Consider the following 71401-nt stretch of genomic DNA (forward strand, 5'->3'; position numbering starts at 1 on the left):
GGATGAAGGCCAACTTTTTATTCTAAATGTTAACGCAACTTCTGAGTTGGTCTCAATTTTTAAGCAAATCAGGTTTCAGTTTTTTTTTTTAACATAACTGAAATAATAATAATATTGCATCTTTTAAAGTACCAATATTGTGGCCAGGCAAGGTGGCTCATGCCTGTAATCCCAGCGCTTTGGGAGGCCGAGGCATGCGGATCACGGGCTCAGGAGTTTGAGACCAGTCTGGCCAACTGGTGAAACCCTTCTCTACTAAAAATACAAAAAGTTAGCTGGGCATGGTGGCGGGCACCTGTAATTCCAGCTACTCGGGAGGCTGAGGCAGGAGAATCATTTGAACCCGGGAGGCAGAGGTTGCAGTGAACCAAGACTACACCACTGCACTCCAGTCTGGGCAACAGAGCAAGACTCCGTCTCAAAATAAATAAATAAAATAATGAAGTACCAGTATTTTGGTACATAAAAAATGGTATAAACTAAACTGATCTTGCAATCTCTGTTAATCCATTCATCCCCTCTTAGAAATACAGTTCCACAGGCCGGGCGCGGTGGCTCAAGCCTGTAATCCCAGCACTTTGGGAGGCCGAGACGGCGGATCACGAGGTCAGGAGATCGAGACCATCCTGGCTAACATGGTGAAACGCCATCTCTACTAAAACATACAAAAAACTAGCCGGGCGAGGTGGCGGGCGCCTGTAGTCCCAGCTACACGGGAGGCTGAGGCAGGAGAATGGCGTGAACCTGGGAGGCGGAGGTTGCAGTGAGCTGAGATCCGGCCACTGCACTCTAGCCTGGGTGACAAAGCAAGACTCCGTCTCAAAAAAAAAAAAAAAAAAAAAAAAAAGAAATACAGTTCCACAAATTGCTCACAGTTTTTAATCTTAAGATGAAAATTAATTTTGTTTGTTTGCTTTATTTGTAAGTCTTTGGTCATTTGATGAGATGAAATGTTTTTAAAACTCAGATTTGACAGGGCATGGTGGTTTACACCTGTAATCCTAGCACTTTGGGAGGCTGAAGTGGGCAGCTAGCTTGACCCCAGGAGTTGAAGACCAGCCTGGGCAACATAGTGAGACCCCTGTCGCTATAAAAAATACAAAACTTATCTGGGCATGGTGGTACACACCTGTAGTTCCAGCTACTCAAGAAGTTGAGTTGGGAGGATCACCTAAGCCCGAGGAGAAGTGAGGCTGCAGTGAGCCATGATCACACCACTCTACTCTAGTCTGGGTGACAGAGCAAGATCCTGTCTCAAAAATAAATCAATAAATTGGCTGGGTTCGGTGGCTCACACCTGTAATCCAACACTGGGAGGCCGAGGTGGGTGGATCACTTGAGGTCAGGAGTTTGAGACCAGCCTGACCAACATGGTGAAGCCCTGTCTCTACTAAAAATACAAAACAAACAAAACAAACAAACAAACAAAAAACTATCTGGGCATGGTGGTGCACGCTTGTAATACCAGCTACTTGGGAGGTTGAGGCAGGAGAATTGCTTCAACCCAGGAGGCAGAGGTTGCAGTAAGCCGAGATAGCGCCATTGCACTCAAGCCTGGGCAACAAGAGTGAAACTCTGTCTCAAAAAAAAAAAATACATAAAATAAAAGTAAAATAAAAAGAAATAAAACTCAGATTTGGTTCATACACGTCTTCTGCTAGCCCACCCTCAATATCTCCAGTTGCAGGGCATAGGAGGTTCCCCATTTCCTGCCCTACCTCTTCAACCATCCCTGAGTTCCCCTCACATGTAGCACATCTGAGTATGATTAAAAAGCACATAACAGCCTTCTGCCTTGGTGCCTTTGCTCACTGTGCCCACTCCCTCTGCACTGTTGGTGTCTGCCTGGTTGGCACCTCTGATCTTTCACTCTCTTTCTATAGCAGCACCTCTTCTATGAAATCCCTCCTGCCTCCTGCACTTGCCACCCCCAACAGGATAGGTTTCTTCATTTCTTTTTTTTTTTTTTTTTTTTTTTTTGAGACGGAGTCTCGCTCTGTCGCCCAGGCTGGAGTGCAGTGGCCGGATCTCAGCTCACTGCAAGCTCCGCCTCCCAGGTTCAAGCCATTCTCCTGCCTCAGCCTCCCGAGTAGCTGGGACTACAGGCGCCCGCCAGGCGCCCGCCACCTTGCCCGGCTAGTTTTTTGTATTTTTTAGTAGAGACGGGGTTTCACCATGCCAGCCAGGATGGTCTCGATCTCCTGACCTCGTGATCCGCCCGTCTCAGCCTCCCAAAGTGCTGGGATTACAGGCTTGAGCCACCGCGCCCGGCGGTTTCTTCATTTCTATCCCCCTACAAATTTCCATGACACTCCATGGGTGGGAGTGCCAAGAGGGCCAGAAAATGATTCTCTTTCTTCTGGGCCGATCTCTCCCTCTCCACCGTGGATTCTGGGCAGGTCCTGTGACTTGCTCTAGCCAATGAAAAATCAAATATGTTACAGAAGACGCTTTCAAAGTGCGTGAGCCCTGGGCTTAGTCTCTTGTTGCTTTTCAGAACCCTCCACCTCCCATGTGAAAAAATCCAGGTTAGCCTGCTGGATGATGAGCGACACATGGCCCAGTCACCCACTCTCATATTATTGGTTGAGCCTACCAACTACCAGATATGGGACTGAGGTCATAGGAAATACTCCAGCCACCAGCCAAGCTGCCAAATGGCCATAAGATACATAAGAGAAATCAGCAGAGATCAGTTGAGCTGGCTCAGAACTATCCAACTAATCTTCAGTAACATGAGTTAAATAAAAATGGTTGTTTTAAACCACTAAATTTCGAAGGGTTTGTTACACAGCAAGTGCTAACTTATACACTCTACATAATGTTTCATTAAACTTATTCATTTACTTGTCTTCCTATTCAATATTGAGTACCTTGAAAGTAGGACTTTTGTGTTTCATTCATCTTTGGACCCATAGCATCTACCACTGGGTATAGAACATGGTAGAAGCTCAATAAATGTTAAGCTCAATAGCATTCATTAGGTCCCTAAGTGAATGAACATAAAAATATTTTACTCGACTAGCTGCCTATTGATTAGGTGGGTTATTATGCAAAGATGAAAGACAGCTCTAATGCTTGCTATTTTTCTCTTAAATTTCTAGATTTTAATTTATTTCCTACACAAGATCTAAGAATTTGAGGGAGAATAGTCTCAGTGATTTTGGTTATGCTTTTGGCCACCCTGCTCCTTGTCATTGGGTGTTCCAATGTCATTGGCCAGGGACACCACAGAAAAAGCTGCTGTAGTCATTGGTGCATTGGCTCAGAAAGTTCATTCCTCCCCTTGCCTCCTTCAGACCCCTGGACCCTTCGCAAATACCAGCTCCCCTCAGTTCGCAAGTGCTTCGACTTGGTGCCATTGACCTTGACTCAGACCCAGCCACTCCATAGAGCACTGCCGCCCTGTGTCCCACAGACCATGGAGATGACTTGATGCAACAAGTCACAAAGTTTGGCCCTGCAGTGCCTCCGATCAAACCTTTGGCTGTTTGGCCCAGCTGGTTAGGACAGGGAAATGTGTCACTCCCTTTCTGACTCCCTGAACTTTATTAACTTGAAGAGATGTCAGAAGCAACAAACCCTTGTTTTGAAAATGAGTGATTTTGTTTATTTTATTTATTTATGTATGTATGTATGTATTTATTTATTTATTTTCTGAGACATGGTCTCACTCTGTTGCCTAGGCTGGAATACAGTGGTGCCATCATAGCTCACTGAAACCTTGCCCTGCCTGGCTCAGGTGATTCTCCCACCTCAGCCTCCCAAGTAGATGGGATTACAGGCGCACACCACTACATCTGCCTGATTTTTGTATTTTTTGCAGAGATGAGGTTTCGCCATGTTGCCCAGGCTGGTCTCAAACTCCTGAGCTCAAGGGATCCCCCGGCCTCAGCCTCCCAAAGTGCTGGGATTACAGGCATGAGCCACCACGCCCGGCTCTTGTTTTTTTTTTAATCTTAATCCCTTAGGAGAAAAACTAACTGTTGTTTTGAGTAGTACAGAAATAAGATTTAAGTATATTGCAAAAAGCTTTGAATTTTGATGTGATTAGTTCAAGTGGAGTTTTATTCCTACATGAAGGGTGCTGAACACATTTCTTTTAAGGACCTGCTGTCTGTCATACTGATAACGTATTGTTTGGTCAGTCCTAAGATCTCCGTTTTAATGTGAATGCTGGTCAGCTGTGCCTGAATTCCAATGGGAGGAGAGAGTAATGAGGCATTCCCAATCCTCCCCCTTTCTTATTATGGCCTGAGCCAGAATTTCAGATGAACTTTGGAGTGCCCTTGGCCAAAAGGAGCAGTCCATTCGTCAGTTGGGGGACTTACAATTTTATTTTTGGTTTACAGAGATTTTCCCAACCACCAAGTAGCAGACAGCAGCTGTGTGCCTTCAATTCAGTCACCACGCTCTCTACCTAGGGATAGCATCAGATCTTGTTGACAAAAAGAGTCAAACTCTGTAAAATATTTGGATAGATTTATTCTGAGCCACATATGAGTGACCACGGCCCATGACACAGCCCCAGGAAATCCTGAGAACATGTGCCCCCACATTTTTTTATTTGAATCTTTACATATGCTAGAACAAATGAACAAAGATGCTTAAGTAATTTTCCTGGCAACATGTAAATATAAAGCAAAGCAATGGATGTAGTTTATTGAAAATGTTTGCACTAAGTTTCCATTGATTAAAAACCTTGTCTGAGGTGGTTGGCACACGGGGAAATAGCTAGGCTATGTTCATCTCAAACACATAGTTAACCGCCTCTTCCTCCTTGTCTCGGCCTTCCAAAGTGCTGAGATCAAAGGTGCGAACCACCGCATCCAGCCTAAAATCTCCCTTTGATGGATCACATTAATAACTCTTTTATTTATTTATTTATTTATTTATTTATTTATTTATTTATTTATTTTTGAGACGGAGTCTTGCTCTGTCACCCAGGCTGGAGTGCAGTGGCCGAATCTCAGCTCACTGCAAGCTCCATCTCCCGGGTTCACGCCATTCTCCTGCCTCAGCCTCCCGCGTAGCTGGGACTACAGGCGCCCACCACCACACCCAGCTAATTTTTTGTATTTTTAGTAGAGACGGGTTTTCACCGCGTTAGCCAGGATGGTCTCGATCTCCTGACCTCGTGATCCGCCCGTCTCGGCCTCCCAAAGTGCTGGGATTACAGGCTTGAGCCACCGCGCCCGGCCAATAACTCTTTTTTTTTTGTTTTTGTTTGTTTGTTTGTTTGTTTTGTTTTTTTTTGAGACGGAGTCTCGCTGTGTCGCCCAGGCTGGAGTGCAGTGGCGCGATCTCGGCTCACTGCAAGCTCCGCCTCCCGGGTTCACGCCATTCTCCCGCCTCAGCCTCCGAGTAGCTGGGACTACAGGCGCCCGCCACCACGCCCGGCTAGTTTTTTGTATTTTTAGTAGAGACGGGGTTTCACCATGTTAGCCAGGATGGTCTCAATCTCCTGACCTCGTGATCCACCCGCCTCGGCCTCCCAAAGTGCTGGGATTACAGGCTTGAGCCACCGCGCCCAGCCCAATAACTCTTTTAAAACGTTTTCTCTAATACATGCCACTTATCTAAATCACAGTCTCCAGATTTAGAGAATTCCATTCAAAGAGAAGGGTGTCCCCATAGCCTTACATAGCAAATAGCAAGATTAGACCTGTAAGAATTTCAGTTAATTAAATTATTACCTATAAAATAGCCGGGCGTGGTGGCTCACACCTGTAATCCCAGCACTTTGGGAGGCTGAGGTGGGTGGATCACGAGGTCAAGAATTCAAGACCAGCCTGGCCAAGATGGCGAAACCCCATCTCTACTAAAAATACAATAATTAGCAGGGCGTGGTGGTGGGCGCCTGTAATCCCAGCTACTCGGGAGGCTGAGGCAGGAGAATTGCTTGAACCCAGGAGGCAGAGGATGCAGTGAGCCAAGATCGAGCCATTGTACTCCAACCTGGGCGACAGAACAGGACTCCGTCTCAAAAAAAAAAAAAAAAAAAGTTTCTGGAGCTGCTTTAAAAGAAACAACTTCCCAAGGACCCCTTTTCTTCTCCATCTGCCTAAAATAATTTCTTAATAACTCATACAACATTACAATAATTGTTGTAACATGATACGAGCTTCAATTATTTTATAACACTGGTCCTATTCTTCTTTCAAAATATCATAGCTGACTCAACACTAGATGGATAAGAAATGCTATATTTTGCTTCCCTGATTCTCAAAACCATAAAAAAGCTACAATTTTGAAAAGTTTGATAGAGTAGGCTGGGAAACACTGATGTCACATTGCAGAAAAATCTAGGCTCTGAAATAACACCACATCCCACCCAACCCAACCCCACCCTAACTGTTTTCCCTTATCTCTGATAGCTGAGTGATTATGTCAGCAAAAAGCAAGAGGATTTTCAAAATGAATGTGCCTCCCAAGAGCTCTCAGTGTACAAGGGTTGATTTTTAATATTATTAAGGCCGGAGTGGTGGCTCACGCCTGTAATCCCAGCACTTTGGGAGGCTGAGGCGGGCAGATCATGAGGTCAAGAGTTCGAGACCAGCCTGGCCAACACTGTGAAACCTCGTCTCTACTAAAAATACAAAAATTACTTGGGCATGGTGGTGCGTGCTTGTAGTTAATAATATAGACTCCATCACAAAAACCATACATATATATAATTTAAGTATTAATATTTTAATATTATATTTTCTTGGCCAGGCACGGTGGCTCAAGCCTGTAATCCCAGCACTTTGGGAGGCCGAGACGGGTGGATTACAAGGTCAGGAGATCGACACCATCCTGGCTAACACGGTGAAACCCTGTCTCTACTAAAAAATACAAAAAACTAGCCGGGCGAGGTGGCGGGCGCCTGTAGTCCCAGCTACTCGGGAGGCGGAGGCAGGAGAATGGCGTGAACCCGGGAGGCGGAGCTTGCAGTGAGCTGAGATCTGGCCACTGCACTCCAGCCTGGGCGACAGAGCGAGACTCCGTCTCAAAAAAAAAATAAATTAATTAATAAATAAATAAATTAATTAATTTTCTGAAGATGATTCAGCTCCTGTAGAAAAGGATCCAAGTAAAGCCAGGCTGTTTTCCACTTTCTATTGGGGGACCTCTTGGCAAGACAAAAGATTGTTGTGGGGTTTTGGCTCCATAGTTTGGGGAAGTAGAGTAGGGTGAATGTTTGGCACCACCCAATTTTACAGATGGTTACAGCTTGTAAGAGCTTGCTCAGATCCTCGTGCATTCAGGTTCTAGCTGGATGTGGCAGAGCATGATTCAGGCTTTCTTCTTCTCACAAACATTATTTTCAGACAGATATAGCAGTTTGGCAACCAGGTATTCACAACTGCTTGATAACTGAAAGCCAAACAGCGGGTTCTCGAAATATGGTTGCCGTTTCTCAAGTGCTTCTGAAACTAGCCCAAAGGAAACTGCAAATCGGCCCTGGTACACTGAGAGCTCTTGGGAGGAGCATTCATTTTGAAAATCCTTTTGCTTTTGCTGATGTAATCGCTCAGCTATCAGAGATAAGGAAAAACAGTTAGGGTGGGGTTGGGTTGGGCGGGACGTGGTGTTATTTCAGAGCTTAGATTTTTCTGCAACGTGACATCAGTGTTTCCCAGCCTACTCTATCAAACTTTTCAAAATTGTAGCTTTCTTATCGTTTTGAGAAGCAGGGAAGCAAAATATAGCATTTCTTATCCATCTAGTGTAGAGTCAGCTATGATGTTTTGAAAGAAGGAGAGGACCAGTGTTATATAGAACCTAACCAGGGTCCGCGTGCCCAGTACGGTAACACCAGATAACTGCACTATGGTTTGCAGCAGAAGAAAGGAAGATAGTTATTTGCAGGGCACCATGCAAGAAGGACGAGGCAGCTAATGCTCGAATCCTGACTTCCTTGATGGCTTGCAGGTGTCAACGTAAAGAGTCAGACTCTGTAAAATATTTAAGGAGGTGTATTCTGAGCCAAGTATGAGTGACCAAAGCCCAAGGCAGAGTCTCGAGAGAACTTGTGCCCAAGGTGATTGGATTACAGCTTGGTTTTTATACATTCTATGGAGACAGTAAGACACTAATCAATACATATGGGGTATACATTGCATTGGTTCCATCCAGAAAGGCAGGACAAAGTCTAAGTGGGTAGGGGGAGGGGAGGGTCATAGGTGGATTTAAAGATTTTCTGATTGGCAATTGGTTGAAAGAGTTAAGCTATTGTCTAAAGACCTGGAATCAACAGAAAGAAGTGTCTGGATCAAGATAAGGAGTTGCAGAGGTCAGGGTCATGCTGTCCTTAGACACAATAGATGGCAAATGTTTCCTATGCAGACCCTTAAAAGGTACTAGACTTTCAGTCCATCTCTCCAGGATTGGGAGGGCCTGGAAAGGGTAACAATCTAGTTATATCAACAGAGATTCCTGGGTGGGCATGGTGGCTCATGCCTGTAATCATAGCACTTTGGGAGGCAGGCGGATCACTTGAGCTCAGGAGTTCAAGACCAGCCTGGGCAACATGGTGAAACTCCATCTCTACAAAAAATACAAGAAGTAGCTGGGCATGGTGGCACACACCTGTAGTCCCAGCTGTTTGGGGGACTGAGACAGGAGGATCACTTGAACCCAGAAGTCGAGGCTGCAGTGAGCTGAATTGTGTCACTGCACTCCAGCCTGGGTGACAAAGTAAGACCCTATTTCAAAAAAAGAAAAAAAAAAAAAGATTCTTTACAGATGCAATCTTCCCCCACAAAAAAATGACTTTGCAGGTCATTTCAAAATATGGCAAAGAAACATATTTTGGGGTAAAATATTTTTATTACCTTCTTTATCTGTCATGTGATATTATGTAACTGCCCAATGGGTTCACCCTGTCCGCTGCCTAGACACAGTCAATTTTTCAAGACAGGAATTGCAACAGAGAAAGAGTATTTCATGCAAAGCCAGCTGAGTGGGCGACCAGAGTTTTATTATTAATCAAATCAGTCTCTCTGAGCATTCGGGGATCAGACTTTTTTTTTTTTTTTTGAGATGGAGTCTCGCTCTTGTCGCCCAGGCAGGAGTGCAGTGGCACAATCTTGGCTCACTACAATGTCCAGCTCCCGGGTTCAAGCGATTCTCGTTACTCAGCCTCCCAAGTAGCTGGGATTACAGGCGCCTGCGACCACGCCCAGCTGATATTCATATTTTTAGTAGAGACGGGGTTTCCCCAGGTTGGCCAGGCTGGTCTTGAACACCCTACCTCAGGTGATCCACCCACCTCGGCCTCCCAAAGTGCTGGGATTACAGGCATGAGCCACCACACCCGGCCAGGGATCAGACTTTTGTTTGTTTGTTTGTTTGTCTCGCTCTGTCTGTTTTTGAGACGGAGTCTCGCTCTGTCACCCAGGCTGGAGTGCAGTGGTCAGATCTCGACTCACTGCAAGCTCCGCCTCCCAGGTTCACGCCATTCTCCTGCCTCAGCCTCCCGAGTAGCTGGGACTACAGGCGCCGCCACCTCGCCCGGCTAGTTTTTTGTATTTTTTTTAAGTAGAGACGGGGTTTCACCGTGTTAGCCAGGATGGTCTTGATCTCCTGACCTTGTGATCAGCCCGTCTCGGCCTCCCAAAGTGCTGGGATTACAGGCGTGAGCCACCACGCCCGGCCTGTTCTGGCATTCTTGTTTCGTGGTGCATTTGGGGAGGATATGCATGGAGGGGTCAATATTGAGGATTTAAGGACGTTTCTTTCTATTTCATGAACTCTCCTGAAGTCAACCTACAGCTAGTGTTTGGTTAGGTCATGGAGGCGAATAAGGGGTGAGAGAATGAAGGTGGCATGATTCAGGTGGGAGAGGGAGAAGGGGGACAATTTAATGCCAGATTATATGTGGGGTATGAGAGAAACTGAAGCATTTGGGCTGAGCCCAGTGCTATCAGAATGGAAATACTAGAGGGAGTAGATCGGGGTTGAAGTTCCCTGAGCTCTGTGTCTGACATGTTAAACTGACACAGCTGACAGACATCCAAGTAGGCTGTTGGGTCTATGAGTCTGGAGTTCAAGGGAGAGTCCAAGGGTGGAGGCTCCATTTCCAAAGCCTTCAGCATAGTGATGGCACTTATAGCCATAGGGCCTATTGAGATCACTCAAGAAGAGGGTGTAGGGATCAGCGGTATCCAAGGGGGAGAATATAGTCATGGGTTCTTAGTTTCTCTTTCCAGTTGGGCCAGTAAAGCCCCTTCCTCATCCTTTTTTTCCACTTATCACTAGAGACGGAAACTAAAAACCATGGTTTCAGGCTGCTAAAACCCTAAAACGAAACAAAACAGCAACAACAGGCCGGGCGCGGTGGCTCAAGCCTGTAATCCCAGCACTTTGGGAGGCCAAGACGGGCGGATCACGAGGTCAGGAGATCGAGACCATCCTGGCTAACACAATGAAACCCCGTCTCCACTAAAAATACAAAAAAAAAATTAGCCGGGCGTGGTGGCGGCGCCTGTAGTCCCAGCTACTCGGGAGGCTGAGGCAGGAGAATGGCGGGAACCCGGGAGGCGGAGCTTGCAGTGAGCCGAGATCGCGCCACTGCACTCCAGCCTGGGCGACAGAGCGAGACTCCGCCTCAAAAAAAAAAAAAAAAAAAAAAAAAAAAAAAAAAAAAAAAAAAAAAAAAACCAGCAACAACAAAATCAGGCAGGTTGGACAAGCTTGGTAGGCGGAGGAGGGGGCTAAGAACTGAGCCATTGTTCAGTTTAGGAAGAGAAGATGGATCCAGCTAAGGGGGCAAAGGACCAGCCAGTGAGGTGGGCAAATCAGGAGAACACGATGTCTGGGTAGCCAAGCAAAGAAAGGGTTTCACACAACCTCGGCAAGTCCACTGAGAGTAGAGGAAGATGTGCATAGAGAGTGGGTTATTGCATTTCCTATTGTGGAGGTCAAGAGTGACCTCAACAAAGGCCTATTCATTGGGTGAACAAAAGCCTAACTCAAATAAGTTGAATAGAATGGGAGGGAGGAGGTGCAGACAATGAGCTCACTGGGATCTTGCTGGAAAGGGGCTGGAAAGGGGCTGGAGGAATGCATCTGTAGCTGCAAGGAAATGTGAAATCAAGGAATGGTTTTTTGTCTTTACCACTGAAAATATTTTAGTATGTTCGTATGTTGATGAGAATGATCTCCTAGAGAGGGGAAAACCTACAGCGGGCACAGGAGTGGGAGGAGGAATTGCTAGAACAAAGTTTAGCTGTGATTAAAGAGACAGGGGCGCGTGGGTGCAATGGCTCATGCCTTTAATCCCAGCACTTTAAGAGGTTGAGGCGGGTGGATCACGAGGTCAGGAGATCGAGACCATCCTGGCCAACATGGTGAAACCCCATCTCTACTAAAAATACAAAACTTAAGCTGAGTGTAGTGGTGCGTGCTTGTAATCCCAGTTACTCGGGAGGCTGAGGCACAAGAATCACTTGAACCCATGAGGCGGAGGTTGCAGTGAGCCGAGATTGTGCCACTGTACTCCAGCCTGGTGACAGAGCAACATTCAGTCTTAAAAAAAAAAAAAAAAAAAAAAAGGCCAGGCAAGGTGGCTCATGCCTGTAATCCCAGCACTTTGGGAGGCTGAGGCGGGCTGATCACGAGGTCAGGAGATGGAGACCATCCTGGCTAACACGGTGAAACCCCATCTCCACTAAAAAAAATACAAAAAAATTAGCCGGGCATGGTGGCGAGCACCTGTAGTCCCAGCTACTTGGGAGGCTGAGGCAGGAGAATGACATGAACCCAGGAGGCAGAGCTTGCAGTCAGCGGAGATCACGCCACTGCACTCCAGCCTGGGCTGGATTCCGTCTCAACAAAGCAAGATTCCGTCTCAAAAAAAAAAAAAAAAAAAAAAGAGACAGGGGAGAACTCCAGTGTGCAAAGAGGGTGCTGCCCTTTCTCAGAAGCACAGACAGGACAAGCACAGGGCTGGAAGACAGTCCAGTCAATGGGTTCAAGTGCAAGGTGATCTGAGGAGCTGATGGTTGCAGCATGGGGAGGTGATCTGGTGACCTTCTGAGTGCTTTGGTTTTCTCTGTGTATTAATATTCGAGATTCTTTTCTGAGAATGGGGAGAGGGAGAGGCATTGGGATTTTGAGAAGAGAGGAGAAGGTGTAAAATAGTTATTTAGGACAGAGCGAGAGTGAATAGAGTAGGGAAATGGAGTTTGGGGAGCCCGCTGGAGATGTGTGGTCATAAATGTAAAGCAAGACTAGTCAGATTGGTTACGTGTGTTTCTACGGCCATGCTGGGGGCATCCCGGAAGTAAGTGAGGCCTTTTTGGTTGCTGCAGTGATGGGTGGGGTCAGGTGGGTACTGCTGGCATTCATTGGCCGGGAAAGGTCAGGACGCTAAATGTCCTATAAGACACAGACCCTTTATTAGGTGTAAAGCCTGCTTACATTTAAATATAAATTTTGTCTAGTTTTAACTGAATTTTTCAAGGTATACACCAAATTTTCTAGGAAAACAACTTTCTTTTACATTGAGGGTAAATTGTACTTTGATTAGAATTTTACCAAGTTGTTCACTATTTTAGAAAATCAAGTCATTCTGTCATATTTCAGTTACCAAAGCAACATAGTGTTAGTCTGCATTAGTACCAGTGGTAGTCACAGTGATTCTACTTGTGTATAGACAAATGTGCTTATTTAGCCCTTATTTCAAAGTATTTGAAGTAAAGAAAAATGAATATTTTCCCTTAGAAATTTATATAATCTCCTGATGGCTTGTGTATTCTAGTATAGTTGTGCTACAGGATTTCCATACTGAAAATTTATCATTCTACTTTATAGTTAAGGCAGTATGTTGATTTTTGGCTTTTTTTTTTTTTTTTTTTTTTTTTGACAGAGTCTCACTTTGTCGCCCAGGCTGGAGTACAGTGGTGCAATCTCCATTCACTGCAACCTCCGCCTCCCAGGTTCAAGTGATTCTCCTGCCTCAGCCTCCCAAGTAGCTGGGATTACAGGTGCCCACCACCACGCCTGGCTAATTTTTTGTATTTTTAGTAGAGATGGGGTTTCACTGTGTTGGCCAGGCTGGTCTTGAATTCCCGATCTCGTGATCCACCTGCCTTGGCCTCCCAAAGTGCTGGGATTACAGGTGTGAGCCACCGTGCCCGGCAGCAGTATGATGATTTTTAAAAAAATGTTTTGCATGTAATTACGGTATCTCTAGACTTCATTTCAGATTAGGATGGAGGGCATACATATTTGTTACCTAGGGGGCAGGGGGTCTGTTAGAGTTGGGAACCATGGTGCAAAAGGAAAACCAGGAAGAGATTATTGTCATAATTGAGCTGAAGTGGAAGAGTGGTCTGGGAGCTTGCTGGCACAGAGAATCAAGTATGTGATTCAGAGCAAAAGAGAGTACCACGCAAGGGAGGAACCCCTGGAAAAAGACGGGCAAGACAGCTGGGATGCACAGTTGGAATGGCCAAGGAAGCCACGATAATAGAGACAGGTACACTGTCTTCCACAGAACCTTGTAGGGTTGTTAAAGGCTTGCATGTATGTATGTATTTATTTAATTTCAATAGGTTTTGGGGGAACAGGTGGTGTTTGGTTACATGAATAAGTTCTTTAGTGGTGATTTCTGAGATTTTGGTGCACCCATCACCCGAGCAGTTTACACTGTACCCAATGTGTAGTCTTTCATCCCTCACCTGCCTCCTGCTCCTGAGTCCCGAAAGTCTATTGTATTGTTCTTTGGGTCTTCACAGCTTAGCTCCCAGTTATCAGTGAGAATATACAATGTTTGATTTTCCATTCCTGAGTTACTTCACTTGTCTCAAAAAATATATACATATCCCAGCACTTTGGGGGGCCGAGGCGGGCGGATCATGAGGTCAAGAGATCGAGACCATCCTGGCTAACACGGTGAAACCCCGTCTCTACTAAAAATATTAAAAATACAAAAAATTACAGGCTCACACCTGTAATTCCAGCACTTTGGGTGGCTGAGGCGAGTGGATCACTTGAGATCGGGAGTTCAAGACCAGCCTGACTGACATGGTGAAACCCGATCTCTACTAAAAATAAAATTAGCTGGGTGTGGTGGTGGGTGCCTGTAGTCCCAGCCTCAGGAGGCTGAGGCAGGAGAATGGCATGAACCCAGGAGGTAGAGCTAAAAATATATATACACACACACACACACACACACACACACACACACGCATATACAAACACACACGTATATATACACACACACACACACACACACATATAGAGAGAGAGAGGGAGAGAGAGTTTTAAAATATATTCTGGATATTAGTCCTTCATCAGATATATGATTTGCAAAAATTTTCTACCATTTTGTGGAATTTCTTTTCAATTTCTCTCCTTTGAAGCACAAAATATTTTAATTTTGTGGGTGTGTTTTGAGATGCAGTCTTGCTCTGTCACCCAGGCTGGAGTGCAGTGGTGCAATCTCAGCTCAATGCAGCCTCCACCTCCCAGGTTTAAGTAATTCTCCTGCCTCAGCCTCCCGAGTCGCTGGGATTACAGGTATCCACCACCACATCCAGTTAATTTTACTTTTAGTAGATACTGGGTTTCACCATGTCAGCCAGGCTGGTCTTGAACTCCTGACCTCAAGTGATCCACTTGCCTTGGCCACCCAAAGTGCTGGAATTACAGCTGTGAGCCACTGTGCCCAGCCAATCTTTTAATTTTGATGATCCCCAGTTTACCTAATTTTGGATGAGACCGGGCACATTCAGGGTGGTATGGCCGCAGTTTACCTAATTCTGTTGTTGTTGTTGCTTGCGCATTCAATATCATATCTAGGAAACTCTTACCTAACCCAAGGTCATAAATATTTACACCTACATTTTCTTCTAAGAGTTTTATAGCTTTAGCTCTTACTTTTAGGATTGTGATCTAAGTTAGTTTTTGTGTACTGTTTGAGGCAGGAATCCAACTTTATTCTTTTGCATGTGTCTCAGCCTCCCAAGTAGCTGGGATTACAGGCACCTGCCACCATGCCCGGCTAATTTTTTTGTATTTTTAATAGAGATGAGTTTTCACTATGTTGGCCAGGTTGGTCTCGAACTCCTGACCTTGTGATCTGCCTGCCTCGGCCTCCCAAAGGTGCTGGGATTACAGGCGTGAGCCACCGCGCCTTGCCTAGGCTCAAAACTCTTATAATTCAATATGAAAAGTCAAATAACTCAATGTTAAAATGGGCAAAAGATTGCAAAAGACATTATTCTAAAAAAAGACATTCATATGGCCACTGAGCACATGAAAAGATGCTCAGCATCATTATTCAGTGAGGAAATGCAAATCAAAACTATAATGAAATGCCACTTCCCACCCACCAGGACAGCTATACTCAAAAAGATGGACAGTAACCAGTACTGACACAGACGTGGAGAAATTGAAACCCTGATACAATGTTGATGGGAATGTAAAATGGGGCATCAGATTTAGGAAACAAAACTCCTCTGTGGGGAAAAGAAAGAAAGATCAGACTGTTACTGTGTCTATATAGAAAGAAGTAGACATGGCCGGGCGCGGTGGCTCAAGCCTGTAATCCCAGCACTTTGGGAGGCCGAGGCGGGCGGATCACAAGGTCAGGAGATCGAGACCACAGTGAAACCCCGTCTCTACTAAAAATACAAAAAATTAGCCGGGCGCGGTGGCGGGCGCCTGTAGTCCCAGCTACTCAGGAGGCTGAGGCGGGAGAATGGCGGGAACCCGGGAGGCGGAGCTTGCAGTGAGCCGAGATCGCGCCACTGCACTCCAGCCTGGGCAACAGCGTGAGACTCCGTCTCAAAAAAAAAAAAAAAAAAGAAAGAAGTAGACATAAGAGACTCCATTTTGTTCTGTATTTGAGATGCTGTTAATCTGTGACCCTACCCCCAACCTTGTCCTTACAAGAGACATGTGCTATGGTGACTCAAGGTTTAACGGATTTTGGGCTGTGCAGGGTGTGCTTTATTAAACAAGTGCCTGAAGGCAGCTTGCTGGTTAAAAGTCATCACCATTCCTCTTAATCTCAAGTACCCAGGGACAAGTACACTGCCAAAGGTCGCAGGGACCTCTGCCTAGGAAAGCTAGGTATTGTCCAAGGTTTCTCCCCATGTGATAGTCTGAAACATGGCCTCGTGGGAAGGGAAAGACCTGATCGTCCCCCAGCCTGACACCCGTGAAGGGTCTGTGCTGAGGAGGACTAGTACAAGAGGAAAGAAGGCCTCTTGGCGGTTGTTGGCAGTTAAGATAGAGAAAAGCATCTGTCTCCTGTCAGTCCCTGGGCAATGGAACATCTCGGTATAAAACCCGATTGTATGTTCCGTTTACTGAGAAAGGAGAAAACCGCCTTAGGGCTGAAGGTGGGACTTGCTAGTCCAAGGCTGCTCTTTATGCACTAAAAAGGTTTATGGAGATGTTTACATATGCATATCAACGCACAGCACTTTTCCTTAAACTTATTAATGTCACAGAGATCTTTATTCATACGTCTTACTGCTGACTTTCTCCCCACAATGATCCTATTATCCTGCCACTTCCTTTTCTTTAAGATGGTAAAGATAATTATCAATAAATACTAAGGGAACTCAGAGACCGGTGCCGGCGTGGGTCCTCTGTATGCTGAGCGCCGGTCCCCTGGGCCCACTTTTTCCTTCTCTATACTTTGTCTCTGTGTCTCATTTCTTTTCTCAAGTCTCTCATTCCACCTAACGAGAAACGCCCACAGGTGTGGAGGGGTATGCCACCCCTTCACTCCTCAAAAAGTTACACAGAATTACCATATGACCCAACAATTCCACTTCTAGGCATATACCCAAAAGAATTAAAAACATGTATTCACGCAAAAACTTTTTTTTTTTTTTTTTTTTGAGATGGAGTCTCGCTCTGTCGCCCAGGCTGGAGTGCAGTGGGGCGATCTTGGCACCAGCCACCACGCCCAGCTAATTTTTGTATTTTTAGTAAAACAGGCTTTCACTGTGTTGGCCAGGCTGGTCTCGAACTCCAGACCTCAGGTGATCCACCTGCCTCGGCCTCCCAAAGTGCTGGGATTACAGACGTGAAGCACCATGCCTGGCCTCACACACAAACTTTTACGTGAATGTTCATAGCAGCATTATTCATAACAGCCAAAATGCCCATCAGCTGACAAATGGATAAGCAAAACATGGTCTATCCAGACAATGGAATGTCATTTGGCTATAAAAAGAAATGAAGTACTGAAACATGCTGCAACATGAGTGAACCTCAAAACATGATCTTAAATCAAAGAAGCCAGATACAAAAAGCCACATATGTATGATTCCATTTTGCACAGGATAGGCAAATCTACAGAGACAGAAAGTAGAATAATGGCTGCCAGGGGGAATAATGGCTGTCGTGGGGAAAGGGTACATGGGGAGGTGAGACTGCCATGGCAGTCCCCTAGTACAGTTCTGCTGGTTGGAAATAGGGAAGGAGGACAAATGGGTCCATGATCGTCCACCACAAATCTTGACACAGTGAGGTGATGTTTTGTATACTGATTTCATTTGAAGGAGAGACTGTTTTAGGTGTTGTAGTAATACTGTATCACATCTCCTACTTATACCTGCTTTTTTCTACTTGACGTTATATAATGACATGAAAAATGCTTATGATAGTCTTGACTATTTTTAAAAGATCAAATAGAATTCCAGTGAAACACTGAAGTAGTATTAAACATAATGTGGTCTAAAGACCACCAATACCTGAATTACCTGAAATAGATATCCAAGAGGCAGTTGCTGGGCTGTACCCCAGCAACCTGCAGAATCAGAAACTCTGGGAAAAGGACTTGGAATCCACATTTTTAACACTAAGTAATTTTTACATACACCAAGGTTGGTGAACCACTCCTTATGAAAGCTACAAAAGCCTAAAGAGTAAACTGCTCTTAAAATCAAAAGCTGTACTGTATTTTCATTTTGTTTCTTTTCCTAGAGGTGCAATCTCAGCTCACTGCGAGCTCCGCCTCCTGGGTTCACCTCATTCTCCTGCCTCAGCCTCCCCAGTAGCTGGGATTACAGGCATGTGCCACCACGCCAGGCTAATTTTTTGTATTTTTAGTAGAGACAGGGTTTCACCATGTTGGTCAGGCTGGTCTTGAACTCCTGACCTCATGTGATCCAGCCTCCTTGGCCTCCCAAAGTATTGGTATTACAGGCGTGAGCCACCATGCCCGGTCGACATAAATGTATTTTATTTCACCTTTTACACAAAAGGCAGCATGCTTATATACATTATTCCTATACAAAAAACTAAGTAATAGAATCTATCATTGTTTTAATTTGATTTCTTTTAGACTTTGAGTAATCAAAGTTTTTTTCCATTTTTATTATGCCATGTGTTCTCCTAGTACTTTTAGTTTTTACTTTTTATTCTGATATACACTGTGAAGTATGTATCTAATTTTATCTATTTCCAAATGGTTATCCAATTGTCCCAACACCATTTATTTAAAGTCCATCCCAGCAGATTGAGATGTCACCTCATCTAAGCATACACTAATGTTTATATGTACTAGGCTCTATTTCTGGACTTGTTCTGAACTTGCTATGCTGCTCTCTTGATCTCTTTGTCTATTTATGTACTAACACCACATTGTTTTAAGGTTTAGTAGGGCTAGCTCTGCCTCCTGCCTTGTGCTATTCTTGATAAAAACTTTGGAGTCAAGCTGCCTAGCCTCAAAAAATAATTTGTTGGATTTGTGACATTGTGTTAAATTTTACATATTGACTTGGAGAAAATTGACATCTCTATGATGTTGAGTCATACTATCCAAAAATAAAGGATGTTTGTCCATTTGTTCTGGTCTACTTTTGTATCTTCAGAAAAGTTTTTCAATTTAATTCATGCAGGTTTTGCCTACTTCTTTATTTCCAAGAGCTTTTTCTTTTCTGTTGTTATTGTAATTGGAATCCATTATATCTTGTAGTTTGTTATTGTAAACACGGATGAAGACTATTTTTATGTTAATTTTATATCCTGCTCCTTTACTGAATTCTCATATTAGTTAGTTAGTATGAATTTAAGACTCGGTTCGGCCGGGCGCGGTGGCTCAAGCCTGTAATCCCAGCACTTTGGGAGGCCGAGACGGGCGGATCACGAGGTCAGGAGATCGAGACCATCCTGGCTAACCCGGTGAAACCCCGTCTCTACTAAAAAATACAAAAAACTAGCAGGCCGAGGTGGCGGGCGCCTGTAGTCCCAGCTACTCGGGAGGCGGAGGCAGGAGAATGGCGTAATCCCGGGAGGCGGAGCTTGCAGTGAGCTGAGATCCGGCCACTGCACTCCAGCCTGGGCGACAGAGCGAGACTCCGTCTCAAAAAAAAAAAAAAAAAAAAAAAAAAAAAAAGACTCGGTTCCCCTGAGTTTTCCAGGTATGCTATATCATCCACAAATAGAAATAGTTTATTTTTTCTAATTCGTATGTCTCTAATCTGTTCTCATAAGCTGTAATTATTTTCTCCACAGCCAAGAAGGATGGAAAGATGGAAGAAGTCCCTGAGGAAGGTGAGAGGATTTGGAGCACAGGTGGAAAGAATAACAAAAGAATAATTTTGACAAAAGTAAGAGGGATGGGGCCGGGCGCGGTGGCTCACGCCTGTAATCCCAGCACTTTGGGAGGCTGAGGCGGGCGGATTACGAGGTCAGGAGATTGAGACCATCCAGGCTAACACGGGGAAACCCCGTCTCTACTAAAAATACAAAAAACTAGCCGGGCGTGGTGGCGGCGCCTGTAGTCCCAGCTACTCGGGAGGCTGAGGCAGGAGAATGGCGTGAACCCGGGAGGCGGAGCTTGCAGTGAGCCGAGATCGCCCCACTGCACTCCAGCCTGGGTAACAGAGCGAGACGCCTCAAAAAAAAAAAAAAAAAAAAAAAAAAAGTAAGAGGGACACCTTTCAAACTGCTGATAGGGCAGTAGGGTGTGGGCGTTTGGTTTGTTAATCCCTGGAGAGGGATTTAACGTTAGCAGAAAGAGGGTCCCAACCCAGACCCCAGGAGAAGGCTCTTGGATCTCTGGCAAGAAAGAATCTGGGACAAGTTCACAGAGTAAAGTGAAAGCAAGCTTATTAAGAAAGTAAAGGAATGAAAGAACGGGTACTCCATAGACAGACAAGGGCATTCCGGAAAGCAAGAGGAGGAATGCATCCACCTCAGGTAAATGCTTGTGTAGATATAACAGCGAAAATCACGGGCACACGGGCTGTACTACCGAGGCTCGTGACAAAGGACTTTGTGTGACTGTTACCAAAACACCAGGAGTTAGGTCTAGGTCCTGCTGCTGGCCACAACAAAAGCCAGTCACTGAGATGACATGTATTGCCAAGGAAGAAGCCTTTAATTGGGTACTGCAGCCCAGGAGACAACGAGACGAGACAGGAGGTCAGTCTCGAACCCATTTCCCTGACTAAAACTAGGGGTTTATATAGCAGGGAAGACATGCAACACTGTGTAAGAAAACCAGAGGAGGGAGGGGCAAGGAGGCATCTGGTGCTGGTGATCTGTTGAATTTCAGTTCTTTGATAATTTTTCTGAGAGGCCTGAAGGTCCTTTCCTGAGGAAGAAACTCAGATAAAACAGATACAAGTTTCAAGCTTTAACAGCAGAAGGGATGGCCGGGCGCGGTGGCTCAAGCCTGTAATCCCAGCACTTTGGGAGGCCGAGACGGGCGGATCACGAGGCCAGGAGATCGAGACCATCCTGGCTAACACAGTGAAACCCCGTCTCTACTAAAAAAATACAAAAAAAAAAAAAAACTAGCCGGGCGAGGTGGCGGGCGCCTATAGTCCCAGCTACTCGGGAGGCTGAGGCAGGAGAATGACGTAAACCCGGAAGGCGGAGCTTGCAGTGAGCTGAGATCTGGCCACTGTACTCTGGCCCGGGCGACAGAGTGAGACTCCGTCTCAAAAAAAAAAAAAAAAAAAAAAAAAAAAAAAAAAAACAGCAGAAGGGTCAATGACTATGTTTATCCAAAAACAACTGTCTATAGGACTACTGAGCCCGGTTTAGTAACTACTGCCTTTCCCAGTAATCTGTATTATTGTTAAAACAAAACTTTTAAGAATACTTTTGTTCTTGGCCGGGTGTGGTAGCTCACACCTGTAATCCCATCACTCTGGTTTACGCCTGTAATCCCAGCATTCTGGCTCATGCCTGTAATCCCAGCACTTTGGGAGGCGGAGCTCAGGAGTTGGAGACCAGCCTGACCAAAATGGCGAAACCCTGTCTCTACTAAAAATACAAAAATTAACCCAGCATGGTGGTGCACACCTGTAATCCCAGGTACTTGGGAAGCTGAGGCAGGAGAATCACTTGAACCCGGGAGGTGGAGGCTGCAGTGAGCTGAGATCTCACCATTTTGCACTCCAGGGTGGGCAACAAAGTGAGACTCTCTCAAAAAAAAAAAACAAAACAAAGCCAGGTGTGGTGGCTCATGCCTTTAATCCCAGCACTTTGGGATGCCAAGGCAGGTGGATCACCTGAGGTCAGGAGTTCGAGACCAACCTGGCTAACATAGGGAAACCCCGTCTCTACTACAAATACAAAAAAAAAAAAATTAGCCAGGCGTGGTGGTGCACACCTGTAATCCCAGCTATTCAGGAGGCTGAGGCAGGAGAATCACTTGAACCCAGGAAGTGGAAATTGCAATGAGCTGAGATGGCACCATTGCACTCCAACTTGGGCAATAAGAGTGAAACTCCATCTCAAAAGAAAGAAAGAAATCTTTCAGGACACGAGGACATTTCCTGGGTCTGTTAAGTGTTAGGTCTGTTTGGTAAACATTATTAATTTTTTCTCTTAAGTGTAAATATTCTGTGACTAAGCATGTGTAACCTTCTGGGAATACAGCCCAGTAGGTCTCACCCTCATTTTCCCCATCCCCTATTCAAGATGGAGTCGCTTCGGTTGGAATGCCTCCGACCGGATCATGTGGGGAAAAGCAACTGTGGAATAGTTGAGTCCTGGAAAACAGGCCTCAGGGAAGAGCAAAGGCTGGGGATGAGGAAAGGACAAAACACCACTCGCTCTGTAGCTGTGCAGGACTGAGCAAGAAGCACAGGATCAAACTCAAAGTTAGTCTGAGTCCTGATTTTGGTGGTGAGACCCAAGGAAAATTCATCAACAAACATTGTGCTGCCAGATACATTAATAAACAAATCCCTAAAAGGGCCTGTAATTCAGTTGAAATGAGTTAGAAAAATCTTAAGGATCCTTATAAATTAAATACAAACTTGCTCTCAAGCAATCATTTGATTCACTCTATATCAACGATTGTGCACTTTAGCATCACCTGAGGATCTTTAAGAAAATATCTGTGCCAGGCCTCATTTCCAACGATTTAATTTGTCTGGGGATGGAGGCCCAAGACAGTCGTAGTTTTTGAGGGCTTCCAGGTGACTCTAATGCATAGCCACAGTTGGAAGCCCTGCGCCTATCTCACAGGTGTCTGGGTCTCTACTATCTGTGTCCGCTTAGTTGCCAGGAGGCAGCAAGTTAGCCCACGTGTGCAAGATGCTTCCTTCCATACCAGGTAGGAACATCGCTCTCTGAAACTCGGAGTGTGCCTGGGCAGAAGCTCTGGAGCCCAATACCTGCATTTTACAAGCCAGATTGCTGCTTTTTGCTCAGTGCCTGTGTGCCTGCATACATGGGTCTCCTGATACTCAGGCACGGCAGATGACTTTCACCTTTTAGTGTTTTGCTCACTGCTGCATCTGCGGAGCCTAGAATGGTGCCTGGTACACAGTAGGCTCTCAATGTCTTATTAATGAGTTTCCTTTCCCAATACTGAAGTGCTCGTGGGCGAATTCCAGAAGACCTTGCATCATTTTAATTAATTAATTAATTAATTAATTTGAGATGGAGTCTCGCTCCGTCACCCAGGCTGGAGTGCAGTGGAGCCATCTCAGCTCACTGCAACCTTCGCCTCCCGCGTTCAAGCAATTCTCCTGCCTCAGCCGCCCGAGTAGCTGGGATTACAGGCAACCGCCACCACGCCCGACTAATATTTTGGTATTTTTCGTAGAAACGGGGCGTCACCATGTTGGCCAGGCTGATCTCGAACTCCTGACCTCAAGTGATCCGCCCGCCTCGGCGTGGGATTACAGGCGTGTGCCACCGCGCCCGGCCTAGAGGCAATTTTCTATTTCTGACTTGCTAGGCTAGTCAGAGGAAGACGCCTTTACAGGTTTGGGCAGGCAGCTGGAAAAGGCACACGGCCCAGGGCTCCTCCTCCACCCAGCCCCACCCCTCCTCGGCTGAAGACCAGCCCTAATAAGGCAGCGACCAGAATTAGCACCAGGTCAAGTGCACTCCAGGCGGGACAGTGGGCAGACCCTACCTCGCGCATGCGAATAGCTTCAGTGCCGGCTCCTTCAAGAGCGGGCGCAGACTCAAAGCCGTTGCTTCCGCCCTTACTCCCCTCAGCTCGTCCCCGGGCGGGGCGGAGGCAGGGCTGGGCGAAGAGGCGTGACGGCGCTGTGCACAAAAGGGAGCTGTGGTGGGTGCGCCGCGGCACAGCTGGCTTGAGCAACTGGAAACAAGATGCAGGTGAGCTGGGACGGGGCTCGGGTCTGGGGGCTGCGGCCCGTTCGTTTGTCTCATTGGGATCCGGCCGGCGGTGGACGCCCGCCCTGTGGGAAACTCCGGCGCTGCAGGCACGAGGGAGGCCCGGCGCGTCCAGGCCCCGCGCAGGCGCAGTGCGGGAGGGCAGGCGTGGTCCCACCAGGACCCACGGCCTGGGCTTCCCGGCTTCTCCGTGCCCGGTCCCCCAAACCTCATCTCCTCCAGGTCTCTCCCCACCCGGGCTTGTGAAGGTCTTGCCAGATCCCGCCTGACAAAAGTTACCTTCTCTGCTGAACTCCTCTAAGGCACACCTGGGCAGAGGAAGCGGCGGGTCCGGCCCAGGGTTCCCCCACGTAAAGCAGCGGCGCAGCCCTTGCTCAGGGCTTAGTTACACCCTCTTCCCCCGTGCTCTGGGGTCCAGTTGGGACGCGCTCCCTATCTGACCGCTCGGGTTCCAGACCCCACCCCTCGCGAGGGTCCCTCTGTTTCGTTTTTTTTTTTTTTTAATTAAAATAGGTAAAATTATTTTTCTGTAGCTGCAATTTACTAGCGGAATTTGGTTAAAGCCTAAAGAGAATGAATGAAAATACCATGGAAATGGGCACCATTGTGGGCAAAAATCTATGCCAACTAAATTTTGTCACTGTCCAAGGATCCCGCTGTGGTCAGAAATTCTAATCTCTGCTCAGTGGCAGATGGAGAGGAGATGGTGCGGGTTTTGCTGGGGAGGGAGGCATTAGGGTCTGGAGGGGAGGGCGTATCTGCCAGGAGCCACTTACTTTCTTTCCTTTTTTTTTTTTTTTTTTTTTGAGACCGGGTCTTGCTGTGTTGCCCAGATTGGAATGCAGTGGCACTGTTACAGCTCACTGCAACCTCGACCTCCCGGGGCTAAGCCATCTTCCCTTGTCAGCCTCCGAAGTAGCTGGGTCCACAGGCGTGCACCCACCACTCTGGGCTAATTTTTTGTACAGATGGGGTCTCCCTGTATTGCCCAGCCTCATCCTTCCAAAGAGCTGGGATTACAGGATGAGCCACCTCGACTGGCCTAGACACTCTAAATGGTGAAGTGGGAGCTTGAGGGCTGCCCTGGCCTCCTTTGCATCCCCTGTCCTTCAGGTTCCTTGAGGCCTTCCCTGACCACCCAGTAGAAAGGATTCTGCTCTTTTTTTTTTTTTTTTTTTTTTGAGATGGAGTCTCACTCTGTGGCCCAGGCTGGAGTGCAGTTGCGCGATCTCAGCTCACTACAAGCTCCGTCTCCTGGGGTTCACGCCATTCTCCTGCCTCAGCCTCCCGAGTAGCTGGGACTACAGGCGCCCGCTACCACACCTAGTTAATTTTTTGTATTTTTAGTAGAGACGGGGTTTCACCGTGTTAGCCAGGATTGTCTCGATTTCCTGACGAGATCCGCCCGCCTCGGCCTCCCAAAGTGCTGGGATTACAGGCGTGAGCCACCGCGCCGGGCCTCGTTTTTTCTTTTGATATATCTCAGAATTGTCACACAGGGTTGGGGTTGGAGGCCAGTTATCCCAGTGCCCTTTTCACAGTGCTCCTGATTTCATATTCCAAAGCAAGCCTGAGCTCCATTAGCAGTGTTCTTGCTGCACCATGCAAACCGGTGCTTGGGCAGCTGGGTTCTGGATCCAAGAGCCACTTTTAGATCAGTCTTTGTGACATTGATCACAAAGGTGATTTTGATCCTGGCTGATTTGGCCAGCCGTTCTAGCACGGCAGTGCCTCTAAATGTCGTGCCTCTCCTAGGCTTGTGAAGATTCGGTGACAAGGTACAGGAAAAAGGGCTTAGAAGAGTGCCCCGCATTTTATGAGCTACTCTGAGAAATCTCAGCTTTTCCTCTCAGGTTTGGCCGTTAGAGAGTTGTCAGCCAAGCCTCATCTGCAGCCTGAGATCCTCAAAATGTCACAGTCTCTTTGCTTTTGGGCCCTACGCATGCCGCAGGCCGCTGTGCCTGGAAGATTTTCTTGATTACGGGCGCGTACCTGGCTAATTTTTGTGTTTTTGGTGGAGATGGGGTTTCACTATATTGGCCAGTCTGGTCTTTAATTCCTGACCTCAGATGTTCTACCTGCCTTGGCCTCCCGAAGAGCTGGGATTACAGGCGTGAGCCACTGATCCCAGCCTGGAAGATGATGATGAGGATGATGATGATGATGATTATTTTGAGACGGAGTCTAGCTCTGTCTCCCAGGCTGGAGTGCGGTGGCGTGATCTCGGCTCACTGCAAACTCCGCCTCCCGGGTTCATGCCATTCTCCTGCCTCAGCCTCCCGAGTAGCTGGGACTACGGGCGCCCGCCACCTCGCCCGGCTAGTTTTTTTGTATTTTTAGTAGAGATGATCCTGTTAGCCAGGGTGATCTCGATCTCCTGACCTCGTGATCCGCCCACCTTGGCCTCCCAAAGTGCTGGGATTACAGGCGTGAGCGACCACGCCCGGCCTGCAAGATTATTTTTAAGTCCCCAGACTCCTGTCACAAGTTGCTTCCCACCCTCAGGTGGAATGTTACCTCCTCTATAGGGAACATCCCTGTCTACTCTGTGGAATGTGGGTCCTGGGTAATTCTTTTTTTTTTTTTTTTTTTTGAGACGGAGTCTCGATCTGTCGCCCAGGCTGGAGTGCAGTGGCCGGATCTCAGCTCACTGCAAGCTCCGCCTCCCGGGTCCACGCCATTCTCCTGCCTCAGCCTCCCCAGTAGCTGGGACTACAGGCGCCGCCACCTTGCCCGGCTAGTTTTTTTTGTATTTTTTAGTAGAGACGGGGTTTCACCGTGTTAGCCAGGATGGTCTTGATCTCCTGACCTCGTGATCCGCCCGTCTCGGCCTCCCAAAGTACTGGGATTACAGGCTTCAGCCACCGCTCCCGGCCTGGGTAATTCTCTAAAACAGCTTGTTTGTCATTGCACTTGCCACAATTTTATCTATGTATAGTTTGCATATGCACTCTTTTGTTGCCTGTCTCTTCCTCTTGACTGTATGTAACACAGGTGACTCTTGCATTCACCACTCTTCCCCATTGCCTACAGTAATTTACATGTGGTAGATACTTAAATTTTATCTGTTGAATGAGTCACTCTCAGTCATTATTATTATTATTATTATTTGAGACTGTCTCGCTCTGTTGCCCAGGCTGGAGTGCAGTGGCACGATCTCGGCTCACTGCAAGCTCCGCCTCCCGGGTTCGTACCATTTTCCTGCCTCAGCCTCCCAAGTAGCTGGGACTACAGGCGCCCGCCACCACGCCCGGCTAATTTTTTGTATTTTTAGTAGAGACGGGGGTTACACACGATTAGCCAGGGTGGTCTCGATCTCCTGACCTCAGCCTTCCGAAGTGCTGGGATTACAGGCGTGAGCCACCGCGCCCGGCACTCTCAGTGATTATTAAAAATATTGAACACATTCCACGTCAGAGCCTTGGTATCAGTATTAATGCTGATCTGCACATCCCATCCTAATTTTTACCCCAAGAATAGCTCCTCCATTCAGGGAGGGGTAGACAGGAAGAACGAAACAGGGGCTGTGGATCTTTTGACACTTTCTCAGAAATAGTTCACAGACTGGTGTGAATTCTTCCCTTCCTGTCACTTTTTCCATTTGGCCCCGTGCCCAGTGTGGCCTCCTACACGCTAGACTTAGCACTCATGGTAACCTTGGTCCCGCTCTTCTAGGACCCCAACGCAGACACTGAGTGGAATGACATCTTACGCAAAAAGGGTATCTTACCCCCGAAGGAAAGGCTGAAAGAACTGGAAGAGGAGTCAGATGAGGAGCAGCACATCCTCCAGCAGTCAGTGGGTGAGTTCACTGGCTTTCCTCTGCATCTGTCTGGGTTGGGAGATGGCTCCCTAAGCCTCTGACTGCCCTGCCAGGAGACAGGTTGGAGTGCCAGCGTGGACACTGTGTGTGTGGGACCTCAGACGAGACACAGGGCATCTCTCGCCTTCACCTTCCTGAGCCACAGACTTAACGGGACTTCATATGTGTCCCACAAGTCCTTGTCCATGTCAGATGAGAACTGAAGAAAATACTTCTTTCTGCTTTCTGGTCTGTGATTCCCTTTGATAACGTCATGGAAATTTGTTCAAGATTTTAGTATTTGTGTTTTTTCCTGAGCATATACTTTATTCTCTGGTTTCATTGAGGATATTAACTAAAAATAGCTTCATTTGGGGAGGCATGTTTGCAATGTGTGGGAGTCTGAGGGGGGTTTTCTCAGGCAGTCATACTGTCTGAATTGGAGTCCCTTGGAGTGCTGGTAACCCCACCCACCTAGTGTTTACTGAAGCAGTCTCTGGAATGAGGCCCAGGAATCTGCATTTTAAACAAGTGCCTTAAAGGATTCTGAGGCTTGTCATAGTTTGAGAAGCATTGGTCACAGGGACTAGTACTTTTGTCCTCTGACACATTAGAGCTAATTTAGAGAAGGATTTATTAGAAAGTATCCGGCGAGTGGTTACTGCATGATTATCATTGTCAGGTGCTTTTCTGGGTTTGGGGATGTAGCTATGCATAAGCCAGACACAATTCTCTGCCCTCAGAGAACCAACATGCTAGTAGGGGAGACAGACAGTAAACAATAAAGAAAATAAGGCAGTAAAAGGGACTCGAAAGGGTTGGAGGAGAAGCAGGGTCAGAGAGGGCCTCACCGAGATGACATTTGCGTGGACCTGAAGGAGGTGAAGCTGGCATGTGGGTAAAGACCTGAAGGAGCTGAAGAACGCATTTGAATAGACCTGAGGGAGTTGTTGACCTGAAGGAGGTGAAGAAGACATCTGGGTATTCCTGAAGGGGGCGATGTGAGCGAGTGAAACGTGGGCCCTGGTGTGGCTGGGAATCCCTGACGAGGCTGGAAGTGCTGTGGGAGAGTGAGTTCAGAGCAGCCTCAGCAGACCCAGTAGCTTTTAGTAAGGACCTTGGCCTTTACACCTAATGAGGCAGGAAGCTTTTGGAAGTTTAAAAGGAGGAGGGACATTTTCTCTTTTTTTTTTTTTTTTTTTTTTTTTGAGATGGAGTCTCGCTCTCTTACCCAGGCTGGAGTGCTGTGGCGCAGTCTTGGCTCACTACAACCTCCACCTCCCAGGTTCAGGCGATTCTCCTGTAGCAGCCTCCCGAGTAGCTGGGATTACAGACATGTGCCGCCACGCCTGGCTCATTTTTTTGTATTTTTAGTAGAGGTGAGGTTTTCACCATGTTGGCCAGGCTGGTCTAAAACTCCTGACCTCAAGTGATCCACCCACCTCGGCCTCCCAAAGAGCTGGGATTATAGGCCACTGCACCCCGCCAAGGGATGCATTCACTTTGAGATCCCTGTTAGACAAATAACCACATTAAGAGGGCCCTTGAGTATGTTTTTCTCCACATTAGAGAAATCTGGGCTGGAGGCCTATACTTTGTCAGCATATTGATAGCATTGAACGCCATGAGATTAGATGCAATCACCAAGGGAGTGGGTGTGGATAAAGAAGGAAAGTAGTCAAAGGTTTGAGCCTGGGGAATTTTAATCAGCCAAGGGTTCCAAAGTGTGGCGGTGGCTCACTCCTATAATCCCAGCACTTTGAGGTGGGCAGATCACTTGAGGTCAGGAGTTCAAGACCAGCTTGGCCAACATGGTGAAACCCTGTCTCTATTAATGATACAAAAATTAGCTGGGCATGGTGGCACACGCCCGTAATCCCAGCTCCTCAGGAGGCTGAGGCAGGAGAATTGCTTGAATCTGGAAGGCGGAGGTTCTCAGTGAGTCGAGATCGCACCATTGCACTCCAGCCTGGATGACAAGAGTGAAACTGTCGCAAAAAAAAAAAAAAAAAAAAAGCATGGGGCAGGGTGGGGTGGGGTAGGAGACGAGAGGGGAGGAGGATCTGAGGGCTTGGGGAAGATGCTGTCAGTCAAGAAATTGGGATTACAGGTGTGAGCCACCAGGCCCGGCCTCTCAGCTTCTAATGTAGTGTGGTGCCTTAAGTAATTTTTGCTTAGGTGGGCTAAGGATCTGGTGGTGTGTGCATATCTTTAGGAGAAAAGAGAGGGGAAAAAAGAAAAATGTTTGTTCATCTTTTTAAATTTTTGCTTTTTGCCGTTGTAACTAAATTCAGTGAAAACATATGAAGATATGACTTTGGAAGAGCTGGAGGATCATGAAGATGAGTTTAATGAGGAGGATGAACGTGCTATTGAAATGTACAGGTAAGTGCCACCCAGAAGGGCTGGTTTTTTTTGTTGTTGTTTTGTTTTGTTTTGGCGTGGCAATAAAATGTGTGGGCTGAGCATGGTGACTCATACCTGTAGTCCCAACACTTTGGGAGGCTGAGGCAGGCGGATTGCTTGAGCTCAGAAGTTTGAGACCAGCCTGTGAAACCCCGTCTCTACAAATACAAAAATTAGCTGAGTGTGGTGGCGAGTGCCTATAGATCCAGCTACTCAGGAGCCCAGGAAGTGGAGGTTGTAGTGAGCTGAGACTGTGCCACTGCTCTCCAGCCTGGGCGACAGAGCCAGACTCTGTCTCAAAAAATAAAAAGAAATGTGTGTCCTTCAAAAAATTAATTTTCAGCTGAAACATTTGGGAGCGACTATAGTTAAATAATGATATTGTGAATTTTAGCAAACTGATCTTAGATTTTTGCTATGAGACGGATAAATAAACATGGGCTTTTACAAGCATTGCCTTCTAGAAGATGTGTGTGTGCACGTGTTTGTGTGCGGATGTAACATGTTTCTCTCCTTGTTTTGTGCAGACGGCAGAGACTGGCTGAGTGGAAAGCAACTAAACTGAAGAATAAATTTGGAGAAGTTTTAGAGATCTCAGGGAAGGATTATGTTCAAGAAGTTACCAAAGCTGGCGAGGGCTTGTGGGTCGTCTTGCACCTTTACAAACAAGGGTGAGCTGATCTTCTACTCCATCTATCAAATGTTAATTTGAATTTATGTCTTCAGGATCTCGGGCCTTACCTATATCAGAGAGTTTAAAAAATTTTTTTCTGGGCCAGGCGTGGTGGCTCACACCTGTAATCCCAGCACTTTGGGAGGCCGAGGCAGGTGGATCACGAGGTCAGGAGATCGAGACCATCCTGGCTAACACGATGAAACCACATCTCTACTAAAAATACAAAAACAAAAAAAATTAGCCAGGCATGCTGGCGGGCGCCTGTAGTCCCAGCTACTCAGGAGGCTGAGGCAGGAGAATGGTGTGAACCCGGGAGGCAGAGCTTGCAGTGAGCCGAGATCATACCACTGCACTCCAGCCTGGGCGACAGAGCAAGACTCTGTCTCAAAAAAAAAAAAAGAAATTTTTTTTTTTCTGAGACTGAGTTTTTTGTGTTTTTATTGCTGGTTTGCCCAAACCTTATTACTTAATTTTTTATCTTAAGACTTTCAAATTAATATTTGTGACTAATACGAATGCCTTTGTTAAAGTATAGCAATGGAGACTGCTTTTCTGTTTTCGAAAAGGAATTCCTAAGTTATTTATTCCTTTACAGGAACTCTGACATTTCAACATTCTATGTAATGAATTTATCTCATAGATGGCAAGGCTGGCTTTTACAGTAGTAATTGCCTGAACTGTGTGATACTGAGGGCTTCCGATGTTTCTCAGCTCTCCAGTCTTGTCTTAAACTGTAGAGTCCAGTGCTTATTTAGGGATTTTTTTTTTTGAGACGGAGTCTCACTCTGTCGACCAGGCTGAAGTACAGTGGCGTGATCTCGGCTCACTGCAACCTCCATCTCCTGGGTTCAAGTGATTCTCCTGCCTCCGCCTCCCAAGTAGCTGGGATTACAGGCACCTGCCACCAGCTAATTTTTGTATTTTCATTAGAGACGGGGTTTCACCATCTTGGCCAGACTGGTCTTGAAGTCCTGACCTCGTGATCCACTCACCTTGGCCTCCCAAAGTGCTGGGATTACAGACGTGAGCCACTGCGCCTGGCCAGGAACTTCTTCAAAAGCAGGAAACATTTTCTGACATTACATACATTCTAAACCTTCAGCGTTTTCTCATTCCACCTTATAAGAAAGGTATAGCAATTATCTTTTACATTGAAGCTGTTTTTCTGACTTGTTTTGTCAAATAAATTGGACTTTGGATTTGTGTTCTTCAGTATCCCTCAGCATATTAGGAAGTTTTTAAAAAACGTTGATTCAGCTGGGCATGTTGGCTTACACCTGTAATCCCAGCACTTTGGGAGGCCATTGCAGCTGGATCTTGCGCTCAAGAGTCTAAGAGCAGCGAAACCCTGTCTTTACAAAAAAAACCGAAAACTTAGCTGGGCATGGTGGCGTGTGCCTGTACCCCCAGCTGCTTAGGCAGCTGAGGTGGGAGGATTGCTTGTGAGCCGAGATCACACCACTTCACTCCATTTAGCCTGGGTGACAAACAAGACCCTATGTCAAAAAACAAAACAAAACAAAAAAACAAAAAGTTAATTAATCTTAGCTAGCAGCAGAATTACTTGTGAAACTGTTACAAGGTTTTACATAGGGTAGAAGGGTCATTGAGCTTTGTTCTGTATAAATGTGGGATCATAATTGCTTCTGTTTTCTATGTGTGTTTTACAGAATTCCCCTGTGTGCCCTGATAAATCAGCACCTCAGTGGACTTGCCAGGAAGTTTCCTGATGTCAAATTTATCAAAGCCATTTCAACAACCTGCATACCCAATTATCCGGATAGGAATCTGCCCACGATATTTGTTTACCTGGAAGGAGATATCAAGGCTCAGTTTATTGGTCCTCTGGTGTTTGGCGGCATGAATCTGACAAGAGATGGTAAGGGCTCTGGGAGACAGGCGGGGCTGTGAGAGATGGGAGGCGCATTTCTGTTGGAGAGAGTATCTGTTTCCTGGACTCCTGTTACGATGGTGGGTCAAGTTCACTTCTGCCTGTGTATGAGTGACTGTTACGAGGACAGAAGCACATTTAATCTCATCTTAGTTGCGTAATCAGGAACAGTTACAACTGGGCTCTACGGATTCATAGTTAAAGGAAGATATGATAGACTTAAATATAAACATTTTTTATTTTGGTGTGGAATATATTTTGTCTCTACAGTTGGATGTTTTTGTAGCTTGAGATCACAACATTCACTTTTGCTTTAATTCACATGAACACAGGGAGATAGATGTTAATGTATATATTTGTATTTTTCTATAGAAATATTCTCAGTTGAGTATCTTAGTAGCTTTTAAATTTATTTATTTATTTATTTATTTATTTATTTTTTGAGACTGAGTCTTGCTCTGTCACCCAGGCTGGAGTGCAATGGTATGATCTCGCCTTACTGCAACCTCTGCCTCCCAGGTTCATGTGATTCTCCTGCCTCTGCCCTCCAAGTAGCTGGGACTACAGGCACCTACCACCACGCCCAGCTAATTTTTGTATTTTTAGTGGAGACGGGGTTTTACCATGTTGGCCAGGCTGGTCGCGAACTCCTGGCCTCAAGTCATCTACCCGCTTCAGCCTCCCAAAGTGCTGGGATTACAGACGTGAGCCACTGCGCCCAGTTAGTAGCTTTTACTTTTTGAAATGGAATTTCACTCTTATTGCCCAGGCTGGAGTGTAATCATGTGATCTCGACTCACTGCAATCTCAGCCCCCCAGGTTCAAGCAATTCACCTGCCTCAGCCTCCCTAGTAGCTGGGATTACAGGCATGTGCCAACATGCCTGGCTAATTTTTTTTTTTTTTTTTTTGAGGCGGAGTCTTCACTCTGTCGCCTAGGCTGGAGTGCAGTGACACCATCTCGGCTCACTGCAAGCTCCGCCTCCCAGGTTCGCGCCATTCTCCTGCCTCAGCCTCCCGAGTAGCTGGGACTACAGGCGCCCGCCACCGCGCCCGGCTAATTTTTTTTTGTATTTTTTAGTAGAGACGGGGTTTCACCGTGTTAGCCAGGATGGTCTCGATCTCCTGACCTCGTGATCCGCCCGCCTCGGCCTCCCAAAGTGCAGGGATTACAGGCGTGAGCCACCACGCCCGGCCAATTTTTTTGTATTTTTAGTAGAGACGGGGTTTCTCCATGTGGTCAGGCTGGTCTTGAACTCCTGACCTCATGTGATCCGCCCACCTCGGCCTACCAAAGTGCTGGGATTACAGGCGTGAGCCACTGCGCCCGGCCAGCTTTTAAATTTAACTAAAATTTTATTTAATTCTGCCTGTTAGCTCGGAAGGATGTGGGGTTTTTTGTTTGTTTTTTTGAGATGGAGTTTTGCTCTTTCACTCAGGCTGGAGTGCAGTGGTGTGATCTTGCTTAGTTCACTGGAACCTCCTCCACCTTCTGGTTTCAAGCAATTCTCCTGCCTCAACCTCCCAAGTAGCTGGGATTACAGGTGCCCACCACCACGCCTGGCTAATTTTTTGTATTTTTAGTAGAGACAGGTTTTCACCACGTTGGCCAGGCTGGTCTTGAACTCCTGACCTTGTGATCTGCCCACCACAGCCTCCCAAAGTGCTGGGATTACAGGCATGAGCCACTGTGCCCGACTGTGTTTTTTAATTCCTTTTTACCTGTTAAACATGGAGGTATCAAAATACATATCCGCACAGAACCTCAGCCCAGAGGCATTCTTGCCAAGTGAAACTCTTTATATAATTATTGAAATAATATTTCCAACTATGCTTGACTAGAAAAACATTTTTAAACATGACTTTATATACTGTACCACTAAGATACTCATCTGGCAGCCGGGTGCGGTGGCTCATGCCTGTAATCCCAGCACTTTGGGAGGCCGAGGTGGGTGGATTGCCTGAGGTCAGGAGTTTGAAACCAGCCTGGCCAACATAGTGAAACTCCGTCTCTACTGAAAATACAGAAAATTAGCTCCGCGTGGTGGCAGGCACCTATAATCCCAGCTACTTGGAAGGCTGAGGCAGGAGAATCACTTGAACCTGGGAGGCAGAGGTTGCAGTTAGCCGAGATCGTGCCATTGCACTCCAGCCTGGAGTGCGAAACTCTGTCTCCAAAAAAAAAAAAAGATATTCAGCTGGGGAAAGTATAGATATACAAACATACAAACACACATAAACACATATAGGAGATACATCAGTTACATATCCAGTGTTCAGAGGTGTACAGCATTTCAAACTACATGTTTGCATCTTATTTTGACCTTTTTTGAGTGTAACATGAGGGGAGAAAGAAGTGTGCAATTGTCTTTATTTCTAAAAAAAAAAAGTCTTGAAGTCTAGTGAACTTACATATGATTGCTTTGTGTAAGTGAATAGTAACATTAAATACCCTTATGTACGTATGTGTGGATATATAAAGATAGATATATATTTTTTATTTATTGATTTTTTTTTTTTTAATTTTTGAGACAGGGTCTTGCTCTGTCACCCAGGCTGGAGTGCAGTGGCGTAATCTTGGCTCACTCCAGCCTCTGCCTCCCGGGTTCAAGCGATTCTCGTGTCTCAGCCTCCCAAGTAGCTGGGACTACAGGCATGTGCCACCATGGCTGGCTAAGTTTTGTATTTTTAGTAGAGATGGGGTTTCACCATGTTCCCCAGGCTGGTTGTGAACTCCTGACCTCAAGTGAGAAGTGATCCAGCCGCCTCCCGAAGTTCTGGGATTATAGGCTTGAGCCACCATGTCCGGCCGAATATAAATTCTTAAGTCAGGAATTCAAAGTCTTTTTTTTTTTTTTTTAAAGAAACAGGTTGAATTTGCATAACATTCAACCAAAGTTCCTAGAGCTACAAAAACTGGTGTTACTCATCTTTGTGGAGCACTTTTTTTTTTAACCCAGCATGACTGAGGTATGATTGACCAAAACAATTGTATATATTTAAGATACAACATGGAGATTTAATATAGGTACAATGTGAAATGATTACCACAATCCAATTAATTAACCACTCATCATTTCACATAGCTACCCTTACTGTGGTAAGAATCCTTAAGATCTACTTTCCTCGCAAATTTCAGGTATACAATACATTATTATTCACTGGAGTTACCATGTTCTACATTAGGTCTTCAGAACTTACCCGTCTTATTACTGAAAGTTTGTATCCTTGGCCAACATCTCCCATTTCCACTCGTGCCCCCAGTAATCACCATTCTATTCTGTTTCATGGATCACTTTAAGTTAATAAGACAAGTAAAATTCGACTGAGCACGTTGGCTGAAGCCTGTAATCCTAGCACGTTGGGAGGCTAAGGCTGGAGGATCACATGAGGCCAGGAGTTTGAGACCAGCCTGGGCAACATAGCGAGATCCCATCTCTACAGAAAAGAAATTAGCCAGGTGTGGTGGTGCACACCTGTAATCTCAGCTACTAGGGAGGTGGGCGGGAGGATCATTTGAACCCCGGAGTTCAAGGTTACAGTGAGCTGTGATTGCACCATAGCACTCTAGCCTGGGTGAGGAGGGAGAGCCTGTCTCCAGAAAAGTAGATTAAGATAAGACTTCAGTAAAATTGGTTTTCAGATTTTTTTTTTTTTTTTTTTTTTGAGACAGTCTTCGCTTTGTCGCCCAGGCTGGAGTGCAGTGGCACGATCTCAAGGCACCCGCTACCATGGCTGGCTAATTTTTTGTATTTTTAGTAGAGATGGGGTTTGACCGTCTTAGCCAGGATGATCTCGATCTCCTGACTTCATGATCCACCTGCCTTGGCCTCCCAAAGTGCTGGGATTACAGGCGTGAGCCACCACACCCGGCCTGGTTTTCAGATTTTAATCGTGTGTCCAATTAGCAGAACTCTCTGCCTTGATGTTCTTTAAGCAAAGCCATTTGTTGTAGAATCTCTTGGGTAGTCCTTTGGTTCTGCCTGGGCTCTTCTCTGAAGTAGGCAAATACATCACTTGATTTTGCTTCACTTGGTCTCAGACCACAGGAATTTCACTGATTTTAAGAGTGAAGTATTAGAGCTGAGTCTTCAGTTACTGATTGTTTATTATCTGGTGCTTTACTTTTTTTTATTAGTTGGAACAAATGTGTAAGTTCTAGGGTATCACCATACATTTATTCTTTGACCCCAATAGATTGAGATACTGGACATGAGGCTGAAGAGTTTATTAAAATTGGATTTAATGGTTAGATTGCCAGCAGGTCTGTGGAAATTATTTCCTTCAAATTTTTCATGCTGATTTCCTTCCTGGGAAATTGTCCAAACTGGGAAATTGTAGTCATCAGAGGATAGGTTTATTCTTTGTATTTTTGAGACAAGGTCTTGCTCTGTCTTGTAGGCTGGAGTGCAGTGACATGATCATGGTTCACTGCAGCCTTGAACTCCTGGGCTCATGCGATCCTGCCACTTCAGCCTCCCAAAGAGCTGGGATTATAGGCACACACCACCACTGTACCCAGCGAATTTTTATTTTTTACTTTTATTTTTATTGTTGAGACAGTCTCACTGTCGCCCAGGCTGGAGTGCAGTGGTGTGATCTTAGCTGTCTGCAACCTCTGCCTCCCAGGCTCAGGTGATCCTTACACCCCAGCCTCCTAAGTAGCTGGGACCACAGGCACATGCCATCATGCCTGGCTGATTTTTCATCATGTTGCCCGTCTGGAACTCCCGGGCTTAAGCAATCCACCCGCGTTGGCTTCCCCAAGTGCTGGGATTACAAGCGTGAGCCACAGCACTTGGCGTACCCAGGTAATTTAAACATTTTTTGAGATGAGTCTCCCTATATTGCCCAGGGTGATCTTCAACTCCTAGCCTTAAGTGATCCTCCTGCCTTAGCCCCCCAAAGTGTTGGGATTACAGGCGTGATACATTGTGCTGGGCCAAATTTTGATAATTATATTTTCTACTTAGAAAAAACTAGCTTGATGGCCTTAGGGTGAGGGGACCTTTGCAGCACAGTGCCTTAGGTGATTTGCTTTTTCTTTACCACGTAGAATTGGAATGGAAACTGTCTGAATCTGGAGCAATTATGACGGACCTGGAGGAAAACCCCAAGAAGCCGATTGAAGACGTGTTGCTGTCCTCGGTGCGGCGCTCTGTCTTCATGAGGAGGGGCAGCAGTTCTGAGGGTGACTGAGGCTACAGCTGCTATCAACATGCCGAACTTTCTTGTGACAAATTGTCTGGATTTTTTAAAAAAGGAAAAAGCAAGAATGAATCCTTCTGTTTTTTAGTTTTGTATAAATTATGTTTCAAATCTTTACATTTTAGAAATAATCATTGCTGGAAATTCTGTTAAATATTTTGGAGCTCTTTTTTTTTAGAGTATTTCCTCTAAAAATATTAAAACCAGCCATTTGTATGGCAGATGTCTGTTTTCCTCGTTTATATTTTAAGCCATAAAACCTAGTCACTATTTTTTGACATATAACTATAAAAATAGTTTTAAATGTGAATAAATTATGCAGTGGAAAATTGCAAACTAAGCCTTATAGATACATTGTTATTTTTATTTTATAAAGAGAGCAATGAGATTATTAACTCAAAATACAGGAATGCTCTCTAGGACAAAAGAATCTTAGTAGTATTTATTGAAGAAACAGACAATTTTTGTGAAACATTCCCGTATCGAAGCAATAACGGAAAGGTTCCAGTTTACTGCCATATTTGGTTAAATGTGTTTCCTTGCTAAAATAGTTAATCTCAGACTGTTAACTATTTTTTTTTTGAGATAGAGCTTTGCTGTGTTGCTGAGGCTGGAGTGCAGTGGCACAATCTCAGCTCACTGCAGCCTCTGCCTCCTGGGTTCAAGCAATTTTCCTGCCTCAGCCTCCTGAGGAGATGGGATTACAGACGTGCACCACCATGCCCGGCTGATTTTGTACTTTTAGTAGAGTTTCATCATGTTGGCCGAGCTGGTCTCAAACTCCTAACCCCAAACTCGGCTTCCCAAAGTGTTGGGATTACAGGTGTGAACCACTGTGCCTGCCCTGTTAACTAATTTTGATTACTGTAAGAGGACATTGAATTAATTTTTGGAAATATATAAGCATACACATAAATAAACTATCTCAATCAATAAACTCATTTTGTGGTTCATTAGCATGATCACGTGTGTGTGAGATGTGCCCCCCTCAAATATTGTTAGGCTGTTGGCACATTACCCATATGACATGAGAAAAACAATATACCAAGATGTTTTGTGAACCAGATCCTGTTAGTATTTCTCACTTAACAAACATTGATACTGAACAATTTAGAGGAAATATTTTCTGATATTTGTGTTGAATGATGTAGTGCTGGTTTGAATCTTAAATAAGAATCGGCATGGAGTTCTTTTCGATTATGTTTTAAAATTTATTTTTGCTCTAATTCAAAGAATGACAAGCAACTTGGACCCATTTTATCTGTCAGAAGTGTCTGTCTTAGATATTTGGATTCCTGCCCCCCTCCTTTTTTTCTTCTTATAGAGATGGATTCTCCCTGTGTTGCCCAGGCTGGTCTTGAACTCATGGGCTCAAGTAATCCTCCCATCTCCGCCTCCCAAAATGTGGATTACAGGTATGAGTCACTGCACCCGGCCCACATACGCAAGAGCCAGCACTGCCAATAACATATTCCCTGGTGGTGTACTTTGAAAGTGCTTCATGGAATTTTAATGGCAGGGTTGGAGCCAATTTGGTCAGTCCTCTTACTTGGATGCTGGTTCCGTGGGGTTTGTAGGAGAGCCACCTTCTTAGATTTTGGTCTTGGTAGCTGACATGAGATCTTGAGGGAAGAACAAAGGTGGAAAGTTGAATGCTGTGTTTGCCTGACAGCCTTAATGTGCATATTTACAAGGAAAAAAAGGTGGTGCTTGAACATGGGGCAGTGTCCACAGTGACAGATAACAGCTTGAGTCCACTGAAGCCCACACAGGATCTAATTCTAAATTATTAGCTCTGCCACTTCAAAGTGTGAAAGCTGTGCCTCATAATTTAGCCTGCACAGCAGATGAAGACATTTAGTTTGAGCGCAGCAAAAGCTCTGGTGCCTGTGGCATCGGCAGATGAGCCCTGATTAATTCTTGAGACTTCCCTGTAATACTATTATCTTTCTAATTCCTTTGGCACATTAGTGATGTGACAGAGGTGAAAGACTTGGTGCTGAAGCACTGAGTCCCCCCAGTTCCACAGCAGGAACACAGCAGTGACTCGGGGGGACACAAGGACACCTGGAAGCTGTCTTCTGTGCTTGGAGGAAAGGGTTGTGGGGAAAGGTTAAGCAGGTGCTAGGTAGTCCCCCACTCGTCCCCACTTTTTTTTTTTTTTTTTGAGACAGGGTCTCCAGTTGCCCAGGCTGGAATGCAGTGGCTTGATGTCATCTCACTGCAGCCTCAACTTCCCGGGCTCAAGCGATTCTCCCACCTCATCCTCCTGAGTAGCTGGGACTACAGGTGAGCACCATCATACCAGGCCGATTTTTTTTTTTATTTATTTTATGTTGAGACGGAGTTTGACCATGTTGGCTGCCTGGTCTTGAACTCCTGGGCTCAAGTGATCCACCCACCTCAGCCTTCCAAAGTGCTGGGATTACAGTTGTGAGCCACTGCGCCCTGCCTAGGTAGCCCTTTCTTGAGTGATTGGTGGGAAATGATTCCAGAAAATTGGGATAATAAATGATTGGGAATAGTGAAATTGATAAGATTATATAATCAAATACTTCCTTCTTTTGTGGAGGAGAGAAGGGATGTGGATAGATGACATACACCTCCTTCATTGCACACCTAACTTCACCTTCTCACACCCTGAAGGGACAGTCATTGCTTCTGCAGAGACCGACAGCACAGCCGCTTCCTGGTGGTTCAGAAGGACTTCAGAAAGTTGCGCTGGACTGGGCAAGGTGGCCCATGCCTGTAATCCCAGCAATTTGTGGGGCCAAGATGGGCAGATCACCTGAGGATAGGAGTTTGAGACCAGCCTGGCCAACATGGTGAAACCCCATCTCTACTAAAAATACAAAAAATTAGCAGGGCATGGTGGCACAATGCCTGTAATCCCAGCTACTCGGGAGGCTGAGGCAGGAGAATCACTTGAACCCGGGTGGTGGAGGTTACAGTGAGCCAAGCACGCCACTGAACACTCCAGCCTAGGTGACAGAGTGAGACTCCATCTCAAAAAACAAAAAATAGCTGTGCTGGCTATGAAAGGCATCTATGAGAGAGATGGAAGGGCAATTTAGAAGGGTGTCCCTCTGTCATGACGGAGGGCCAAAAGTTTGTTTTTTTTTTTTTTTTTTTTGCATTTATTACCTCCAGCTTTAAACTCAACCTTCTCATGTAATCCCAAATCTTGACCAACTACTTTTTACGTATGGCAGGCAACAAGTGTTGTGACTGCAGCGCCTGCCTGAGAAACATGCTCCCATGAAAGGGGCCGGGTTTGGTGGCTCATGCCTGTAATCCCAGCACTTTGGGAGGCTGAGGCTGGTGGATCACCTGAGGTCAGGAGTTCCAGGCCAGCCTGACCAACATGGTGAAACCCCATCTCTACTAAATACAAAAATTAGCCGGGCGTGGTGGCTCACTATAGTCCCAGCTACTTGGGAGGCTGAGGCAGGAGAATTGCTTGAATCTGGGAGGCGGAGATTGCAGTGAGCCAAGATTGCACCACTGCACTCCAGCCTGGGCAACAAGAGTGAAACTTTGTCTCAAAAAAAAAAAGTACTTTTGTCCTGCTTACAGAAACCAACTGTTACTCACAGATACAACCGTGGAGACAGGTGGGTCTCAGTGTCAAGTGAAGATGTGCTTGTTTCCAAGTCCCCTCCCTCCCTCTCTGCTTTTGACCACATTCTCTACCCCATTCTTTGCTCCAGTAATCATCCATCTTGACTTCCGCTTCTCCCCGGACGTGGGGCCTTCAGGTAGTAACAGTGTTAAGGTCCTGTGGCAGAGGCTGCTGGTTGCCCACCAGTATCCAGGATTCTACCCCCCACTCCAGTGGCAATGGGACCAGCTGAAAGAGTAAACCCCGGCGTCTCTTGAGCCGTGGGTGGCTGGCTGGGAGTTCAGCTCTGGGCAAGCTGCTACAAGGGACAGACGACTGTCATGTGCCCTTTGTGGGCTTCACCCCCGTCCTTCTACTTTCTGATGGAAGTGTGGGTGCAACTGCAGCCTACGTGGGCCATGAGGCATTTATATAGAGAGGCAAAGCAGTAAGGACAATATTCCCGAAGATGTTGTAGAGCCCCTGTATCCCACCCTGGACTGTCCTCTCTGGACATAACTTCCATCTTGGTCTCTTAGTAGCAGCCGATGCATTTCCTGACAAAACCGCCTGTCAAAGAAAACCTCAACCAAAACCTTCATTCTAGCTTTCTACTGCCCAATGCTGAATAGCACGTAGTACCCTGACATAGCACAAGAGTACCTGTATTCCCCGCCACTAGCTGTCACCATTGCCTTTCAGTAACTTCACGAGCCCGGCTTTTGGACTTCGGTTTCCAATACTTGAACACTGAACAACCCACCTGATGACTGAAGCTGTTGGATAAAACTTATTTTTAAATTTTATGTTCGTAACTGTCTCACTGAGTTGGTAAGAAAGGAAAACACTCTGAGAGGCCAAAAACAAAGTGAAAGCAGGACTCCAGAAAGGTAAGAGGGTGTTCCACTTTTCCCCGTAGGGACACAAGCCAAATCTTAGTGATGCTGTGCTTCTGTTAGGACGGACTTGTGGGGCCCAGGTGACAGGGGGTTAGCCTGGGGAGTGTCTACGTTGGGGGGTCTGAATAGGAGGTCTCCCTGCAAACAGCGGGAATCCCAAAAGACTGCATTCAGTGAGGGAAAACTGGCACTAGTTGGAAGAGAACATAGTTGTCCCTGAGATGCTAACTACAAGCCTTCTCTCATGCAGGTTTGTAGTTCGAATTCTCATGCTACATCAGGTCTAAAAACCTCTCAAACCAGGTTCTGAAAGAGGCCCTAGGCTGGGCGTGGTGGCTTACGCCTGTAATCCCAACACTTTGGGAAGCCGAGAAGGGAGGATCACCTGAGGTCAGGAGTTCAAGACTAGTCTGGCCAACATGGTGAAACCCCGTCTCTACTAAAAATACAAAATTAGGTGTGGTGGTGGGCGCCTGTAATCCCAGCTACTTGGGAGGCTGAGGCAGGAGAACCGCTTGAACCTGGGAGGCAGAGGTTGCAGTGAGCAGAAATCACACCATTGTACTCCAGCTTGCCCCCAACCCCACCAAAAAAAAAAAGGCTGGGTATGGTGGCTCACACCTGTAATCCCAGGACTTTGGGAGGCCGAGGCAGGCGGATCACGAGGTCAGGAGATTGAGACCATCCTGGCTAACACGGTGAAACCCTGTCTCTACTAAAAATACAAAAATTAGCTGGGCGTGGTGGCGGGCACCTGTGGTCCCAGCTGCTCCGGAGGCTGAGGCAGGAGAATGGCCTGAACCTGGGAGGCGGAGCTTGGAGCTTGAAGTGAGCTGAGACTCCGTCTCAAAAAAAAAAAAAAAAAAAAATGGTGTGCTAGGCTGGTAGTACCTCTGAGCTCACGGCCAAAGCAACTGCATATCTATGCTAGAACACACCTTTGATTTAGCCTCAAACTCTCTCCACCGATAAAGCTCCAAGGAACATGAGCTTCTAGTAAAAATATCACAAACCCACAAAATCACAGGATGCCACAGATAAGGCATCCGGAATGAAAGCCAGCAGAAAACAGCACAGCCAGACCTGCAAAGACAGGAGCGTGGAATTTTCAGACATAAAATATACGATGAATGTTTTTTATATGTTATCTAAAAGTGTAAAAAAAAAACAGTACCTTATATAAAAATGAATTCCTTAAAAAAATAACAGAAGAGCGAATTAATGAACTAGAAAGCAGAACCAATTCCCCCGAAGCACAGGGACAAATGGGTGGAAATACAAATGTTACATTAAAATACGTGATCCTGGCTGGGTGCAGTGGCTCACACCTGTAATCCCAGCACTTTGAGAGGCTGAGGCAGGCGGATCACTTGAGGTCAGGAGTTCGAGACCAGCCTGGCCAACATGGTGAAAGCCCGTCTACTAAAAATACAAAAATTAGCCAGGTGTGGTGGTACACACCTGTAGTCCCAGCTACTCTGGAGGCTGAGGCAGGAGAATTGCTTGAACCTGGGAGGCAGAGGTTGCACTGAGCTGAGATAATCGTGCCATCGCACTCCAACCTGGGCACAGAATGAGATGCCATCTCAAAAAAAAAAAAAAAAAAAAAAAGTGGTCTTGTGTTAATTTGCTTAAGAAAAAGATGCGGAAGACTGAGGTGGTCTGGCATGTCTCAAAGAAATTTAGGAGAGAACTGGAAGTAGAAAGTATTTGAAAAGATAAAGACATTTTCCAGAATTGATGCAAGACACCGATTCGCATATTTGGAAACTTACACAAATCCCAAGTGAGTTAAATAAAATAAATCCATACCTCCATATATATTGAAGTTGCAGGATATCAGGGAAATTTGTAAAGACAGCGCCAAAAGTCAGACGACCTATGAGATAGTATCGATGAGGCTTACTGACCTCCCAACAGCAGCAAGGAAAGCCAGAAGACAGTTGAATAGTGTCATCAATGGCTTAAGGGAAAAAGCACCTGTTAATCCAAAGTTGTTTACAGCCAGTGAAGCTGTACTGTAGGAATGAACTAGAATGAACTAGATGAAATAGACATTTCCGACATAGAATAGATGTGTTTGTCACCAGTGGACATTCACTAAAGGAAAGTTAAGGAATTTGCAGCCAGGAGCTGTGGCTCACACCTGTAATCTCAGCACTCTGGGAGGCCAAGATGGGCAGATCACCTGAGGTCAGGAGTTCAAGACCAGCCTGGCCAACATGGTGAAACCTCATCTCTACTAAAAGTACAAAAATTAGCCGGGTGTGGTGGCGGGCACCTGTAGTCCCAGGTAATCTGTAACCTGTAATCTCAGACTGAGGCAGGAGAATCGCTTGGACCCAGGAGGTGGAGGTTGCAGTGAGCTGAGATTGCGCCACTGCATTCTAGCCTGGGTGATAAGAATGAAGCTCCTTTCCAAAAAAAAGGGAATTTGCTTTGTGCAGAAGGATGATGAACTGATGAAAGTTCTAAGGTTCAAGAAAGCATGTTGGCCTAAAAAAGGGGAGTGGAAATCTGAATGAACATTGACTTCACGTAGTAACGCAAAGAATGTCTTGTTTGGGACATAAAGAACAAAATACAACTAAACAGGACAAAAGAGTACACAAGCTGAAGGAGGATACATTGGAGTTCAAGCATTCTTAGACCTTTATAAAGTATTCAAGAAGTTGGCAAACTTATGCATGTTAAAAATATTTTATTCAAGGTAACAGTAAAAAAAAATTTGAGTGTGTAACTTTTAAAGTAATGGGGGAAAAAAATCTCAGTTAATTCAAAAGAAGACCAGATGGAAGGATAAAAAGAAACAGAAAAGCAGGTCTTAGAAAGTCCAACATAAGGCCGGGCGCGGTGGCTCAAGCCTGTAATCCCAGCACTTTGGGAGGCCGAGACGGGCGGCTCACGAGGTCAGGAGATCGAGAGACCATCCCGGCTAACACGGTGAAACCCCGTCTCTACTAAAAAATACAAAAAAACTAGCCGGGCGAGGTGGCGGGTGCCTGTAGTCCCAGCTACTTGGGAGGCTGAGGCAGGAGAATGGCGTAAACCCGGGAGGCGGAGCTTGCAGTGAGCTGAGATCCGGCCACTGCACTCCAGCCTGGGTGACAGAGCAAGACTCCGTCTCAAAAAAAAAAAAAAAAAAGAAAGTCCAACATAAGATTTTAGAAGGAAATCTAAAACAGTAATCACAGTAAATATAAATACATAACACTCAATAGTCTTACCGTATGATCCAGCAGTCATGCTCCTAGGTATTTCCCCAACTACTTGAAAACTTATGTTCACACAAAACCTGCACACAAATGTTTATAGCATCTTTATTCATTATCACTCAAAACTGGAAACAAAACATTCCTCTATTGATGAATGTATAAACATACCGTGGTATATCAGGACAATGGTATGTTTTTCAGCAACAAAAGGAAATGCGCTATCAAGCCACAAAAAGCACCATGGACGTTAAGTGAAATAAGCCAGTCTGAAAGGGGAGGTGGATATTTATCTCCCGATCCTCATGATGAAACTTGACCCCAGTGTTGGGAGTGGGGCCCAGTACGAGGAATTTAAGTCACGGGGGTGGACCCTGCATGGATAGATTAATACCCTCTGATATGGTCTGGATCTGTGTCCCCACCCAGATCCCATGATGTTCAATTGTAATCCCCAGTGTGGGAGTTGGGGACTGGTAGGGGCTGATTGTATCACAAGGGTGGATTTCTCATGAATGGTTTAGCACTATCCCTCTTGGTACTGTCCTCACAATTGATAGTGAGTGAGTCCTTATAAGATCTGATTGTTTGAAAGTGCATAGCACCTCTCCCTTCACTCTCTCACTTGCTCCTGCTCCCACCTTGTGAGGCACCTCACTCCCCCTTTGCCTTCTGCCATGATTGGAAGCTTCCTGAGGCCTCCCCAGAAGCAGACGCCAGCATCATGCTTCCTGTACAGCTTGCAGAACCGAACTATGAGCCAATTAAACTTCTTTTCTTTGTAAATTACCCAGTCTCAGGTATTTCTTTTTTTTTTTTTTTTTTTTTGAGACGGGGTCTCGCTCTGTCACCCAGGCTGGAGTGCAGTGGCCGGATCTCAGCTCACTGCAAGCTCCGCCTCCCGGGTTCACGCCATTCTCCTGCCTCAGCCTCCCGAGTAGCTGGGACTACAGGCGCCCGCCACCTCGCCCGGCTAGTTTTTTTTGTATTTTTTAGTAGAGACGGGGTTTCACCGGGTTAGCCAGGATGGTCTCGATCTCCTGACCTTGTGATCCACCCGTCTCGGCCTCCCAAAGTGCTGGGATTACAGGCTTGAGCCACCGCGCCCGGCCGGTCTCAGGTATTTCTTTGTAGCAACGTGAGAACAGACTAACACACCCTCCCTGAAAGGGAAGGGGGTATGTGCAGTGGAACAAGTACTCACTCTATTCATTTCCATGACAGCTGGTTGTTAAAAAGAGCCTGGCGCCTCCCTCCCCACTCTCTCGCCCTGTGATCTTTGCACATTGGGCCCTTTCACCTTTCACCATGAGTGGAAGCAGGCTGAAGCCCTCGCCAGAAGCAGATGCTGGTGCCGTGCTTCTCGTACAGCCTGCAGAACTGTGGGCCAGATAAACCTCTTCATAAATCACCCAGCCTCTGGTATTTCTTTCTAGCAACACTAAATGGACTAAGACATAACATTCTGGAAAAGGCAAAACTATAGAGACATTAAAAAGATCAGTAGTTGCCAGGGGTTCAGGGGAGAGTGGAAGGGTTGAATAGGTAAAGCACATGGCACTTTTAGGGAGTCAAACTATTCTGAATGATACAATAATGGTGGAGAGATGATAACAGGGGTTTGTCAAAACTCAGAATTTAATGGCACAAAGACTGATTTTTTTTTTTTTTTTTTTTGGAGAAGGAGTCTCGCTCTGTTGCCCAGGCTGGAGTGCAGCGTTGTGATCTCGGCTCACTGCAAGCTCCGCCTCCCGGGTTCACGCCATTCTCCTGCCTCAGCTTCCTGAGTAGCTGGGACTACAGGCGCCCACCACCACGCCCAGCTGATTTTTTGTATTTTTAGTAGAGATGAGGTTTCACTGTGTTAGCCAGGATGGTCTTGATTTCCTGACCTTGTGATCCACCCACCTGGGCCTCCCAAAGTGCTGGGATTACAGGCGTGAGCCACCGCACCCAGCTGAGTGAATCTTAATATATGCAAATTTTAAAAAATTCTTTAGAGGGTTGGGGACCCCCTGGATGAATGCAGAATGGGACAAGACAATCTAAGTGCATTACAAACGTATGAAACAACCTCACAGAAGGGGTTGCAGGAAATGTGCTAATCTAAGCAGCACTGGAAATGAGTGGAATCCATGAGGGGAAGGGCAAAAGAAGCTGTACACAAGCACTGTCTCTAGTTGATAAAGTCATTTATCACATGGGTTTGAATTAACAGTTTTAACACTGCTATACATACACAGAGAATCGAACAGTTAAATACATAGATGGCAGATGGTGGGAGCCAGGTTTGTCACTGTTAGTGTGAGAGGTTACAGATAAGTGGGGGGCAAAGGTGAGTGTAAGTGAGAATAATCCATGTAGTAATAGATTAGAGTTGGAGTCATCACCATGAACTCCTGTTTAGGTTTTGTTTTGTTTATTTTTGTTTTTGTTTTTGTCTTTGAGACAGAGTCTCACTGTGTCACCCCGGCTGGAGTGCAGTGGAGCGATCTCAACTCACTGCAACCTCCACCTCCTGGTTCAAACAATTCTCCTGCCTCAGCCTCCCAAGTAGCTAGGATTACAGGTGCCCACCACCGTGCCCGGCTAATTTTTGTATTTTTGGTAGAGACAGGGTTTCACCATGTTGGCCAGGCTGGTCTCAAACCCCTGATTTCAGGTGATCCACCTACCTCTGCCTCCCAAAGTGCTGGGATTACGGGCATAAGCTACCATGCCTGGCCACTCCTGTTTAGTTTAATATAGACACAGATGCTTATGAACAGAAATATTTAGGTAATGTATATGCATGGAGTAGTATATACACACGTTTCCTTGTTCTGTCAGTTGAGGGAGGCTTAAAAAGGAATGACACCCCAGTAGCAAAGAATACACCTGCTACTCAGATCTTGATTTCTATTCTCATTCTCCAAAAAAGGAACCAATGCTCTTCGAAGAAATGGCTGATTCTAAAACTGGAGCAGGAAATACACGGGATAAGCTTGGAGCATCTTGTATTTCCAGAAAGCAAAACACTGCTGAACAAAATAAACACAAAACCACAATGATTTGAGTATGTCAGAGGTCCAGGAGCCAACTGACAGATCTCCCAAAGGCTAATGCTGGAACAATTTGAGCAACTAAATAAATAATGGATTATAACCCAAAATATAAAGTACATGTCTATGAGTTCATACTGATAAAGAAATGATTGAATAAATAAGTTGCCAGGCACGGTGGCTCACACCTGTAATCCCAGCACTTTGGGAGGCCGAGGCAGGCGGATCACCTGAGGTCAGGAGTTCAAGACCAGCCTGGCCAACATGGTAAAACCCCATCTCTACTAAAAATACAAAAATTAGCCAGGCGTGGTGGCAGACGCCTGTAATCCCAGTTACTCAGGAGACTGAGGCAGGAGAATTGCTTGAGCCGGGGAGGCGGAGGTTGCTGTGAGCCGAGATCACGCCTTTGCACTCCAGCCTGGGTGACAAGAGCGAAACTTCCTCTCAAAAAAAACAAAAAAAAAAAAACATATATATATATATGAATGAAAATAAATAAATAAATGGAGGAGAAGAGACCATCACCCAGGCAACATTCCAAATAATGTATACTCTGTATTTAAAGTATTCCACTTTTGAAGGGGTGGTTGTCCACAGTAACTTCCTTCCAAAGTGTACAGTATGAAAAGGGAGGTGGGAAGAGTACCTTTTTTTTTTGAGTTGGAGTCTTGCTCTGTCGCCCAGGTTGGAGTGCAGTGGCTTAACCTCAGCTCACTGCAACCTCCGCCTCCTGGGTTCAAGTGATTCTCCTGCCTCAGCCTCCCCAGTAGCTGTGATTACAGGCACCCAACACCACCCCCAGCTAATTTTTTTTTTTTTTAATTTTTAGTAGAGATGGGGTTTCACCATGTTGACCAGGCTGGTCTGGAACTCCTTACCTCAAATGACTCACCCACCTTGGCTTCCCAAAGTTTTAGGATTACAGGCATGAGCCACCGTGCCCGGCTGGGAAGAGCATCTTTACAGTGTAGAATCCTAACACTATCTCAGCTGGGTGATCAAGGTAAAAATCAACAGTGATGAGTCATATTGGTAGTATGGACCCTGGGTGTGATGTAATGAAAATGATGCTTTACTTCTTTGGTCTTCCTCCAAAAAAGCAAACCACAATTAAAACAAAAACATCTGACAAGTCCAAACTGAAGAATAGCTGACCAGAAAAACTATCAAGGTCATCAAAAACAAGGAAAATCTGAGAAACTTTTATAGCCAAGAGATGCCTAAGGAGACCTGACTAGTAAGTGGAATGTGGTGTCCTGGATAAGGTCCTAGAGCAGAAAAAGAACCTCAGTCAGAAACAACAGAGCTCTGAAAGCAGGTAGACTTTAGTTACTAATTATGTATCAATACTGATTCATTAATTGTGACAGGTGTACCATGCTTATGTAAGATGTTAAGAGGAGAGAAAACTGATACAGGATATATGAGCACTCACTGGACTAGCTTCTGAATTTTTCTGCAAATCTAAAACTATACTAAAAAAATAAATTTATTTTAAAATATGGCAGTTCATGAATCACATCAAAATGGAAACTGTGCCAGGCACAGTGGCTCACCCCTGTAATCCCAGCACTTTGGGAGGCTGAGGCAGTGGTGGATCACTTGAGGTCAGGAGTTCGAGACCAGTCTGGCCAACATGGCGAAACCGTGTCTCTACTAAAAATACAAAAAGCAGCCAGGTGTGGTGGCATACACCTGTGATCCCAGCTACTTGGGAGATTGAGGCAGGATAATTGCTTGAACCCAGGAGGCGGAGGTTGCAATGAGGTGAGATCACACCTCTGCCCTCCAACCTGGCTGAGAGAGAGAGACTTTGTCTCGAAGAAGAAGAAGGAGAAGGAGAAGGAGAAGGAGAAGGAGAAGGAGAAGGAGAAGGAGAAGGAGAAGGAGAAGGAGAAGGAGAAGGAGAAGGAGAAGGAGAAGGAGAAGGAGAAGGAGAAGGAGAAGGAGAAGGAGAAGGAGAAGGAGAAGGAGAAGGAGAAGGAGAAGAAATTGTAACTCCTATAAGAAAAGGTGATACTCAGTTCTTGACTGTCATGTGTCTATAGTAAAGTGCCAGAACTAAAGGGACACATAGGTGTTAGTTTGGGTTTGCCCAGATGCAGAGCCTGAGTGGGGACTTGGGTACAGTTTATTCAAGAGGAGATCCAAAGATGCAGGCATGTGGCTGGGCGTGGTAGCTCACGCCTGCAATCCCAGCATTTTGAGAGGCTGAGGCAGGCGGATCACCTGAGGTCAGAAGTTCGAGACCAGCTTGTCCAACATATAGTGAAACTCCATCTCTACTAAAAAATACAAAAGTTACCTGGGTGTGGTGGCGCACATCCATAGCCTTAGCTACTTGGGAAGCTGAGGCAGGAGAATCCCTTGAACCCGGAAGGTGGAGGTTGCAGTGAGCCAAGTTTGTACCACTGCACTCCAGCTGAGTAACAGACCAAGACTCTGTGTCTCAAAACAAAACAAAACAAAAAAACAAAGATGAAGGCATGAGGGCTTTGAGAGACAGGCAGGGAAAGGGAAAAGCTGACAGAAGGGTGGGAATGTGAGGTCAGGGCTGGTGGCAGTGGAAACTCAATCCCTTTGAGACTTCTAAGCAGCATGTAGATGACCTCCCAGAGTTGTCCGCCCACAGATAGGATCTTGCTTTATCACCCAACCCTGGCCTCCGCCACTTGAGGGTGCCCCAAGGGAGTGCACTGCCTTGCACTTCTGGGCTGTCCTTACTCAAGGCTGAGCAAGTGTCTGTGCCTTGGAGAATGACTTCACAGATGACCCAGAGTGGATGCTGGTGGTGCAGCATGAGTCCAAACCTGCATGAAGCTTGGTTTTATTTATTTTTTTCTCAAGCCAAACTGTGTGCAGCTTTATGAAAGATACTTTCCATAAACAATCATGATACTTCAGGCAGGATGTGGGTAGACCATTGTTAACAGCATACAACAACTTTCCTTTTTTTTTTTTTTTTTTTTTTTTTTTTTTTGAGACGGAGTCTCACGCTGTTGCCCAGGCTGGAGTGCAGTGGCGCGATCTCGGCTCACTGCAAGCTCCGCCTCCTGGGTTCACGCCATTCTCCTGCCTCAGCCTCCTGAGTAGCTAGGACTACAGGCGCCTGCCACCGCGCCCGGCTAATTTTTTGTATTTTTAGTAGAGACGGGGTTTCACTGTGGTCTCGATCTCCTGACCTTGTGATCCGCCCGCCTCGGCCTCCCAAAGTGCTGGGATTACAGGCTTGAGCCACCGCGCCCGGCTACAACAACTTTCAAACTCCCTTCTTCAATGGACTACCAGAAATCAGAAAGCCACTATAAAGCCCAATGAAGTCTTCAGCTGATGCTCTGAACAGGGAAAGTGTGGAGTGAGGGTTGACATTTCACATTTAGCATGTTGTTTCACAACTTTTCACAAGCCGACCCTGACTTTCCGGAAGTGAAATGAAAATGGTAGAATGTGTCTGAAGATCCACGATCTAGAGATGGAACCACTGCTCTTTTGACAGGTGCCATCTCAGTGGCACCACTGGAAAGTCCGGATTGCCTGACACACTGGTAGCCAATGACTAGGGGTCAGGTCCCAACAGATGTCTGGGCTTAAGGGGGTTAAGTGTATGCTGAAAGATGGAAAGGGAGAAGAGGACATAAAAACGAATTTTTTTCCACACCACAAGGCTTTTGTGCCAAGGTGGCCGTGTGTGTCAAAGTAGGGACTCCCTCCTGGCAGCCCAGAGGAAGTCTCTCAAAACTAGAAGGGAAAGGTGTTTTCCCCACATCAATCCAGCTTCGGAGACATCCTACTAGTGACATATGCCCCTTCCCCCAAAAACAACAATGCAGTGTTCTGTGTGCTAACAACATAGCTTAAAAACAACAACAACAACAAAATTCTGCATTTTTATAAACCATGGTAAAAAATAGTATTTCAAACTGTACAGTCACCAGAAGTACACAGTTATCAAAAATGCACACACTATACTTGGCATCTGCGGCAGCTTCAGCTTTCTGTGCCTGCTCTGTTTTGGCATCTCCGTTTTCTGCAGGGTTATTCCCCTCCTTGCCAGCGTCCGCTTTTCCCTTTTTCCTTTGGGTACCTTCTCTCCCTTCTTTGCGGAGGCCATTTTAGGCTTGGGCTGTGGCTTTGGAGGAGCAGGTTTAGCAGACAACCTCGCGGATCTTCTCTGTGGTTCGTCGTTCACCTTGGCTTTATCTCCTTTAGCATCTCCTTCAGCCCTTCTCTTGGGCATGGTGGTGACGGCAGCAACAGTGGCAGGACACAGACGCTGGGCCAGGATGCAGCAGCACGTGGGCTCGGTCGGTCGGGGAGTCGTTCTCGCCTCCTCTTCACACTGCTCCCTTGGTTCTATTTTATATGTTTAAAAGATCTTGCTAGGGCAAAATGGAGTGTAGATTTTTGTTACATATCCCTCTTGTGCATACTTTTTTTTAAAGGTAAAATACAGGCATAAGAGAGAGATTGCAGGCTCAGTCCCAGACTCATTATTACAATGAAGCAAGTCACACAAAGTTTTAGGTTTCTCAGTATGTGTGACAAATATGTTTACATTATATGATTACTGTAGACTATTAAATGTGTGTAAAAAGGTGTATACCCTAACTAAAAAACACATTATTGATTTAAAAAGGCTAACAATCATCTTGCCTTCAGCAAGTTGTAATTTTTTTTTGGTAGAGGGTCTCGCCTCAATTTGTGTGTATACGTGGCGTGGTTGAGGGGCGGGGGACAGAATCTTGCTCTGTCACCCAGGCTGTAGTTCAGTGGCACGATCTCAGCTCACTTGCAACCTCAACTTCCCGGGCTCAAGCGATTCTCCCACCTCATCCTCCCGAGTAGCGGGGACTACAGGTGTGCACTACCATGCGTGGCAAATTTTTATTTTTATTTTTTGTAGACATGGGGTTTTGCCATTTTGGCCAGGCTGGTCTTGAACTCCTGACCTCAGGCAGTCTGCCCACTTCGGCCTTCCAAAATGCTGGGATTACGGGCAGGAGCCACTGCACCCAGCCCTTGCCTCACTGTTGATGGCTGCTGACTGATCAGGGTGGTGGCTGCTGAACGTTGGGGTGGCTGGGGCAATTTCTTAAAATAGACAACAATGAAGTTTTCCTCGTTGATTCCTTTCTTTCTTTTTTTTTTTTTTTTTTTTGAGACAGAGTCTTGCTCTGTAGCCCGGGCTGGAGTGCAGTGGCCGGATCTCAGCTCACTGCAAGCTCCACCTCCCGGGTTTGCGCCATTCTCCTGCCTCAGCCTCCTGAGTAGCTGGGACTACAGGCGCCCGCCACCTCGCCCGGCTAGTTTTTTGTATTTTTAGTAGAGACGGGGTTTCACCGTGTTAGCCAGGATGGTCTCGATCTCCTGACCTCATGATCCGCCCGTCTCGGCCTCCCAAAGTGCTGGGATTACAGGCTTGAGCCACCGCGCCCAGCCTTGATTCCTTTCATGACAGATTTCTCTGTAGCACGAAAGGCTGTTTGATAGAATTTTGGTCACAGTAGATCTTCTTTCAAAATTGGATGAATCCTCTCGAACCCTGCTGCTGCTTTATCAAGTACATTTACGGAATATTCAACAGCGGAATGTGTCATTTCAGCAATGCTCACAGCATCTTCGACAGGAGTACATTCCATCTCTCAAGAAACTACTTCCTCGGCTCATCCGTAAAAAGCAACTTCCTGTTTGTTAAAGTTTGATCATGAGATTGTAGCAATTCAGTCCCATCCTCAGGCTCCACTTCTAACTCGAGTTCTCTTGCTGTTTCCACCACATCTGCAGTGACTGCCTCTACTGAAGTCTCGAATCCCTCAAAGTCATTCAGGAGGATTGGTATCAACTTATTTCACACTCCTGTTGATGTTGACGTTTTGACCTCCTCCCATCAATCACGAGTGTCCTCATGGCATTTAGAATGATGAATCTGGCTGGGCACGGTGGCTCACGTCTGTAATCCCAGCACTTTGGGAGGCCGAGGCAGACAGATCAGTACAGATCAGTTGAGGTCAGGAGTTCGAGACCGGCTTGGCCAACATGGCGAAACCTCGTCTCTACTAAAAATACAAAAACTAGCCGGGCGTGGCGGTGGGCACCTCTAATCCCAGCTACTCACGTGGCTGAGGCAGGAAAATTGGTTGAAACCCGGAGGCGGAGGTTGCAGTGAGCCGAGATCATACCACTGCACTCCAGCCTGGGTGACAAAGAGAGACTCCATATCCAAATATATATATATATACACACACACATATATATATATGTATATCCAAAAATATATATATAATGAAGAATCCTTTCCAGAAAGTTTTCAATTTACTTTGCCCAGACACATCAGAGGAAACACTATCCATGGCAACTATAGCCTTATGAAATAAATGTCTTAAATGATAAGACTTGAACATCAGAATTGCTCCTTGACCCTGCGCTGCTGAATGGATGTTGTGTTGGCAGGCATGAATACAGCATTCATCTCCTTGTACATCTCCTTCAGAACTCTTCGGTAACCAGTGCACTGTCAACAAGCAGTACTACTTTGAAAGGAATCTTTTTATCCTGAGCAGTAGGGCTTCAAATATTTTGTAAACTATGCTGTAAACAGATACACTATTATCCGGGCTTTGGTTTTCCATTTATAGAGCACAAGCAGAGTACATTTCACCTAATTCTTAAGGGCCCTGGGATTTTTGGAATGGTCGATGAGCATTGGTTTCAACTTAAAGTTAGTAGTAGCTGCATTAGCTGCTAACAAGAGAATTTGTCTCCAAATAAAAGAGTATGTCCTTTGAAGTTCGAAGCAAGGCATTGACTTCTCCTCTTTAGCTATGCAAGTCCTATATAGTGTCTTCTTCCTACAGAAGGCTGTTTCATGTACACTGAGTATCTGTTGTGTAATGTAACCACCTTCATCAATGACCTTAACTAGATCTTCTGGATAACTCGCTATAGCTTCCATATCAGCACTTTACCTTGCTGCTTTACCTTGCACTTTTGTGTTATGGAGATGGCTTATTTATTTATTTATTTGTTTATGTAAGACAGTTTCACTCTGTCTCCCAGGCTGGAGTGCAGTGGTATGATCTCAGCTCACTGCAATCTCTGGCTCCTGGGTTCAAGTGATTCTCCTGCCTCAGCCTCCAGAGTAGCTGGAATTACAGGTGCCCGCCACCACACCCAGCTAATTTTGTATTATTAGTAGAGACAAGGTTTCTCCATGTTGGTCAGGCTGATCTCAAACTCATGACTTCACCAAGGCCTCCCAAAGTGCTGGGATTACAGGTGCAAGCCACCATGCCCAGCCGAGATGGCTTCTTTCCCTAAACTTCACGAACCAACTTCTGCTACCTTCAAACATTTCATTTGCAGCTTTCTCACCTCTCAGACTTCATAGAATTGGAGAGAGTTAGAGCCTTGCTGTGGATTAGGCTTTGATTAAAGAAATCTTGTGGCTAGTTTGATTTTCTATCCAGACCACTAAAACTTTCTCCATATCAGCAATAAGACTGCTTATCCATCACGTGTTCACTGGAGTAGCACTTTTAATTTCCTGCAATCACTTAACCTTTGCATTTACAACGTGGCTGACTGTTCGGTGCAAGAGGCCTAGCTTTGAGCCTGTTTCAGCTGTTGACATGCCTTTCTTACAAAGCTTAATCATTTCTTTTTTTTTTTTTTTTTTTTTTTTGAGACGGAGTCTCGCTCTGTCACCCAGACTGGAGTGCAGTGGCCGAATCTCAGCTCACTGCAAGCTCCGCCTCCCAGGTTTACGCCATTCTCCTGCCTCAGCCTCCCGAGTAGCTGGGACTACAGGTGCCCGCCACCTCGCCCGGCTAGTTTTTTTTTTTTTTTTGTATTTTTTAGTAGAGACGGGGTTTCACCGTGTTAGCCAGGATGGTCTCGATCTCCTGACCTCAGGATCCGCCCATCTCGGCCTCCCAAAGTGCTGGGATTACAGGCTTGAGCCACCGCGCCCAGCCAGCTTAATCATTTCTAAATAGTGATTTAAAGTGAGAGATGTCCAATACTTCCTTTCACTTGAACACTTGGAGGTCATTGTAGGGTTACCAATTAGCCTAATTTCAAAACTGCTGTGTGTCAGGCAATAGGGAGGCTCAAGGAGAGGGAGAGAGAGAGAGAGGGAAACAGCCCATCTGTGCCGCAGCCAGAACACACAACATGTATCGAGTAAGTCTGTTTATCTTCTATAGGCGTGGTTTGTGGCGCCCCAAACCATTGCAACAGTAACATCGAAGATCACTGATCAGATCATCCTAACAGATATAACAATAATGAAAAAGTTGGAAATAGTGCAAGAATTATCAAAATGTGACAGAGACATGAAGTGAGCACAAGCTGTTGGAAAAATGGCCCTGATAGACCTGCTTGATTCAGGGTTGCCACAACCCTTCAATTTGCAAAAAAAAAAAAAAAAAAAAAATACCGTATATGTAACGTGCAATAACACGAGGTCTTCCTGTAAGTTGGTGAAGGTATTCCTAAAAATGTCCTTGCATTAAGAGTCCAGCTCTAGTGTCTTTTCTGCTAGTTTTGATGCTGGTGCTTTCTTGATCCCACCAGAAGGTGGCATGCAGTGACAACTTTTTATTCTATTTTATTTTTTTGAGATGGAGTCTCGCTCTGTCACCAGGCTGGAGCGCAGTGATACTATCTTGGCTCCCTGCAACCTCTGATTTCCTGGTTCAAGTCATTCTCCTGCCTCAGCCTCCTGAGTAGCTGGGATTACAGGCATGCATCGTCACGCCCAGCTAATTTTTGTATTTTTAGTAGAGACAGAGTTTCACCACATTGACCAGGATGGTCTTGATCTCCTGACCTTGTGATCCACCCGCCTTGGCCTCCCAAAGTGCTGGGATTCAGGCGTGAGCCACCGTGCCCGGCCTGTGACAACTTGATCACAGCTGCCACCTGCCACAGTAACCATAAGATGCACACTGACCTCAGAGATATTAATAATGAAGGGAGGATGCTTAGAACCCACGAAATGTTGTAGTTTTATCCCACAATGGATGAAGGTATGTTAGGTTATTTTAACCTGACCCTTGTAGCTTTCAATTTTGAAGGCAGATCTTCAACTCTCTGAATCTGTTTATTGACATTTAAAATATTGAATATACTAACTTCCTGAGAAGAAAAAGGCTGTTAATATCCCTGGAATATATATAAAATACAACTTTTTAAAGAAAAATTAAAAACCAATACTTTTCTTTGGTAAGTAACTCTGAGATGACAATTAGAAAAATTTAAAGAAACATTGCAAAATACATCTACGTGTTTTACATGAAAATTATAGTTAATAAAAAGTTGAGTAATTAACAAATCAATCCTTTGTCTTTTAGCAAATGTTACAGAAAAACATTACAAACTTGCAACTTTTATTTATTTATTTATGTATTTGAGACGGAATCTCGCTCTGTCGCCCAGGCTGGAGCGCCAATCGCCCAGGCTGGAGTGCAGTGGCGCAATCTCGGCTCACTGTAACCTTTCTCTCCTGGGTTCAAGCAAATTTCCTGCCTCAGACTTGCAGGTAGCTGGGATTACAGGTGCACACCACCACACTCTGCTAATTTTTGTATTTTTAATAGAGATGGGATTTCGCCATGTTGGCCAAGCTGGTCTCAAACTCTTGACCTCAGTTAATCCACCCATCTTAGCCTCCCAAAGTGCTGAGATTACAAGCATGAGTCCCTGCATCTGGCCGTAAAAGGTCTTATAGGCAGGTTTTACATCCAGAGAATACTGGGTTTTTTTGGGTTTTTTGTTTTGTTTTGTTTTGTTTTTTTGAGACGGAGTCTCGCTCTGTCGCCCAGGCTGGAGTGCAGTGGCCGGATCTCGGCTCACTGCAAGCTCCGCCTCCCAGGTTCACGCCATTCTCCTGCCTCAGCCTCCCGAGTAGCTGGGACTACAGGCGCCCGCCACCTCGCCCGACTAGTTTTTTGTATTTTTTAGTAGAGAGAGGGTTTCACCGTGTTAGCCAGGATGGTCTCGATCTCCTGACCTCGTGATCCACCCGTCTCGGCCTCCCAAAGTGCTGGGATTACAGGCTTGAGCCACCGCGCCTGGCCGACTCATAACTCTTAAGGTAGGTTTTTAGGACAATTTGGGGAGACTCTTAAATGACATTTTTTAATGCTCTTATTTAGAGAATGTCATATACTTTTCTTCCTCTTATGTTTCCACCATTACACCATCCTCCCTGTATAATCTATTTTCTCTAATAGTACTCTCACAGTTTTCTTAGGATGTTAAAAAACACTCATCTCCTCCTCTAGATCATCCTTTTACCTTTGTGGTCTCTTAGCCAGAGGTGAGTCTTGCAGTATAAAGCAGAGGAGGGCTTTGTGCTGTCACAGCGGGACCTTTATCACTTTCCAGACAACTCTCCTCCACCTGTATTAAATTCTGGGTTCTTTGCCTCTTTAAAATCTACAACCTCTACTGCATCACACTCAACCGGGTTACCTCAGAGTATTCATAAACTCGTGTAATGGACCCACCCTCTAAGTTACAGGCAGAGCATCAACATGGAAAGAGGCGTTTGGAGCCATGTTTGCCCACGTGCTGAGCTGTGTTGTGTCTGAGTTACTCTTTTTATCCTCGGGGATTCCAAGAGGCGAATTATTTTAGAATAATGTCCAGCCCATAGAGGCAGCATGTGACCACATTCAAAGAGAGTGGATGAAGGTCACTGGCGTTCAAGGTACATTTTCCACTTCTCGTGGGGCTAGAATGAGTATGAGAAAAACAGAACCAGAGAGGCGCAGGCCATGAAGCAGAATGGAAGTCTCTGAACTTGAGGACTCCCTCCCACCCTCCTTGCTTCACCTTCCCTAACGTGCCTCGGCAGATCCAGTGGCTTATATTCCGCCAAGCATAATCTGGGCCGTGAGAAGTTTGGGGAGAATTAACTTTATGTTAGTGGATATGTTTTCATGCTTCAGTGGGCAAGTGATACATAGGGAGGGAATCTCTTCAAAATGAATTCTGCGTCGTGCAGGATGGGCTTGAGATGATTTATAGAGCGGTGGCTTCTATCACATAGATGCAATTTCCTCCCAGAATCTTCCCAGTGTTCTCCTGTATTTGTGACTTCTCACAGTTCCTACCCTAAAACTGGTAAGCACATAATTTAAGGAAAAAAAGGGGCAAGGAAGGGAGGGATGGAAGGAAGGAAGAATCAATGATGTTTGAAGGCCCTCTCTTGGCAATTACGTTTAAATTAATGTTTGTTTCTTTTATTCTGCAGGTAGAACAGTAGGTGGTAAGAAGCTACATCATTTTTATTCAGACTTTTATTTGTTTAAAAAAGACCAACTGGGCCTGGCACAATGGCTTATACCTATAATCCTAGCAGTTTGTGAGACCAAGGCAGACAGATTGCTTAAGCTCAAGAGTTTGAGACCAACCTGGGCAACATGGTGAAACCCTGTCTCTACAAAAAACAAATACAAAAATTAGCCAGCATGGTGGTACATGCCTACAGTCCCTGCTATTCAGGAGGCCGAGGTGGGAGGATCACCTGAGCCTGGGGAGGTTGAGGCTGCAGTGAGCTGTGATCCTGCCATTGCACTTCAGCCTGGGCAACAGAGTGAAAGCCCATCTCAAAAAAATTAAAAAATGAAAATGAAAATAAAGATCAACCAAAGGGAAGGATTTTTTAAATTTTATTTTATTTTTATTTTTATTTATTTTGACAAAGTCTCCCTCTGTGGCCAGGCTGGAGTGCAGTGGTGCGATCTCGGCTCACTGCAACCTCTGCCTCCCGGGTTCAAGCGATTCCCCTGCCTCAGCCTCCCAAGTAGCTGGGACTACAGGCGCCTGCCACCATGCCTGGCTAATTTTTTGTTTTTTAGTAGAGACGGGGTTTCACCATGTTGGCCAGCATGGTCTCTATCTCCTGACCGTGTGATCCGCCCGCCTCAGCCTCCCAAAGTGCTGGAATTACAGGCACGAGCCACCACGCCCGGTGGGAAGGATTTTTACGTATCTAGAGTGGAGGAGACTTTTGTAAGTGATTTGTACATGATCTAAGGGCACTCCAATCAGGATCTGACCCCATGGCTCTAGGAAAAACTTTTAAATGGCGGAAGTAGAGTTAGAAAAAAGAGTTTCTGCTAGAAGGCCACAAAGCACTGTACTTGATTGATTAGGATGTGCCAGTGGGTGTGTATGAATGTTTACAGAAGCAGACACATCCAGCCCCTAAGAGCTGCCCAAGGCTCTTGAAGGCCACTAGCATGCAGTGTCCTCTCCTGGAGACAGCAGGCCTGCTGAGTAAGCTCACAAAAACTTGGGAACTCAAAGTGTACCCAAAGAGAACGACTGCTAAGTGGGAGCGTGCTGCTGAAGAAGCAATCTCTGGTTGCATGCATGGCTGCAAAGATGTAAATTAGCCCCTGCCTGGGGCCTCCGAGAAATCAGGTCAGGACCAGAAGTCATCAGGAGGCTGATCTGAAAGATGCATAATGAACTTGCCCTTTCCTAGGGAGATGGTACCTTTTTATTAGATTTTTTCTCAATATATGCAAAATAGATGGATTTCCCTGGAGCCCCCAATCACTTCCTATCAAGGCAAGGCAGAAAGAAACAAAGAATCCTGGGCGGTTACCAGAGGCTGTAGGTGGAGTCGATGCATAAAGATTTGAGCAGAAGCAAAGTACTTGCCAAGATGTTTAAGAGCATGCATTGGGCTGGGCATGGTGGCTCACGCCTGTAATCCCAGCATTCTGGGAGGCTGAGGGCGGGCAGATCCCCTGAGGTCAGGTGTTCGAGACCAGCCTGGCCAGCATGGTGAAACCCTGCCTCTACTAAAAAATACCAAAAAACAATTAGCCGGGTGTGGTGGCGGGCACCTGTAGTCCCAGCTATTCAGGAGGCTGAGGCGGAGAATTGCTTAAACCCAGGAGGCAGAGACTGCAGTCAGCTGAAATCGTGCCACTGCACTTTAGCCTGGGGGACAGAGCAAGACTCTGTCAAAAAAAAAAAAAAAAAAGGGGCATGCATTCTGTGGCCTCAGTTTGAATGCTGTCTTTCCAACTTTGTAGCTGTGTGACTTTGGGCAAGTTACCTAACTTTTCTGAGTTTCAGTGTCTTTACCTATAACATATAGACAGTAATAGTATGGACCTCACAGACCTGTTATAGAGATTAATTTTAATTATAACACAAATTAATATTTACATTTTGTTTAGGACAGGGTCTTGTACACAGCAAGCTAAATAAGTGCTTATTACGTAAACTCTTACGTCAGATCTGGAGTTCCAGCTGCTTTTGCTACCCAGCAACCCATCACAAACCTAGGGGCATGAGCAACCACCCTTTGGGTCATGCTCCCAAATTCCATGACCCATGTGGCCGGGGCTTGCCTTTGCTCCACAATGTCTGGGGCCTCAACAAGGGAGGCTCAAAACACTGGGAGAGAGCTGGGCAGGGTGGTTCACACCTGTAATCCCAGCACTTTGGTAGGCCAAAGTGGGCGGATCACCTGAGGCCAGGAGTTCGAGACTGGTGTGGCCAATATGATGAAACCCCATCTCTACTAAGAAAAAAAAAAAAAAATCTGCAGGGCATGGTGGTGCACGCCTGTAATCCCAGCTTCTTGGGAGGCTAAAGCAGGAGAATTTCTTGAATCTGGGAGATTGAGGTTGCAGAGAGCTGAGATCACGCCACTGCACTCCAGCCTGGGTGACAGAGGGAGACCCTGTCTCAAAAACAAAAAAACAAAAAAAAACCCCCAAAAAACAAAAAACAAAATAAACAAATAAACAAAATGCTGGGAGATAGTCAGGTGGCTGAGGCTGAGTCGTCCCTGCTATGTCTGGAGCCAGGCTGAGGTGGCTGGAAGGCTTAGCTCGGCTGGGATTGTTGGCTGGTGCACCTGTACCCCCCTTCCTCATGTCTCTGGCTCTGCAGGTCACAGGAGCTAGATTCCAAGATGGAGTGTCCCAAGAGTAGGCAAGTGAAGAGCTCAAGAGGGTATGTGGCCTTTTGTGACCTAGCCTGGGACATCACAGAGCATCACACCCACTACACTCTAGAAGTTGAAGCTGGCACAAGTTGGCTGAGACTCAGGGGGAGAGGACATAGAGCCCACTTCTCCATGACATTTGCTCTGACGGGGGTCCCAATGGCCCCAGCAGCTTTGGATGTCCCATGTGCATTGCTGGAACGAGCAGGCCGCCGGGGTTCTTCCAGAGGAGCAGAAGTCTCAGGCTGACTTTGTTCACTCTGCTGGGTAGGCCTAACTGAAAGGGCTCTAAGAACTCATGCCTGTTTCATAGGGACTGCCGCTCAGGACTTTGAAGTGACTTGCAAAGGCCACACTACCAGGACCAGAGCCTGCTTCTCCATCCCTGCCTCCTGGCACAGCTGCTGATAAATCCCATTACCTGAATTCCATGCAGAGTTGCTATTCTTATCCCACGGAGGCTGCCTGTGCGCCATTGTTTTAATTACAGGCTGTTATTTCATTTGAAACGTCAGCGATAGGATTAAGGGTACTGTCATTTTAAAAGCCAGACTCCTGGCCTAAAACCGCTCAGTGAATCAGAGGACAAATGTTCCCATTGTGCGCGTTAAAAATAGGAGCAATGGAAAAAGTGACAGAATGCGATGAATAGCATTAAAGTGTAATTACATTTACTGTAGAAGTGAGCCTTAGGAAGAGTCTACCCCAGGCAGGGAAGCTCGGTCAGAGCCTGTGACATGAAAAACTCAAAGCCTCCGCGGACGGCCCCTTTCAGGTTTTGAGTGTTTATACCGTATATTGTTACAGATCGTTCTTAGGAGCCATCAACCTTATTAGGGGTACTTGAAAGAACTGTGTCTTTCCAAAGGAAAATAAGAACCACGTAGCTCACCTTGATTCTCAGAATGTAGCTTTCCTGTTGTTCTCATGAGGAACGTTATACAGTTTCTGTATTTTTTGCCTCAATAGTCAAATGTAGTAGCTGAGTTGGACATATCTGAAAGGCAGGGTTAATTTTTTTCTTTTAATGAAAACAGTTGGTGTTTTTCTCATTTTAAAACAACACATTCTTGCCATATAAAATTTGTTTAAATGTATGAAGAAAGTAAACGTTAGTCTAAATCCAGCCACCCACAGATAAAGCACTGCTAACGTTTTGGTGAATATCCTTTCAAACTACCATCTTTATGCAGATTTATAGATAGTGCTTTTTTGTTGCTGTTGTCAAAGCTCAGCAGTATATTCTGAGCCTTTTTTTAATGATAATAAATGTAGAGTTACATTACTATGTCTAATGACTATCTGGTATTCTGTATGATCAGCCTATCAGAATTGATAGTTCAATTTTGGCTATCAATTTTGGCTCACATCTGAAAATTATTCTTTTACTCTAATGAATGACAAATTATTTCTATAATATATAAATACGTGTGTGTGTATAAATGTATACATATATACACACACACATGCCATGCTTTGATGAACATGTATCTGAATGCATTTGGCAAATTATTTTCTTAGAATGTATTTCTAGAATATATATTTCTAGAAACGGACTTGCTGGGTAAAAGGCATATGCATCTACTATATTTTTCTTTTTTTTTTGGGACACAGTCTCACTCTGTTGCCCAGGCTGGAGTGCAGTGGTGCAATCTCAGCTCATACCAACCTCTGCCTCCCAGGTTCAAGCGATTCTCCTGCCTCAGCCTCCTGAGTAGCTGAGATTACAGGTGCCCACCACCATGCCCGGCTAATTTTTGTATTTTTTATTACTATTTTTTTTTTGAGGTGGAGCCTCGCTCTGTCGCCCAGGCTGGAGTGCAGTGGCACGATCTTGGCTCACTGCAAGCTCCACCTCCCAGGTTCACGCCATTCTCCTGCCTCAGCCTCCTGAAAAGTTGGGACCACAGGCCCCCGCCACCATGCCCAGCTAATTTTTGTATTTTTAGTAGAGACTGGGGTTTCACCATGTTAGCCAGGATGGTCTCGATCTCCTGACCTTGTGATCTGCCCGCCTCTGTCTCCCAAAGTGCTGGGATTACAGGCGTGAGCGGCCGCGCCCGGCTGTTCATTGCATCTTAAAAATAGTAGCACTTTGTTGTGTGTCTACTGTTGTTTTCCCTCCGTTTTTCTTGGTTTTGAACTAGTTTATTTATTTTTATTTTTTATTTTTTTGCCATATAGAAGGGTTACAAAGTTAAATGTTTCCGTATTTTCCATTCTAGCTTCTGGTAGTAACTAGAATTTACCTAAGCCCAGGAGAAAAAAAAAGTCACCTATGTTTTATTCTGGCTTTGTACTGTTTTCATTTGCTCTGTTATAATTTTAGTATAAGAAATCCAGGAAATCTATTTTGCTTCCCAAATGGCCGTCCAATCAGGATTTACTTTTTACCACTTGGTTGGAGAGGTAGGGGAAGAGGAGACTGGAAAAAATAGAAGCTGAAGGCAGGACTAGATGTGTCTCCCTCCCCAGCCTCCTTTCTCTGCAGAGGTGGAGGAATCAGGGAAGCTATCGTGGCTTTAGGTGTTGACTTTTGTCTATCTTTGCTGAAGCCAGGAGTGAAATTGAGACAATATTCCGGTTCTTGGAACCTGAGTTAGCGTTAAAGGGGATGACAAACAGGCTGTTGTTAGGAGGTAGTTCCATGCAACAGGAAGAGTTTCCACCTCCCTCAGAGGTTGCCTTTCTCATTTCTCCAAATGATTTGACAGTTGGCCTAAGTTTCCTTTACTTCTCCCTACCATGGTGTGAGATTAACTTGAATGCTGACACTATGTGGTGGTGAGCGGCAGTGGGTGTATCTTGCCCATACACCCCTGGAGGACAGGGACTGACCAACTCACCCAACGGTCCTCTGCATGCACAGGGTCCCCGCACATGGCACATAGTTGGTGCTCAGAAGGCATTTGCAGGAACAAAGGAAAACACAAGCACCCACCGCAGTGATGGCTGATTTTGTCTTGTCTGCAATGGAGGTTAGTCACCACTAGGTGTCATGGCGAGTCAAGTAAAATGTTGGTTCATGGTTACAAATTATGCATTTACTGTATTCATCTTCATGCATGCACACATGCAATGTTTTAAAAAAGCATCTGTTGAGTGTCTTCTGCATGACACACATGTTCTGGTGCTGGGGATCCTGCCCTGGCTGAGCTTCTGGACCCGGTGGGGAGAAATCCACAGTGAGTACTGACAGGAGGGGCCAAAGTCCGGTGGAGGCACCTAGGAGGAGCGCCTGCTTACCCTGGAGGGATGGGGAGCAGCTTCCAGAGCGAGGAGCCTTCTAAGGTAAGTTTTGAAGAGTGAGGATAGGTAAAACAAACAAACAAAAACAAACCCAGGTTATACTTTCTCCCAGGAAAGTCAGCCTGAAGGCTGGCCCAGATTTTGTTCTTGTTGAGGACGGAGCTTTTACAACTTGTCCAGAGGCTTTGGCAGAGGTTTGCATGTCTTTTGAAGAATTACCTGTTCTTTATCCATTTGTTAACATTGAGGCATTCCTGCATATTAAAGACCCTTAACACTTTGCTGTCTGTTTACTGTTATTTTTCCTTCATTTATCTTTGTTTTGAACTAGTTTTTGTTTTGTCTTATTTTCCTGAGTTTCTGATGTTTATTTCATTTGCCTAAGTTTCCTTGACTTCTCCCTACAATGCTGTAATATTAATGCTTGTGCTGACTCTATGGTTTCTGTGTATCGTCTGGATATTTGTTGCAGTTTAAAGTTCAGATTTCTTTTTCTTTTTATTTTTTTGAGATGGAGTTTTGCTCTTGTTGCCCAGGCTGGAGTTCAATGGCATGATCTCGGCTCACCACAACCTTTGCCTCCCGGGTTCAAGCGATTCTCTTGCCTCAGCCTCCCGAGTAGCTGGGATTACAGGCATGCGCCACCACGACCAGCTAATTTTTTTTATTTTTAGTAGAGACAGGGTTTCTCCATGTTGCTCAGGCTGGTCTGGAACTCCTGACCTCAAGTGATCCACCCACCTTGGCCTCCCAAAGTGCTGGGATTACAGGCGTGAGCCACCAGGCCCAGCCTAAAGTTCAAATTTCTAAGTTTTCATACCATCAGTATGACTACAACGATTACCTTTTTGCCCTGGCCGCTGTTTCCTAACAGAGGAGGGCTGAGAGCAGGTTTGAGGCAGGGAGGCAGTAGGCCTGTTCAGGTAGGGGCCTGGAAGACAGCGTTGGGTTGGACCAGAGTCCTGGTCAGGAGCTGAGACCAGGTAACCCCCAATGGCAGTGGGACTTACCCAGGGGCCTAGTCTGTACCCTGACTGATAGAACTCTCACACAGGTCCTTTGGGGCCCTGTTGATCAGGGCAAAGCTGTGGGAGGCAGGCTGTGGCTGGAGGTGGCAGGTATGGGGGTCCCAGTGTACATGGTGTCAGACTGGCCCATCTCACTGCCCCTGTGCCATTAGGACTGGCAGCCAGACCACCCTCAGCTTGACCCTTAGCTCCTGCCACCTGTCTTTGAGCACCAAGCTCTCAAGAGGCACATATGTACGGTTGCTTCTTAATCTCAGTAGTTATTGCAAAAAAACTAAATTATTCCTGTGATTCTTTTTGAATTTTCAATTAAAAAACCCCTCATTCGTAGTTAATATCCAGGATTCATGGTCCAGTGGGTCTTGAGTGAATGGTAATGGTATGATTCTAGAGACACCCGCAGGTGGCCCAGCCAGGCTGAGCTTCCATCATCTTCTGAAAGATGTTTCTCTCAATCCCACTTCCGATGGCAGAGGAAGTTTCCCAAACCAACTTCTCTCAAGAAAGTCAGGAAGATAGGACAGAATTTCCTCTCATTTTGCTGGAGATAATGGGGCTTTGAGGTCACTGACTCTTGAAATCTTCCTCCATCCAGATTTTTTGTTTTTCGTCAGCATAAGTACCTGGGACCTTACATGTAGCCCCTGCGTCATTTCAGAAATGATCTCCAGTGCCCAGGCTCTGATGCCCAACAGACCTGAACTTACATCCCAAGCTGAGCAAACAGCTTTTGCTCTCCAGGCCTTCATTTCTCCACAGCAGGAATGATAATACTGTGCACCTTCTAAGTACCCACAAGCACAAGAGACAATGAATGGAAAGTGCTTCAGAGCCCTGTGCTCAGGTGGTGCTGGCTGTAGCTGGACTGCAGGGATAGACGTTGAGTGTCCAGGTTCTAGCATCATGGAACAGAATCCGGCCGGTTGGGAAATCCTGCCTACAAGTATACCTCCATTAATTAGTGTCTTTTCCATGAACATTTTTATTAAAAAAAAGAAGAAAAGCTTCTCAACCCAAGGGCATGTTCAGATTTGTTGAAAGTAGTTGTAAGGCCGTTTCATTATTCACTCTACTTTTCATATGTTTGAAATACTTTGTAAGAATAAATACAATAATATCAGGCTGTGTGCGGTGGCTCATGCCTGTAATCCCAGCACTTTGGGATGCTGAGATGGGTGGATCACCAGGCTAGCCAACATCGTGAAAGCCTGTCTCTACTAAAAATACAAAAAAATAACTGGCATGGTGGTGCACGCCTGTAATTCCAGCTACTGGGGTGGCTGAGGCACAAAAATTACTTGAGCTGGGGAGGCAGAGGTTGCAGTGAGGTGAGATTGTGTCACTGCACTCCATCCAGCCTGGGTGACAGAGTGACAGAGTGAGACCTTGTCTCAAAGAAAAAAAGAAGAAGAAGAAGGAGGAGGAGGAAGAGGAGGAGGAGGAGGAGGAGGAGGAGAAGAAGAAGAAGAAGAAGAAGAAGAAGAAGAAGAAGAAGAAGAAGAAGAAGAAGAAGAAGAAGAAGAAGAAGAGGAGGAAGAGGAAATAACAATGATATCAGCTTAAAACAAAAGAATTCATTTGAAATTTGCCAGTCTTTTAAATTTTGTTTTCTTTTTAAAAAATATTTGTTTTTGAGAGTCTCACTATGTTGCCCAGGCAGTTCTGAAACTCCTGGGCTCAGGTTCCTCCCATCTCAGCCTCTGGAGTATCTGGGATTACAGGCACATCCCACTGCACCCAGCTTTCTTTTCTTTTAAGTTCAATGAAACCGAATTGTATGCTTTTGCTTTTCAAAACGCTGTGCACAAAAATGCCATTTTATATATTAAAAATTATTTCCCTAAATCTATTCTTTTGCATATAGGTTTGGTGAACCTCTGGAATGATACTCCCAAAATATTATTTTTTAAGAAATTATTTTTGGGTGGTAGCCTATTGGGTAAATTTTTCCTGAACACTCTATTTTGTATTCTTTTCATTATTTGGATAATTTTACAGAAGCAATAGTTATATTCTGTGAACACAGAGGGAGAAAGAGAAATAATAAAATTCTTTCCCCTCTCAGAGGCCCACTGGGCCGCATGCATCAAGAGTTTGGGGGCAGTGAGGTCCCGGGGTCGGTGGAAGGAGGGGACAGGGAGCCACAGGGTGGGTGCTGAGGTGGACACGGCCTTGGGGAGCACGCTGCCTAGCCAGTCCATGCCCCTGTCACAACCTTTGCCCCCAGCGCGCGGGCCTCCAGCTCTGGAATCATCCTCCACTAACCCGACACCTGCAGGCCGAGCTGTCATGCAAGGAAGCGGCCACGCGAGGGCGCGATCCAGCAGGGATCCGTGCCTGGGGTCTGTGCATCCTTCCGCAGCCAGAAGAAACCTCTTTGAGGAAGAGGATGGATAATGAGCTTGCAATACACCAGGGAGGGGAGCAGCGTCCCCAGAGGCTTTTCCATGCACCCTCTTTCTGAGCAGCTCCGGGTCAGCTCCCACACAAATTGCTCATAACTCATTAGTCACCCTTAATCTCTCCAACAATGACATCCTGTACTTAGGCGGTGTCTTAACCCCCTGAAAATGCCTTCGTGGCAACGTCTCTGTGGCGTAAGCGTGTCCCATTTTGCAAGGGAGGGAATTAAATTTCAGAGAAGTTAAGCGATCCAGGGAATTTCAGTAGCAGAAATAAGTCTAGAACAGAGATTACCCAACTTGACTCAAACAAATGGCAAAACGTTTGTCATGAGGAATTAAATTCTTTAAACCATTTCCTTGCTTTATCTTCTTGCTTGGAATATTCATCGCCTGTGTGCCCACTAAAACCTGCCTTCTCTGAGACCACGTTCTTTATGCCAGTCTTATCTCCCGTGCCTCCTGGGCTTAGGAATCAGATGAGCCTGATTGTGGATCTGGGTCCTGCCCCCTGACTGTGTGGGGTTACCTGGATTTCCTGAACTTCAGTCTCCCCTCATGGAAAATGGGGATGGTATGCCTTCCTAGGTGAAGGTGATCTCAATATAATTACCAGCTGGCGACTATACAGGCAGTCGCCAATCAGCCTGTGGGACACACGGGTGGCTGGATCAGTCTGGCAGGAGCAGGTGGAGAGAATTACCAGGGGATGTGCTGACCCCATGAGGACCCAGGTCCGCACTGCTCAAGACTTCACCTGCCACTTGGCATTAAAGCCTCTTTACCCTTGTCTCCCCAACGGACAATACATTCCTAGGTGCAAGGGCCTCTGCCTTTCACCGCTGCTCTCTTGGGAGATGGACAATGTAATTTCATGATCAGAAGACGGCTGCCAAGCACCAAGTTTTGTCTGTTCCTTCCCCTGTCTCCTAAGTTCACAAATAAGCAACAGCCCTGAGAATCCTCGTGGTGGCCTTGGAACCTTGAGCACATAAAGTATATTTGGGAGTCCGGAGGGCCTTAGCTCCCTTGTGCTGGTGGGGCCAAATGAAGTTGGGTGTGTCATGTGTGCCCTGCCAGCACGGGCACTAGCATCCGTCTCAATGCTGGCGATTCCTGGAGCACCCGTTGTTCTCTGGATGCCCCATTTACCATGGCAACATCTCTGGGCCATTGCCTGTGTGGAGGACTTCTTTTGACCACGACCGCTAATTCTGAGTCTTGTTACCTCCATGTGTGGAGGAAGGCACAGGCCCCCCTCTACGGAGGGCGGCCCCCCTCTACGGAGGGCAGCCCCCTCTGCCCCCAGGTGGGGAGCCCAGGCTGAAAGCTCACACTGCCAAGGTGGGAGTCTTGTTTACAAAGTAAGAAAAGTGGCCGGGCACGGTGGCTCATGCCTGCAATCCCAGAACTTTGGGACGCCGAGGTGGATGGATCACCTGAGATCAGGAGTTCGAGACTGGTCTGGCCAACATGGTGAAACCCTGCCTCTATTAAAAAGACAAAAATTAGCTGGGTGTGGTGGCTCATGCCTGTAATCCCAACTACCTGGGAGGCTGAGGTAGGAGAATTGCTTGAATCCGGGAGGCGGAGGTTGCAGTGAGCTGAGATCGCGCCACTGCACTCCAGCCTGAGTGACAGAGTGAGACGCTGTCTCAAAAAAAAAAAAAAAAAAAAAAAAAAGAAAAGAAAAGAAAAGAAAAAAAAAGCCCATAGGCTTTGGACACAGGGCCCCGGGGATGCCGGTTTCATCTCCACGGCAGCTCCTAGAAGATGGAAACATGTGATGAGGAAGCAGGGAAGGTGGCCGAGGTGCAGGTTCTGCTCATTCTGCAGGCATTTAGATGGCACCGAGCCACCCCTCTGGACCTGCGCCCTCGAGAGGGCTGTGCTGGGAGGGAGGCTGGGGCTGGAAGCTGGGGCTCCCCACCTGGCAGTGGGAGGGTCTGGCTGAAGTCAAGACCCACTGAGGCTGTAGGGTCCTGTGCGCCAGATGGGTGGGAAAGGGGTGAGGCAGGTTAGGGTAGGAGCTTTCACCCCACAGCCAGGAAGCTCTGTGCTGGAGGACACAGATGTAGATGTGAGAGCCTGTGAATGCTGTGGTCCAGGATCCCCTAGACTCTGAGTGTCTGCCTGCTGCAGGCCCAGGGGACCAGGACAATCTTCCCTCCGGCAGGGGTTGAGGACAGAGGCTCAGAAAGGGGCAGTGGCTTGCCCAAGGTTGCACAGGTTTACCAGCACTGGAAACCAAGTCTCCTCGCCACCTTCCCAGTCACTCCCCTTTCTGTCACAGCTCCGTGCCCACTGCTTCCCACCCTGCCCCCTTTCCCGCCCGTCTCATGCCCCATGGCCTCTGTGGGTACTGCGCTGGGAGCTCAGCACTTTCTAGCCTGGGGCCAGATGGCTGCAGGGCAGGCAGTGGGTGTAGGGGCTGA

General features: G+C 46.1%; 1 protein-coding gene, 1 long non-coding RNA gene and 2 pseudogenes across 3 annotated transcripts; 3 read left to right on the forward strand and 1 right to left on the reverse strand.

The window, feature by feature from the left end:
- The first annotated feature begins 23404 nt into the window (after positions 1-23404).
- Positions 23405-38487, forward strand: PDCL3 (phosducin like 3). 2 transcript variants are annotated; one of them, XM_005575093.5, is made up of 6 exons: positions 23405-23550; positions 27244-27370; positions 29665-29755; positions 30304-30447; positions 32123-32331; positions 37399-38487. In XM_005575093.5, the coding sequence occupies exons 1-6, from the start codon at positions 23545-23547 to the stop codon at positions 37539-37541; spliced, it is 720 nt and encodes a 239-aa protein (XP_005575150.3). In that variant the 5' UTR covers positions 23405-23544; the 3' UTR covers positions 37542-38487. The 2 variants fall into 2 exon arrangements, with proteins under 2 accessions (XP_005575150.3, XP_073867209.1); XM_074011108.1 differs by lacking the exons at positions 32123-32331; positions 37399-38487 and adding an exon at positions 31383-31434.
- LOC123568536 (small nucleolar RNA U13) lies at positions 38488-38578 on the forward strand (annotated as a pseudogene).
- Positions 38579-38824: 246 nt separating this feature from the next.
- On the forward strand, positions 38825-41978 carry LOC141408302 (uncharacterized). Its single transcript, XR_012421951.1, has 3 exons — positions 38825-38965; positions 39725-39839; positions 41854-41978. It is a non-coding gene; the product is annotated as an uncharacterized lncRNA (long non-coding RNA).
- Positions 41979-52069: 10091 nt separating this feature from the next.
- Positions 52070-52905, reverse strand: LOC135966932 (non-histone chromosomal protein HMG-17 pseudogene; annotated as a pseudogene).
- Between the last annotated feature and the right edge of the window lie 18496 nt (positions 52906-71401).

Source organism: Macaca fascicularis, chromosome 13 (assembly GCF_037993035.2).
Source record: "Macaca fascicularis isolate 582-1 chromosome 13, T2T-MFA8v1.1".
NCBI lineage: Eukaryota > Metazoa > Chordata > Mammalia > Primates > Cercopithecidae > Macaca > Macaca fascicularis.

Bases quoted from the DNA above. Each gene is read 5' to 3' on its own strand.
- PDCL3 (XM_005575093.5), top strand. The intron at 27,371-29,664 runs GTGAGTTCACTG...AACTAAATTCAG, and splicing joins CATCCTCCAGCAGTCAGTGG to TGAAAACATATGAAGATATG. The intron at 32,332-37,398 runs GTAAGGGCTCTG...TTTACCACGTAG, and splicing joins CATGAATCTGACAAGAGATG to AATTGGAATGGAAACTGTCT.